The sequence below is a fragment of the Pinus tabuliformis genome, chromosome 8 (genome assembly GCF_031772625.1).
Source record: "Pinus tabuliformis cultivar Carrire ecotype Pingquan chromosome 8, CPIR1, whole genome shotgun sequence".
NCBI lineage: Eukaryota > Viridiplantae > Streptophyta > Pinopsida > Pinales > Pinaceae > Pinus > Pinus tabuliformis.
The window spans coordinates 206,340,299-206,412,387 of NC_142294.1; the positions used below are offsets into that span (position 1 = coordinate 206,340,299).

The 72,089-nt window shown below is 38.5% G+C and overlaps 1 long non-coding RNA gene across 1 annotated transcript; it reads right to left on the reverse strand.

Moving 5' to 3' along the window:
- Positions 1–808: 808 nt before the first annotated feature.
- LOC149234849 (uncharacterized) lies at positions 809–58,142 on the reverse strand. The gene is made up of 4 exons (XR_016245860.1): positions 58,115–58,142; positions 1,449–1,509; positions 1,259–1,323; positions 809–1,145 (listed from the first exon to the last, which is right to left on the reverse strand). It is a non-coding gene; the product is annotated as an uncharacterized LOC149234849 (long non-coding RNA).
- Between the last annotated feature and the right edge of the window lie 13,947 nt (positions 58,143–72,089).

Here is a 72,089-nt window from a genome sequence, read left to right on the forward strand (position 1 = left end):
AGAAGGGTCGAGGCCCTCGGATATAACAATAACTCAGAGAAATACGAAAACAATAACTCAGAGAAGTAAGAGTAACAGGAACGGCCGTAAGGGTTATGCACATAGCTCAACCCACGGAACGTTTCACCATAGCAGGTATTATATACTGTGTAATAAAACAATAACCATAGCCGGTAACATATATAGCTGTGTGAGATGAATGAAAATATAGCGAATAATGTAAAGCTGTGTAAGGGGAGCAATAGCTACAGCAAAGTATTAAATAGCTATGCAAAGAAAGTGCGTTAACATTACATGCAGGCTAACATTACAAATGTGAGAGCATTAAGGTATTTACAGAATTAATGACATGATTCTAATATGCTACGGAAACTGGAAATTAATATTATGCCTCTACCGGCTTAAACATCATGGTCACGGGTATAACACCCTGTGTGTGTGGCAAAGGGGGTTGCCTTGCATTCATCGACCCAAATGCAAGCCTTAATCCCTACAGCTGCATTAAGAAAATATGAAATATGGTAAAGAAATGAATACCAAATCTGATGGATGAACCTAACTACTCATAATAGACCTGAGTTCTTGCCATATGATTAAACTTCAAACCAAAGAGTCGACGGTCATACCAGTTCGAAACAGTACAAACCCTCACTGTGGCAAGTCCATCGATATTAAACTTCATATGCATGATTATAATAAACTGAAGTAATAGACAGTGGGTAAACCCCGAGAATCAATACAGGTTGTACATGAGAACCTTTAAATTTAACATCTAATGAACAGAGTAGCTTCGATATAGTCGACAGCATAAAAGAAATCACACGATTAATTCATTAAGAGGCCGTAGCCATGCATATGATGATCAATATACAGGTAAACCATTTATAACAATAGCTTCAGGAACCGAAAGGGACTAAAGTCCAGAACATAAGGGTTCTATTAAAACTTATAAACCCTAAATGAAATTGTATCAACTCAAAATAGAGATTTAGTCTCAGATTCAAGTACCCATATACATAAATTTACAAATGGCTTGCAGCCGTAAGCAAATAAGTTGAACCCTCAGGGTTTCGCGAGATACAGGTCTGGCATGGGAAGAGCCGCCTGTAAATCGCAGCAAGGGCTTGAACAAATAACAATAAGACCTGAGAAAAGCAGGAATAGCAGGACATAAGCCTCGTCCGAACTGTGGAGACCTTCAATCCACCTAATCTTCGATATCCTTTATATAATTACGTCTGCAAGAATAAGGACTCACCTGGGGTAACAGTAGGCCAGCACCCTCTTTCTGCAGGCAGTAGAGGCTGGAAGATCCAAACCCTCCTGCACAGGAGATAAGCTATTCATTAACTGTAATAGATAAACGCAGGTGCAATGGAATACACAGTGAACCGTAGGAGTATAAGACTATAACCTGTGTGTTAATGTTTAAACAGTGAGATTCATACCTGAGCGAGAGAGGTGTAACTGGAACGATGCGGAGGAGGCTCTGCTGAGCGGAGGCACATTCTGGACGCAAATGAACTGAGGCCGATTAACTCGGTGGATTATATGCTGAAGGTCAAACCCTCGATTAACCTGAGCCCTTCGATTACACGGATCGATCACCATCGTTCGTATGGGCGGGAAGGTTGGCGCGGAAACCACAGCTGTACAACCCTGAGCGTTCACATGGCAGTCACATGGCCTCCTTCCACCTGGCCACAGGATGGATGAGCTGGATTAACATCCGCCTTCCACCTGGTGCCGTGTTAAATAATTAAGGTTGCAATACATTAAGGCTATGGCAAGGGTTATGGCATAGTGCTGGAGTGGGTAGGTGTAACGTGAGCAAACCCGCATGGAAACCAACCTTATGCCAAGTCATAACTTATGCAGGTGAATCAAATAAAGTGCATTAAATTATAATGTTTTATAATGTTTGACAATGAACCGAATACCTTGTGATCACGGTGGCAAGTGATTTGTAAGGGTAGGTAATAATTTTTTTTTATTTTGGTATAAGATAGATTGTGGTCATGACATCAGGCTTCTCTAATGCATAATATTTTGACAAAAAATCTTTTGGTAAAAATCACAAGATGAGGAACTCGATCTAGACATGGAAATAAATTGATGTAAAGAAAAGCTAGCTAGCCATTAGATTATAATGGCTTCTTTAACTCAAGAACCGTTATTAATATTAATAGAATAAAAATTATTCTATATTAAGAAATAATTTATTACTATAAATTATTCAAAAATAAATTTATTATAAATAATATTATTAATAAAATTAATTATAATAATAATATTACCAAACAAGACATATAGTAGATTATAATGGCTAGTTTAACTCAAGAACCGTGATTATTATTAATAAAATAAAAAATATTTTATAGTAAGAAATAATTTATTATTATAAATTATTCGAAATAAATTTATTATAAATAATATTATTAAAAATAATTAGTAAAAAAAATTATTATTATGAATAATATTATTAATAAAATAAATTATAATAATAATATTATCAAATGTATGTTTGTTTGGGTAGCTTAAATGGCAACACTGTGAAAATTTTCACCGAACAAAGTCTTGGTGTTCAAATATTGTGCTATCCCTGGATTGAAATAATATTATTTATAATAATAAAAATATTTATTACTAATTATTTTTAATAAATTTATTTTGAATGATTTCTTATTATAAATATTATAAATAGATATTATTTATAATAAATTTATTTTAAATAATTTATAATTATAAATTATTTCTTGTTATAGAATAATTTTTATTTTATTAATATTTATAATTATTCTTGAGTCAAACTAGCCGTTATAATCTTACTATATGTCTTGTTTGATAATATTATTATTATAATCAATTTTATTAATAATATTATTTATAATAATAAAATTTTTATTACTAATTATTTTTAATAATATTATTCATAATAAATTTATTAATAATATTAATTTAATTTTAAGAGATATAAATATGATATTATATGTGAGGCTATTTTAAATTGGGTTTTATGATTATTATGTAGCATACTTTATATATACATGATTTTGGAGGTTTTTAATTCTATAAACATTTAAACTAGCAATTGCACCAGATGTTGCAAATGAAACGCCGTAAGGCATACATTCTAGAAGAAAGGTGCCATATAAAAAATGATTGAAGATAAAAATTAGTAAACAAAATGACATTCAAAGCTAGAAGATAAAGAGAAACCATGTACATTATGCCAAATTGACAGATTCTATAACATTTCCAACATAGATTGCCTCTTAATCTTCAAAGATGGTCTTTCAAGTTCTAATGGCAAATATTTGATATATTTTGAAAAAATACAGGTAGTAAATAAAATAATATTAATTCATGAACAATATGATGGCTAACTTTCCAAATCTAAAATTTCATCGCTACCTCACAAATTTCACACATCACCATGTATTAGATGAAAATGAGCCAGACATCATCTCTCAATTATTCATAACTTTTGGTGTAAAATCTGCAACTTTCATGGGGAACTCTAGTGCAGTGCAATTGATGATGTTCAATATCTCTAATGTTTCATCTAAAAACATCATTTCTAAAATTGTAAAGAAACATTCATTTATAAAATTATAAAGAAACATTTTGAATTGAACTGAAACTAACAACAAACTATTTTAGCATTGCCCTCTCAACAGTACAAGGTTTACATCTCCTAGTGGCCAAAATTCTAATATATGTTTTATAACTTCTTGTATATATCATCGATTTATATTGACAATTGCAACAAACCATTGCAATAGTTTACATGGTGAAGAACCCTCTACATGGTTGAAGACATTAATTATTCACAAAATCCAATCAACCACCAACCACCTATAACTTGGCCAACTCAAAACTACCCAACAAAAATTAATTAAAAAAAAACAATAACATAAAATTATTATTTTAATATAAGATTTTTATTTTTCTTTCAAAATTACCTTAACTAATGAACAAAAATTGATTAAAAAAGAAACATGAAATTTTTATTTTAAAATAGGGTTAGTACTATTTATTTCATTTTATGATCAGCTCTCCTTGGTTTGAATTTATGACAACTTTTACGACAATTTTGTTTCTTTCTGACAGATAGTTCTCCTTTTTCCCACAATTTTGTAAATTATTTTATGCTACTGGTCCTTTTTCCTACAATTTTGTAAATTATTTTATGCTAGTGGGGAGTATTATCATCTCTGTAACATTCACAACCCTTCAATTTTAAACTACCTTTTTGTCATATTTTTTTCATAAAGAATACCTTCTTCTATGCAATAGAAAAGCTTAGTATTTTTTTCACCCTCACTAATCGACACATATCTACTTTTAAGGTGACATTCATTATCTTCTTTGTTAGGAAGACCATATCTCTCTTGTTCCTGTTTTCTAAGAGTGGTTAGTACATCCTTCAAGAAGACCCCATTGGAATTAATATATAATGATTTTATGTAATGTTCCACTTCATTTAAATAAACTAATTAATTGTCTTTATGATGTTGAAACCATCCTTTCACGACCTGTTTTAGTCTGGAAATGGTTTTTGCAAATTGAGCCATATCCGAGTTCAAGCATGAGGGATGTAAGTGTGACCATGTTTCCTTGACCATCTTGTTTATAAAACCAAGAGTGGTTGAAACAAAGTGGGTGGTGAATGTTTATTTGAATCGACAGATGATATAAGAAAAATGGGGAGATGATTAGACAATCTGTTGTGAGATAGTATGAGGGTTGAGAAAATCATTTGAAATGAGGATCCTATTGAAGAATTTGTATTGGATCTTGTTGATGTCCAAAGTGGTTTGTGGAAAGTCAGGAAACCTATGCTTCAAGGCTAGTAGAAGACTTTGTGCTCAATCAACAAGAAGTTCTCTCCTTTCCGCGTCTCCTACAAAGTCTTTCATCTTGCCCCAAGAAGACTTTTAGGTTTGCTATATTTTCCATGTGTGTTTTGAAGGAAGTTCTTGATTCCACACAAGCATTCTAGTTTCAATGCGATTTACAATATCTAAGGTGTGATGTTCAGATGACAAGTCTAGGTAGTCTAAAAGACAATCTAGGGAAAAATGTTTTGTTGTAATGTAGCATCCCTATATTTTGTATTTAACTTCTATAACAAGTGACACATTTGACTCCAATACTAGTGAAGTAACACATTATGTTAATGTAGTATAGTCTATATTGACTCTTATGCCAGTGAAATAAAATATAATGACAAATTGTTACCAAATCCACTTACAAGAATTTCCTTGCAAATGTGTTATGTTAATGTGTTATAGTCTATATTCATTCCTTTGCGAGTCAAATTAATATAATGAGAGATTGTGCCAAATCCACTTTAGAAGAATTTCCTTGCAATTACCTCAAGTCTTATATGTTCATTATTTTAATTTCAATTTTCCATATATTTATGATGTTATTGATTTGTTCAATATTTCAGACCTTCATGTGATGCTTTACATATCCAATTCCATAGTTTGAATGTATAGTTTGGATATGCCATTAAACTGTGAGAAGGGGGGCATGTTGACTTTTATAAAACTGAAGAATGATTCGAGACATGAGCTAAATTAAGTTATTGATACAAGTAAGTAGATTATACACTAGGATCCCAAGAAACACATTGAAGCACAAATATTGGAAATCAAATAATGCCAATGAAGATATCTCTCTGATCAAAACATTTATGCCCACTAATTTCCTTGGTATATAAAAGGAAAGGGAACATAAGTTCTCAATGAATAAATTCGGTTAAAAAACCATGGGTCCAATGCATCATCTAGGACTCTTTGTATACAAAACCATTTTATGCAAATGATTGGTTAACAGATATTGATATCTCAATGTAAAGTCCTTCACACATACTAGTTCAGGTAAGCTTCCAAGCGATTGCCAACATGGAGGAAAAACCTTAACGATAAGTGAGCTTTATTTTCTGGTTCAGTTATTTGTTGTGTCCCATTGTCTTCATCTTGTGGAAATCATGAGTTATATTCATATGTTTGTGTTTCATTGTCTTCTTCCTCTAGTAATACATGCATAGTGCATGAATGAAAGCTTCTAAGTAATGACATTTTCAAAGTTTCAATTCATTATGTGACAATTTCTCATATGATCATATTATCTATGATGATACTATGCTTATTGTAGTTATGATATAATTTTAAATGTGCAAACTGACAATTTATAACTCAATTTTTCTTTTTGAATGTTGAGATGTTTTAATTTGAATTTTGTAAATTTATTAGTGTAAAATGAAAACATATTACTGAATGGTCTTAGGATGGTGAGTTGATTAATGCAGGCTAATAAATGGAAGCTACATACGTAAAAGCAAACAAGATGTTACATGGCACCCTGTTTTTCATTACATGCACATTAAATGCCTATTTCTAAAAAAAAACATTATTAAAAGAGTTTCTAGACCTAGTTTTTTGGCATCTATAGTTGGGTTGTAGAATGAGCCCTCGCTCAATAAACCATTTTATTTATGTGCTTCCTTAACTCCTATTTTTACTTTTAAGTATTTCTTAGATTTTCTTAAAGTTTCTTGTTTTTGTGTTACATGTATAAGTTAATTACTATATCTCATTAGGTGTATATTGTTATTTTCATTCCACAACTGCTATTTTATTTCACAATTGAAATTGAGTTAAGATTCACATTCTTAATTTTTCTCCATGATTTATGGATATTAAACTTGATAATATCTCATTTCTCTATAATACTTAATTAACTTAACTTTCAACAATATTAATCAAAATTCATTTGTCATTATGACATCCATGTAGCATTAGGATGTATAAATTTGTATTTTTATTTTTTTTAATCCCAAGCCCTCTTTTTATAGCCTTTGTGGCTTATGCCATTCATCTCACCCATTCAAAATTATAATTTACTTTTATCTAAAATATTCATGCTAGCATGTATCATTCACATGTACATATACATATGTAGTTACCCATTTTAAATTTTAAAATAAAACATTTTATTCATCAGTTTCCTTAACTCCTATTTTTACTCTTAGTTATTTCTTTGATTTTTTTCAAGTTTCTAATTTTTGTATTACATGTATAAGTTAATTACTATATCATATTACTTAAGTGTAGGATGTAAGTGTGACCATGTGTCTTCGACCATATTTTTAAAATCCTCTTTAGAAAACCAATATTGGTTGAAACAAAGTGGGTGTGAATGTTTATTTGAATCGACAGAAGATTTAAGAAAATAGTTTGAGGGTTGAGAAAATAATTTGAAATGAGGAACCTATCGAGAAATTTGTATTAGACCTTGTTGATTTCCAAAATAGTTTGTAGCAAGCCAGGAATCAATAAGAAGTTCTCCTTTCCACATCTCCTACAAAGTCTTTCATCTTGCGCTAAGAAGAATAGGAGTTAGGTTTGCTAGCTTTCCCATGTGTATTTGAATATACATCACAGTTCTCATTAATAGAACTTAAACCCGAAAAGGAAAATTTTAAGTCATAGAAACCTTAAGAGATGTTTTCACCTCCAAATCATCACACCTAGGCACCAAGCTCTCGGCTAGCAGACCAGAGGTCGAATCCCCGCTCCTCCATCGTTGCGTCCCCTATATGCCTCCTTTCTAGTGGCAACATACAACCTCGCCACCAAGGCCACCAAATTCTTGATCGATTGGAGGGCCAAGAGCAACAAGAGAAAGTAGAGCTCACCTATGGGTTGCAACGGTGGGCAGCTGACTTCATACAGATCATGCAAGTTATAGATAAAATGGCAAGGGTGGTTTTGCAGCACTCGCTTGGCAATAAATGGCGTTGAAAATTCGTCCACCTGGTCGCTAAGGTGGATGACCCTAATGACGTCCAGACTCACTGCCTTCGTCCATTGGGCGCATGAGACCATCAATCCCATAATTCTTCTTCTTTGGCGAGAAAGGAAATCACAAAGGTGAATGTAGGGTTACAAGAATTGAACACGAAACAAACAATGGGAGGCCAACTAACTGCAAATACACAAAGTTCATAGGACTTGCCCAGAAGTTCGAAATTATAAAGCCGTCAAATATAGAGAATGAAGGGTGTCAGAACATTGAGCGATCACAAAATTTGGGGTTCAAGGTTTCATCCTGCGCACACGGGTTTTCACCAATGATCTCTGGATTAAAAAAGATAGGAAAATTATGAGGAAGACGTGATGGCTTTTCATCCAATAGCATACAACACCCTACTACTGCGGAAAACACAACATTGCAAGGAGCTTCGAGGGCCCATTGTTTGACATAAATTTTCCCCTAATTGTTCCATTATTTGGCTTTACAAATCAAGATTTGGTTGACAGTTAAAAAAGTGAGATCTAAGGGTGAGAGAACTCTCAATCGTCTAACAATGAATCTGATACCGCAAAAGAGTGCAAAGTGGCAACTGGGGAGTTCTTCTCAAATGGAAACGCCTTACGATGTAATTAATCTAAAGTAACTATCAATTACATGCTTTTGAAGGTTTTTAACTCTAAACGTTTAAATTAATCTAAAGTAGTTATCAATTACTTTTTACATAAGAAGCAGGTACTAAGCAACAATGTTGCATATTACACTATATATATATATATATATATATATATATATATATATATATATATATATATATATATATATATATATATGATTACATTTCACTAGGCATAGCGTAACTTGGGACAAAATCGTGAATCATACAACTTGAGCTAAGTTCCTTTGACTGTAATATTAAATATTTTATGATTTAAGATTTTAGTAATCATAATAATTAAAATTGTAATTTTTTTTTACTATAGAGTTTAATTAATAAATAAAATGTTTTTTTTGGTATTTTTTGTAGTTAATTTATGTTGGTTTGTGTTATATTCTTTCCACGACTAGCCCACGTAATTAACTGGGGGGTTAGAAGGGGGGCAGAGCCCCCCCTTTGTTGCATCGATTGCGTAGGGGGGGAGTCACAGGAGGTTTGAGGGGTGCAGGTAACCCCACTCTATGGGGTCCGAGGTAGCGCCTCAGAAAATTTTGGTTTTGGACCCTATGTTAGGTTGGGTGGACCTACCTATGGTTGTGTACATGATTTTCGCACATGGTTTTGGACGCGATGGTTTTCAGTCCATGGTATTCAATGCTTTAGCATGTATAAATATGTATTGTAACATTGAAAGGAATATAATGAAAAATCAAGCTAGTAGTCCCAGTTTTGGGATCCAGGAGAAAAACTCAGTGTATATTTTTTTTATGTGTTATGCTCTCGCATTATTTATTTTCTATGTTTTAGAATGCATATGCAGGTAATTTCTGTACGGGGTTAAAACCTACATTTGGTATCAGAGTTGTTTTGGCTTTAAGGGGACGCCTTTGTTGCTGAGGGGTTTCGCTTGAGCCTGTGGTAGACCCTGTTCAGTGGGAGATCTGCGGGATCGATTCTAGTGGTTAAAGAAGATGGCGAGCAGTGGAAAGATAGAGATCGAGAAATTTAATAGTTAGAGTTTTGAGTTGTGGAAACTCAAGATGGAAGATCTGTTGGTGGATAAAGATCAGTGGATCACAATAGATCCGGGTACTAAACCAACGGGAGTGTTTGATGAAGAATGGAAGAAGTTGGATCGGAAGGCAAAGAGCACAATACGATTGTGTGTCTCAGATTCAGTATTGCTGAATGTATCAAGGGAAGCTACGGCGAAGGCTTTGTGGGACAAGTTAGGGACTTTGTACCAATCTATGTCTCTGGTGAATAAATTGTTGCTACGGAAAAAGCTGTATAACCTGAGGATGAAAGATGGAGACTCAGTGACAGAGCATCTGAACGCATTTAATACTGTGGTGAGTCAGTTAGCATCTGTTGATATTAAAATTTTAGATGAAGATAAGTGCATCAGTTTGTTGTGTTCTCTACTAGATTTGTGGGATAGTCTGGTTATTGCAATAGGTAGCAATGCAACTGCCTTGTAGTTTGATGAAATAGTCTCATCCTTGCTGACAGAGGAGACGAGATGGAAAAATATGGAGAGCCAGAATGGTGATGCCTTGTCTGTACGAGGATGATCCCATAACATAAACAAAAATAAGTCATCGACTGGGAGATATAAATCTAGAGGGAAATCTAAATCTCCAGGAAAATCTGTAAAGGTGGTGTGCTGGAAATGCGGAAAGGAAGGGCACTACAAAAGGGATTGTAAATCTAAAGCTCCTGATAAAGGAAAGGTATTTGATGATGCTCCTTCTGCAGAGGCAAAAACCACCTCAGATGAAGGTGGGGATGTGTACTTGGCTTCTTCGAGTACACATGTAGATCATGAGGCATGGTTGATTGACTCAGGTGCATCCTTTCACTTCACTCCTCATAGAGAGTGCTTCTGCGAGTATGAGAAATACGATGGTGGTGATGTCTTATTAGGGGATGATAGGAAGGCTAGAATCATTGGTCGCAGAAAAGTAAAGTTGAAGTTGCAAGGTGGAAGGGTTAGAACACTTCCGGGTGTTCTACATTTTCCTGCATTAGCCAGAAATCTGATTTCTGTAAGCAAGTTGGATGATGCAGGTGTAAAAACAGTGTTCAAGAAGGATACCTGCAAGATGGTTTGGGGAGCACTAGTATTGATGAGGTGAGTTCGGATTGGAACTCTATATGAGCTTCAAGGTAGCATGGTTGTTTATGGGTTCAACAGTTATGTGGTTGCTGAAACTGGAGCAGAAAATCTAGTGGTCTCTGGAGAGAAGACCATGTTGTGGCATTAAAGGCTTGGACATACTGGAGAGAATGGACTTTGAATACTTCATGGTAAAGGTATGGTAGAAGATAGAAGCAGAATCAGGTGAGTTTCCCCTCTGGTGGTAAGAGGATGAAACATATATTAAAGCTTGTGCATAGTGATGTGTTTGGACCTGTGAAGGTTCCATCACTGGGTAAGTCTATGTACTATCTATCATTTATAGATGACTTCTCAAGGAATACATGGATATATTTCCTTAAGAAGAAATCTGAAGTCTTTGACAAGTTTAAAGAATTTAAGGCTCTGGTGGAAAACCAGACAGAGAAGAAGATAAAGCTGCTAAGGACAGATAACGATGGAGAGTTTTGCAGTAAGGAATTTTAATAATTCTGTAAGAAGTGTGGTATAGCACGGCAAAAGACTACTCCATATACACCTCAGAAAAATGGAGTTGTAGAAAGAATGAACAAGATGTTGATGGAAAGGGCAAGAAGCATGCTCAGTGGTGTCGGGTTAGGACAGGAATTCTGGGCAGAGGCGGGGGAGATAACATGTTACCTGGTCAACAGAACACCTTCATCAGCGTTGGAGGATAAGACTCCATAAGAGGTATGGACTGGTAAGAAACCCTCTCTTTCACATCTGAGGGTATTTGGATGTGATGCATATGTACATGTTCCAAAGGAGAAATGAACCAAGTTGGATAATAAATCTAAAAAGTGCCTCTTTATTAGGTATAAGGATGGTTTAAATGGTTATAAGCTTTGGAACCTAGTAACGAGGAAGGTTCTGTACAGCCGAGATGTGGTGTTCAGAGAGGTGAAATATGTTATTAAAAATGAAGTCCAACCAAAGGAACTTGAGAAGATAGAGTTTGAGCTAAAGGAGGAAGAATCAGACTCTACAGCAGAGGAGGAATTAGAAGATGAAGAACCACAAACTCTGGGGGCGAGAAGATCAATTCGAGAAAGAAGGCAGCTAGAAAGTTATAGTCCATATGCTTTCTGTTCAAATTTTGCTTTATTTATTATTGATGATGATCCCAGAACTGTGAAGGAAGCAGTAGATTCAGAGGATGGAAAACTCTGGAAAGAGACCATGGTTGATGAAATGGCATCTTTGCACAAAAATGAGGATTGGGATCTGGTGGAGTTGCCGGCTAGAAGGAAACCCATTGGCAGCAAATGGGTGTTCAAGAAGAAGACAAATGCAGAAGGAAAGGTGGAGAAATACAAAGCTCAGTTCGTAGCAAAAGGTTATTCCCAGGTGTCGGGAATTGATTTTGGTGATATCTTTTCTCCTGTTTCCAAGGTAACTTCTATTAGATTACTTTTATCTGTTGTTGTTGCTTTTGATTTTGAGGTAGAACATATGGATGTGAAGATAACATTTCTTCACGGGGATCTGGAAGAGGAGTTCTACATGAAGCAACCTGAAGGCTTTGCGGTTAAGGGTAAGAAAGAACTGGTATGCAAGTTAAAGAAGTCTATGTATGGGTTAAAACAGTCACCAAGGATGTGGTATTAGAAATTTGATACATTTATACGAGGATTTGGCTTCACCAGAAGCAAAGCAGATCACTGTGTGTATTTTAAATTAATTGGTGACCGTGTTATTTATCTGGTCTTGTATGTGGATGATATGTTGTTGGATGGAAATGACAAAGAAATTATCTAGGATTTGAAGACCCATTTGTCCTCCAAATTCGACATGAAAGATCTTGGTGCTGCAAACTATATTTTGGGCATGGAAATTAAAAGAGATCGGACAAAGAGGAAGCTATAATTAAACCAGAGGAAGTATGTTGAGACAATATTGCAGAGGTTTAATATGAAGTATAGTGAACCGGTGAAAGGTTCCTATTCCTGTAGGTGTAAAGTTATCTGCTGAACAGTGTCCCAAGACACAAGAAGAGGAAGAGGACATGTCTCGTGTTCCATATGCAAGTGCAGTCGGTAGCTTGATGTATATGATGGTCTGTACTAGACCAGACATTTCACATGCAGTGAGATTATTGAGCAAGTTTATGTCAAAACCAAGGAAGGAGCACTGGAAAGCAGTGAAGTGGGTTTTCAGGTATTTGCGTGGCACTAGTGATTATGGTTTGTGCTACCAAGAAAGACCAGGATTGGACAGAGTTTTGGATATTCGTGGCTTTGTTGATGCAGACTGGGCTGGAAATCTAGATCAGAGAATATCTACAAGTGGGTATGTGTTTAACCTATTTGGAGGTACAGTCAGTTGGATGAGTAAGAAACAATCTGTAGTGGCACTATCAACTACAGAGACAGAATACATGGTAGCCACTCATGCAAGCAAGGAAGCAGTTTGGTTGTAGATATTGTGTTCAAATATGGAGTTAGTACACGGAGCTATAAGGATAGACTGTGACAGCCAAAGTGCAATTTTCTTAGCAGAGAACCCTGCATATCATTCAAAGACAAAGCACATTGATGTTCAGTATCACTTTGTGAGGGATATGATAGAAGACAAAAAGGTGTTGCTGGTAAAGTTGGACACTTTGAAGAATACTGCAGATGCATTGACAAAATTTGTGAGCTCTGAGAAGTTCTCTTGGTGTATAGAAACAATGGGCATTGTAGGGATGGATAAATGACTAAGCTCTCTTGTGGCCCCCCTGTGGAAAGAAAACAACAAGTGGGAGAATGTTGGGTTGTGTTATATTATTTCCACAACTAGCCCACGTAGTTAACCGGGGGTTTAGAAGGGGAGCGGAGCCCCCCCTTCGTTGCGCCGATTGCGTAGTGGGGGGAGTCACAAGGGGTTTGAGGGGTTTAGGTAACCCCACTCTATGGGGTCCGGGGCACCGCCCCGGAAAATTTTGGTTTTGGACCCTATGTTAGGTTGGGTGGACCTACCTATGGTTGTGTGCATGATTTTTGCACATGGTTTTGGACGCGATGGTTTTCGGTCCATGGTTTTGGACGCAATGGTTTTCGGTCCATGGTATTGGATGCTTTGGCATGTATAAATATGTATTGTAACATTGAAAAGAATATAATGAAAAATCAAGCTGGTAGTCCCGGTTTTGGGATCCAAGGGAAAATCTCTGTGTATATGTGTTTTATGTGTTATTATCTCGCATTGTTTATTTTCTGTGTTTTAGAATTCGTATGCAGGTAATTTCTGTACGGGGTTAAAACCTACAATTTATTCCAAAATCTGACAGAGATTTTTAAGAATTAAAATTTTAAGTTGTTTAATCTGGAAAGTTTTAGGAGTGTTTTAGGGAATTGAACCTATTTATGCATTCAAAAGTTCATTTTAAAAAAGAAAATACAATTTTATTCAAAACCAGCCTAGATCCATCTTAACCTAGGATCTATCAAGCACCGAGAGGCATAAAATCTCTCGAGGAGAAAACCTCTTTTTTGAGTGCAAAACTTGAGGAAAGGTTTGCACCTTGAGAGATTTGATCACTCTCGTCGCTTAATAGATCCGGGGTTAATATGGATCTAGGTTGCTTTCAATCATGTGCAATCATACAAAATTTGTTGAACATCTAATTATTTTGATCATTTTAAATATGCTAAATATGTCTAACATTAATTTGATCAATTTAATTTTAAATTTCTTAGTTACCTCAGTTTGTTGAGTTGAGAGATATTGTTAGTAACTTGAATGATGAAATAAAAATGTTGAGTGCAAAGTGATAATGTAACAACAGATAGATAGATATATAGATATGGAGAGAGAATATGTATGTTTGGGAGGTGAGATAGAGAGATAAAGAAGGAGAGATAATGGGAGATAGAGATATAGATGGAAGGGGGAGAGATGTGCTTACATTGAAATCAATGCACCATATTAATCTAGTTACATTGAAATTAATGTACATCATACATCTAGTTGCATCAAATTAGAAATCAACATCTACACTGAAATCAATGCATCTAGTGCAAACAATCAAATGGGATTAGAAATCAACATCTACACTAAAATCAATGTATCTACTGCAAGCAATTAAATAGGATTAAAAATCAATATCTACACTGAAACCAATGCATTCAGTGCAAGCTATTAAATAGGACTAGAAATCAATATCTACACTAAAATCAATGCATCTATAAGGCATTAAAGAGGATTAGAAATTAAAATCTACATTGAAATAAATGCATCTAGTGGAATTGATCAAATAGGATTAGAAAATAATATCTACACTAAAACCAATGCATACAGTGCAAGCAATCAAATAGGAGTAGAAATCAACATCTACACTGAAATCAATGCATCTAGTGTAAGGTATTAAATAGGATTAGAATTCGAAATCTACATTGAAATCAATGCATCTAGTGCAAGCGGTCAAATAGAATTAGAAACCAACAACTACACTAAAATCTCTTATTCCCTCTCTCTCCCTACCATCTATATCTATACTTCCCTCCATCTCTCCTTATTTGTCTCTCTATCTCAGCCCCCTAAACACATCTCTCTCTCTCTCTCTCTCTCTCTCTCTCTCTTTGTGTGTGTGTTCTTTCCTCTCACCCCCTCCATCTATATCTCTATCTCCCTCTATATCTCCTTCTTTATCTCTCTATGTCAACCCGAAAACATACACTCTCTATATCCATATCTATCTATCTATGTATCTCTCCCTCTCCCTCTCCCTCTCCCTCTCTATCTCTTCCCCTTCTCTCTCTCTCTCTCTCTCTACCCCATCCATCAATATCTCTATCGCCCTTTGTCTCTATTTCCATTGTCTCTCTATCTCAGCCCCCAAACAAACACACTCTCTTTCCATATTTATATATATATCTATCTATCTATCTCCCCCTCCCTCCCTCTCTCTCTCTTCTCTCTCTCTCTCTCTCTCTCTCTCTCTCTCTCCGTATCAATATCTCTTCCTCCCCCCTCTCTTTGTCTCTCTCTTATGCCCTCTCTCCCCCTCCATCTATATATTTATCTCCCCTTGTCTCTCCTTCTCACCCACAAAACATACACACTCTCTCTCTCCCTCCCTCTTCCACTCCCTCTCTCTCTTCCTCTTCTCTCTCTCTCTTTCCCTTGTCTCCCTCTCTCTCCCTCCCTCTTCCACTCCCTCTCTCTCTTCCTCTTCTCTCTCTCTCTCCTCCCCTTGTCTCCCTCTCTCTCTCTCCTTCTCCTTCTCTCTCTCTTCTCCTTGTCTCCCTCTCTTTCTCCTTCTCCTTCTCTCTCTCTTCCCCTTGTCTCCCTCTCTCTCTCCTTCTCCTTCTCTCTCTCTTCCCTCTTGCTCTCCTCTATCCCTCACCATCTCTCCATCTCTCCCTTGTCACTCTGTCTCCCTCTCCACCTTTCTCTCTCTATCTCTTTCTTCCCCTTCCAACTCCATCTCTCTCTCCCCCGCTCTCTCTCCTCTCTCTCAAATCCTCTCTCTCCCCCCTCTCTCTCAAATCCTCTCTCTCTACCTTCTTCTCTCTCCCTTTCTCTCCCACCTCCCTATGTCTCTCCACCCTCCAACTCTGTCACTATCTCCTTCCCTCTCTCCTTCTCATTGTCGCCCTCTACCCCCCTTCCATATTTATGTCTCCCTATCTCTCTCTTCCCCTCCTTTCCCTATCTATATCCTCTCCTTTTCTCTCTCTTCGCCCATCTTCTCTCTCCCTCACTCCATCTTCATCTCTTCCTTGTCACTCCTTGTCTCTCTCCGCACCTCTGTATCTCAATGTCTTTGTTCTTCCCTCGCTCCCTCCAAATCCATCTCTCTCCCTCCCTCTCCCTCCTCACTCCCCCTTCCTCTCTCTCATTGTCTCTCCCACCTCTATGTCTCTCTCCCCCACTCTATTCCCACTCCAACTCACTCTCTCTCTTAAATATGATCCTAGTGTATTGTATTTAAGAAAGTATCTAAATTAAAATAATAATAATAATAATTGGTTGTAAAATAATAAATCTATATTTTGGATCAATCATGTCAAATAAAGTACAATAATAAAAAACTTAAAAGAATCATGCATTATCTTTCCTCTATCATTGTTAGTCACTTCGCTTTCTCTCTTGGCTTAAAATCATTCTCATTTTTAATTTATTAAAACCTCTATTTAATCTCTATGGGAATTCTCTCTTGGCTTAAAATCATTCTCGTTTTTAATTTATTAAAACCTCTATTTAATCTCTAGGGGAATATTTTTAGTAGTCGTGAGGATGGAGGGTTTAGATATAGCTCAGTAATTATAACCCTTTTGCTTTTAGATTTAATTAAAAAATGTTATAAAATTAAATTAAAATTAAGTACTTGTAAAATATTTTGATTTTGAAATAAGTTATGGTTTTTGGGCATGTGATATTGATAAGCCATGGTATTGGTCAATGTTATTGTAACAAAATAATTAAAATCCTAGATCCGTGACATAATAATCAAAAGCCTAGATCGCCTATGGTATTGATAAACCATGGTATTAGCCCATGGTATTTTGATTTTCTTCCCTCCTCTCCCTCCCTCTTTGTATTGGCTCATGGTATTGTAAAAAATGCTATTTAGAAGTTAATAATATTCATGGTAATATTCATGATTAAAAATCTTGTCATATTGTATATATTAAGTTTTTATCTACTTATTAATTAAATTTGTAGATGGTTATGGAATCATTATTTTAATTTATATGGTAAAATGGATGTTAATTTATAAGTATTGTTTATATGCTATATATTTTAACGTGATATGTATATTATATTTTCTTTTATCTAAAAAATTGTTTGTAATTTTATTAATAAAAAACAAAATTACAATAAATAAATAAAAATTACAAAATATCTAACACGTCTAACATATAACATCTCACATCTAACGCTCACACATATACCCTATTAACATCTCACATCTAACACTCACACATATACCCTATACGGGCCGCCTCTCTACACAATTATGTTTCCTGAATTTTAACAAAAAAAAACTATTCCATCTAATTTGCATATATTTAAATTTTATAGTTTTAGCCACTAAAATTTATCATTCTAATAATTTATAACTAAGATTTAAATAAAATGATAACAATAAATACCTTTAAAAAATTAAATCTTAAAAAAAACCCTATTTAGGTTAAGCAAAAATAATATCAAACATGACACTTTAAGTGCTTGTTACTAGTTTTAGTTTTAGCAATCATTATGAGGGTGTAACTCTCTTGATTATTATTATCCCTCATAACACATTCAGTAATGTGTTGACCTCGAATTAATTCAATATTGACTAAAAATTAAATAAACAATATATAAATTCCACATTACAATATATATATATATATATATATATATATATATATATATATATATATATATATATATATATATATATATATATATATATATATATATATTTGTCTTCAAATTGGTGCAAAGGAATTGCCTCTTATTTCGCAATGATTCTTTTTGTAGTTGGATTATACATTTTCGGGGGTGTTTTCAACATGTGTGAGGATTTTTCATCGCTTGTCCTCCTATGCAATTAGCACAGTGGTGCTTTTATAGCATACCTCGTAAATTGAAATAGAGATGGGACAGAGAAACAAAGAAGGCCAGTACTGAAGAGACGAGTGCGAAGCAAAAGATTGAAAAAGGGTGGGTTGGCTAAATATCGCATGATTTTCCTTGAACCGAACATTGTTTGGGTAATCAACACATTTGGTTGATAGAAATTATGTAAATTCCTCCATCGTTGATCCTAAAAACCATTTCAAACCTTGTTTATCACTTGCATTTTCGTGATTAGAGTTTATACAAGCTTGAAGAGGTATATATAACACATGAGCTTTGCTTTTGTTATGAAGTGGTCGATCCACAAAGGTGATTGCAGCACAACAATGCCAAGCACCAAGCACAAAAGCGTCAATTTTTTAGACTATGATGAGGGTCCCACTGTTCAATGACGTGTGCAATACTTTCATAGCATATTTGTTGGGTTTTTTTTTAGTAGTCTACCCAGGCGGATTTTTCACCCAAGAATTGTAGCCGGTCAACACCTCGATGTTTGTGTTCGGTTTTTTAGTGACATCTACCATCTCCCTTTTCCGACCAGTCAAACATATCCCATCTCCTCTTGTGAGCTTCGTCGGCCATCCTCGTCTCCCACAGTTTTCCAACCTATGTTATCCACCGTTTTCCAATGTCGTTATCTAATTTGAAAGTTGAAAGGGTGGTGAAATCGAAAGTTGACTTGAAATTCAAATTTATTTAGACTATGTCCAGATTCTCTTCAAATTATGCAGAAAACCAATGCTTATTTTGTGGATGCTCCACGCCTGCAAAATTAATTCCCATCATTGCATCAAGGGCTTTATTTTTCAGGAAGCCTCATAATCAAATGTAGTCACCCTCAGTCCTAGATGAGAGCATCCTAGATACTTTTAATTCCTCCCAAGCACTGGTGCTCCTGTTGCCACTGCTTGTGCAACAAGATTTGAATTTTGATCGTGCCATCGCTTGTGGCGTTCTATACTTGGTATTCTGGCTAAAGATCCCCAATAATATAGACTTATGCAATAACACAACAAAATATGGAAATAAACATATACACAAAGATGCAGCGGAAATAAAATTCCATTTCATTAATATCAAAGAACTCAAATATGCTTACATACAGAAATGGAAATAAACTAGCTCGGGCGATGGTAGCTTATCTCTGAGAAGAGATGTGGAGGCTACATGCCTCTGAACTTTGTTACAATGAGGCTCAGGGGAATTTTTATTATTTAACAACAAGGGAAAACCCTAAACAACCAAAACCCTAACCCCAAGAGATGGAACTCCATGAGATTGTGGGGCCCGTTGGGGTTAGCTGGGAAACCAACTTCTCAGGGTCGTAACTTGGTCATATTATCTATGTTTGGCATGTACAATACCTCATGGAAAGATTATTTGAGTACTACATGATTTTTAATAGTTTTGTGAGTATGTGCCTATGGAGGACCTGAAAAAAAATGTCATTTAAGGGGTCAAAACTGCTCCGGAAGTTCAGGACCTGAAAAACTACTAAAAATAGTAAATGTTTCTATAAACAAGGAAATTGATGAAACCAACTGGAGGTCTAGGTTGAATAGGTGGGTGGCCACCAATATCCACCTGAATCAGTCCTCTTTTATTATGAAGCAATGGTCCCCATTGTGTCGAGAACCTCCATGAGGTGAGGAAATTTCTATTGAACCTAGTCCCTGGTGAAGGAGTCATACCAAAAGTGCATTTCTCCAAATTGGCACAACTTGTGTTGTCACTGGGTTTGGAGGACCTATCGAATATGGTGGAGGTTCTCTTCCTATCTCTGGATGAATATTAGAATCTCATCCAAATACACAACCATAAATTATTTAATGAAGGGTCGCAAGATGTTGTCCATCAACCTTATGAAGGTAGCGAGGGGATTCATCAACATGAAAGGCATGACTAGCCATTCGAAAAGGCCCTCCTTGGATTTGAAGGTAGTCTTCCACACATTGGAGGGTTTGATCTGTGACTCGTGATAACCAAACTTCAAGTCAATCTTGTTGAAATATTTTGGCTCCCTTAAGCTGGTCCAGAATATCATCAATTAGTGGGATTGGATACCTGTTCCGGACAGTGATCTTGTTCAACACCCGATAGTTAATATAGAGTCTCTAGGTCTTGTCCTTCTTATATACCAACATGATTGAGCTCCGACAAGGTGATGGACTTTTCCCGATGTGCCCTTTTTGTCGCAGCTCTTGAATCTGCCTCTTGATTTCATTGTTCTTCAGAACAGAGCATCGATAGATCAATCCATTGGGTAGCGGCATGCTCGAGGTCAGATCGATGGAGTTCTTGACCTGACAGTGTATAGGTACCCATGTGGGTGAGGTGAAGATGTCCCTGTACTCCTCCACAACCTTTTCCATCTGTTGTTGTCGTGCAGAGGAACCCTGTTTAGAGGTCGTGGCCACAATCTTCTTCTTGCACTGAGGGAAAATCACAAGGAAAACAAATTTCCCAGTCCAGGAAATGATCTTACTACATTGTTTCGCAATGATCAAAGAAATTCCAGTAGGCAGTGTTACCTATGGTATCTTGTACAACTTATTTCTCAAAGTAATAATAACAGTGTGAGGCCTAGACTCATGCACAACATGTTTCTTCGACAAGTATGGTTGGCCTAATAATACATCAAAAACTTCAAGAGGAGCAACATCACACAATACCTCACCTATGAAGGGCTTGATGCTATGTTGGCTTGTTGGGGCGTGACCTAGGTTCAAGGTTAGTTAGCCAAACAAATCCCTACACTACTGTCCCTTTTGGAATCAGCCCATGGAGCATGGACTGAAGTCTCCCCCGAAGCAATATGGGAGGATGCTGGAACCAAGTTTCTGCACCCTTGATATGGATGTGATGTCGTTTTATTCCAGCTATACCTGCCTTCATGCAGTTTTCTTAGCCCTATATTCCACCCTTCAGTACCTTCATGAAAGGGTACAATTGGCTTCCGCGCATCCCTAATCTGGGGCTGATATAATTTCATGCCATTAGGGAAGCGAGCTGTGATATTTCCCAAACTACGCTAAGTATCTTACTTGTCTTATTAACAAATCTTCATTAGCTTTGCGTAAACAGATGTTCTTACTTGAGTTCACTTAACCAACACAATTACATATATTCGCGCATCATATAAGCATTATAAGTGAAATTCATACCCAATATAACCAGATGCATAAACAGGAAATAAAGACGCAGAAATTGTTGAATACTTTATTGATAATTCCCAACTATTACAGACTTGATCCACCCTGTGCACTCAATTACAAGGGTCTATGCACTCAGCTGAGGACTTCTAGGCCTTTGCGCACTCAGCTGCAGAGCCTCTACCTATGCTACGACCCAAGACTTAGACTTCTACTTCAGAGCTATCTCTCATACATGTTCGATCTTTCTTGATTGATTCATTTATTGATTTCACTAACTACTTAGAGCTTAACTCTATTTTAAATCTTTTACAACCGACATTACATTTCCAAAATAAGGGTAGACAACCTTATGACTCTTTAACATCTACACACTCCGCGACCACAAAATGTGGAGTCTTTACACTTGGATTACAAAATTATGACCAAAATATGGGCTTTTAGCCCCAAAGGTGCCCTTGGGGGATCTCGCGCCCAACAGGCCCCCAACACAAACATCGTGACTCACCCTTGAGTCACTCTGTAGGTGCATAGAGCTTAGCGTGAAGACATCCCAGCTCCCTTTGGATCACTGCAAATTCGATGGCGACTGAGTTGCCGCCTGCTGGACTTCTTCCACGCGCTGCTCGATGACTGTTGTTGAACTGTTGCCCTGAATCTTCTATTGATCTGCCTGCAGTTACGTAAGCTTTCCTTCAATGGAGGCTGTGATCGCATAAGCCTCGCCTATCCATGGCTTTAGGCACGCTTTTAAGACAGTCTCTTTATGACAAGCGGCATCCACCTGTTCCTTGAGTTCCTTTGCCTTCTACATCCATGAGAGCCTCTGTGTAAGGGTAATCGTCTGCGCAGTCCCTTTGAAGTCGTCATATTTTTGTTGTATCTCACGCGCCTCTATCTCTAGGCACTCTACATTCGGGTCCTCCTGCAGGGTGGTGAGGACCTCAAATGACTGTTCAAAAAGCTGCATGTAGTCTGCTACTGCACTTTTGACTACCGTTATTGCTGTTGTAACAGTGGTGGTACGTTGTTCCCTGATTTCCAGTGGAGTTGAGGGCTAAGCCCGCAACTGCAATTCTGCGATCTGGAGGAACATATTCGAGTAATCGAGTAATAGGGTCTGCACCCTAGGTTTCAACTTCCATTTCCATGTCCTCCTCATCCATAAGGATTTCTTCAGATTCCTCCTCGTTAGCGTCCAGATTAATGGCCTTCCCCTTTTCCTACAAGGTGAGCTTGGTCCTCTATGGCTTTCGTGGTGAGATGCGCACCAGGATCATAGCCTGCTTATCCTTCTCAGGTCTCGGTGTTCTGGGTGATTTAGGGACCTCAACTATTGCTCCAGCGCTCTCTCGGGCTTCTACTACCTTAATTTCCTACACGGCTTCCTCGGGTGTCAACATCATTCTAGTCAGGAGGTCCTGTGTCTCTGTCGGAAATGTCGCAAACACTGAACTTGCTCTCAAAGCCTCAAAATTCGTAAGGTCCATACACACTTGATAGTGCAACAACTGGATTTTCAAAATGCCAAGTGTTTTTCGCTGGACAACCACTTGTAATTTATAGGGCCTTTTGAATTCAAATTCGACCGTTCCCCCCACATTTGGCCCATTAATGCTAGATTGGCGGTAGATTTTCAAGAATCTAAGCCATAAAGTTCGCCTTAAATTCCTGTCACTCGCTCCATTTGGCCTCAAACTGACCATCAAATCGTGAATAGTGACTTTAACGATCACTTTCTGGCAGAACTACGCACTAGTGTAGCTGTCTTTGCGTTGTCGCAGACCCTGTGACACTTCGTTGCTTCACGCAGTTCTGAAATCGTGCAGCTCCCCAACCCAGGAAATGTAGTTTATAGTCTCATGCCTCCTTTCAGCTTCCTGGAGTGCTAAGACTGTGCTTCTGTTGCCTAGTTAGATGGTTGGGCCACCTGTGTATGGCTTTAATCGACTGCCATTCACCTTTCCGAGGAAGGGATCGCCATTCAACTTATCCAACTGGACCGCGCCACCGTCGGTAATCTTCTTAATAACATAAGGCCCCAGCCAATGCATTCTGAATTTCCCTGGAAGTTTATCAAACTTACTGTTATACAACAGCACCAAGTCATTCACCTTAAAAGTGCACAGCTTAATATGTCGATCATGCCACACATTTTCGCGCTGCTTTTGGACCTGCTGGTGAACTCCAGCCAGAAATCTCTCTTCTTCAAGCTCATCCAACTACACGAGCCTCTCTTCTAGGGCTCTGCGATCTGTCATACCTGTGAGCGCTGTTATCCACAGACTAGGCACGATGTATTCCATAGGCATTACTGCTTCAACCCCGTATACTTGCCTAAAGGGTGTCTGTCCTGTTAGATTTTTGCACGTTGTCTGATAAGCCCATAATACTACAGGTATGCATAGGTCCCAATCACTTCAAGCACTTTGTTGAATGCCTCCACTATCTCGTTAACCTGTGGGTGATAAGGTGTGCTCTTTTGGTGATACACCTGAAATTCTTCCGTCAGCGCGCTAATCATTTCGTTCAGAAAGTGCGTACCCCGATCACTCATCAAAATATTTGGACATCCAAATCGCATCATTACACACTCAAATAGGAACTTTGCGGCAGTCACGCCCATGCAATTCTTCATTGGCTACGCTTCTGCCCAATGAGTCAAGTATTTTGTCGCAGTGATAATGTACCTTGCGCCTGTCTTCCCTTAGGGCTGAATAGGTCCTACAAAATCTATTTCCCACTTTTCGAAGGGTTGTAACATTATTTGTGGATTCAAAGTCATTTCATCCCTCTACGATGGCCTACCTGTTCACTGACATACATCACACACCTTGCAATATGCTTTTGAATCCCGATGAAGGGTTGGCCACCACAACGTTGCACATAGAATCTTCTGGGTGGTTTCTCTCCCTGCATAATGTCCTCTCGCAGCACCCCCATGAGTGTCTGCGAGGATGCTGCTTCGTTCAAACTCAGGTACATACCTTCGCAATATCTCATCAGTCCCCATCTTGTATAGATGCCCAGCAATGACAGAGAAATCTACCGCGTGCACCACTAATTCCTTCTTTTGTTGGATAGAGTATCCTTCCGGCGCAATTCCTGTTGTTAGGAAGTGTATTATATCCTCAAAATTTCCATCCATGACACGCACAACAAAGAACTACTAATCAGGTAATCCTTCCTCCAAATTAGTGTGTTCCTCCCTTATCTCGATGCGCGATAGGTGATCTAGTCCCATGTTCAATCGTTCAGGCTTCACAACAACTTCAAAATTGTATTCTTGGAACATCAAGAGCCATCTGCAAATTTCCCCCCCAAACACAGGCTTATTGACCAGGTACTTTAGTGTGGAGTGATCTGTATACATCTTAAAGTGACCTCCTAGCAAGCAGTGTCGATACTTCTGGAGTGCATACACCATAGCTAGCCCCTCACGCTCAGTGATGGAATAGTTCTTCTCTAATTTGGATAATCTGCGACTTGCGAACATGATAGGGTGGTCCAATCCTTCTCCACCATCCTGTTTTAGTACTGCCCCCAACACTATACATGACGCGTCAACATGTACATGAAAATATTTCTTCCAGTTCGGAAAGAATAGAATCGACGCGGTAACCATCTTTTCTTTCAATATATCCAAGTTTTTCTTACAGTCATTGTTCTAGCATAACGAGACATCCTTCTTCAACAATTTTTCCATCGGTGCAGTGATCTGGGCATAGCCTTTGATAAAATTCCTGTAATATCCCATATGTCCCAGAGTAGCGTGCAGTTGTTTCACACTCCTCGCACTTCCAAGTTCAGAATCACCACGATCTTTGTGGGGTCTACCATCAACCCTTGTCTGCAAACCACATGCCCCAATAGGTTCCCAAAAGGAATGCAAAATAGACACTTCTTGAGGTTGAGCGCAATCTGGTATCTTCAACAAGTATCCGGCATCAAACTCAAGCTCGCTACATGGCGCTTAACCAACCAAAATATAGTCTAGTCATCAAAATATACATCCAGGAACTTATGAATAAATTCCTTGAATGCCGCAACAACCACGCACAAAAAGATAGCAGGCGCATTCTTCAATCCAAACGACCTTACAGTGTATTGAAAACAACCCCACTTAGTCGTGAAGGTTGTCTTGCTCCTATCCTCTAGCGTGATTTTGATTTGGTGGTACCCAGAGAACCCATCAATGAAGGAGTATGCTTCCTGGCCACCTACATTGTCTAACACTTCATCCATGAACAGAGTTGGGAAAGGATCATGCACACAAGCGTTATTCAGTTTTCTGAGATCCACGCATATCTCATCCTTCTACTTCTTCTCTTGCACCACCATTGGGCTTACCCAATCAGATTCCTCCACAGGCTCAATGATGCCTACTTCTAACATTTTGTCTAGCTCTAATAGAACCTTTTTCTTGTATTTCGGATTCAGAAGGTAAGGCCTCTGCTTAACTGCCTTTGCGTCGGGTTTTAATGTGATCTTCATCACTCCTAGATCTTTGATTATTCCTTTCAAATCTGTAAACTTGGTAGGGAATAAGTCCTGATATTCGCGGAGAAATTTAGTGACCTTATCTACTGTCACATCATCCCAGTAGTCTCCAATCTTTGCGAATTTGGGTCCTGCCTCCGTACCAATGTTCACTTGTTTAGTTCTCACTGGCACAGTTATATTAGGGTTCTCAATCTGCGGTCCTTGGACCTCATGGTGGCTCTCTGTTTTTGGAATGTTAATCTTCTACGGATCCTCGTCCTCCTCTTTAGTATTTACATTATAACATTCCAGTGCATGACTCAGCTAAGTAGCCCATTCAGGTTGCGTCGGGTATAAAGGATCCTGCGGTATCCTAAATATGGCTACATTCAGGTTGTGGCTTTTCTCCATAGGCCTACGTCCATTTGGCCAGATGCGCGCACGGATTAATATTCCCATCGTACTTGTCTGTTAGTCGCATCATAGGCTTCCCATATCGCGCTCGCATCACCATCCTACATTCGCACCAATCATCATAACTTCCCTTGTGCATACCCCACCATCTTGCGGTCATAGTGAGAAATGCTCAGTCCAAGGCCTGGAAGCATTGCTTTTCTGGAACCTCCCTTTCAAATCCATCCAAGAAGGTATCTACCTCATTTGGACCATCATAAATAGACAAAGTTCTTACCTCTGATGACACATAGCGCAGCGATCGGATCATCATGCTGCAATTCAGTGTAGTTACTTTATGTAACCTATTTTGCCAGCGTTCTATTTCTTTGTCGAAGTCTGAAGTGCAAGAACTCTCATGATCCCATGTAATTTTTCCATGCGTGGTGGGATTCACCCAGTCTTGGTCTCGCGTTGTTATCTTATAGATCTAGTCCATATCATCATCACTCTCATAATCACAGACTGGTTTCGTATAGTGCGATCCTTCAGCAGGATCCAGGGGTATTATTATGCGTAATGATTTCTTCTCAAAGATCATCTTTCGCTTCTTCAGATTGATTGCCCCGTTCATATCAGTAGCCCAGTCAATTCCCTGGTGTTCAAGATAGGGATTGTTGTCATCCACAATCTCTATTACTTCAAAGTCTGCCAACGTGCTCACTCCCTCAATATCCACTGTCACTCCCTGTAGCTGCCCCATGGGTATGATTTTCTGCTGATTCGTCATCCTTAGCTGAATTAGGGACCATTGCAGCGCGGATCTCCCCAATCGCTCCCATGTTTGTTTCGGTAGAACATTCGCATTTGATCCCAAATCCATAATGACTTGATCCACTTCGTATTCTTCAATCTGCGCGATGAGTTTCATTTCACGCCCTGTCCTTATCTTATTCTTACCAATCTTTCAGACTATGCACCATTCACCTGGCATGGTCCCAGCACATTTATTGATGAGTTCTTGTAACCCTTTCACAGCCTTACTGTTGCGTAGTAACTTCATACAGGTTTCCAGGAAAGTTGTGAGCATAGAGGGGTCCATCTCCGGCTCTAGTTTATCCTTGCTTCCTGAAGTGGAGGCCTCAATGAACCTCTTCTTAGCTTCCATGAATTCTTCACGAGCGTGCTCCAAATCGAACTTAGCCTCTTTCGTCGGTTCTTCGAGAACCCATGTATTGTCTTCTGGTTGTTTCCCCTTGTCATCTCCTGTCGTGATTCCACTACGAAGCACTATATTTACATGCAGATCTTCCTCGCATAGCTCATACCTCATCATCTGCAGGTTTTGAGTCAGGGGAGGCGGTAGCGCCCCTTTGTCACGTATCCTAGCTATCAGCGTAGGACAATATTTTGTTTCATGATCAAACATCGATCAATACTTGCACGACGAGCGCGTTGGATTAGTGCAATTGTTGGCATAATGTCCTGGTCCTCCGCAATTGTAACAAATCAACTATCTACGACCTCTACCATGTCCTCCTCTATCTCGACCTCGTCCGCGCCCCTGAAATCCTATCCGCGCCATCCCTGCATTCTGGTCAAGGGGCCGTGTTTCAACCTGAACCCTGTAGGCGGGAGTTCTATCCATCATCAATTCATAGCTCCTGCAAGTATGCTCATCATGTCCTATCGATCTGCAAAAGTTGCAGAACAACTATTGCAGTGTTTGCACATACTTCTGTAACAAGTGGCGGTTATTCGTGACATGTTTTCCGACTACTTGGCAGATAGCACACCATAAAGTAGGCGTCGTGTTAGGTCTTACTTGAGCTTCCGGCCTTAAAGGCATTGGTCTTCCTCCTGCAAGGTAATTTGTAAAGATCGAGAAGTGGTGTTTGTCATGACCCTGACTCTTGCATTTCAAGCACCATGCCTCCTCGCGTACCTCTGGTCGAACCGTCCTATCCTGCTTCAGACTTTACATCTCAAGGCACAGATTCTGTAGCTGCACGTGGATCTTATAAACTCCTAGATTAGGATCTTGCATAAGAGTCTCATGTAGTCTCATGGCGATTTCCAAGGCCTTTGCCTGAGTTGTTATCTTCTAATGTGACAACGCGCTCCTTAAGTGGGGTAGTAGTGAAGCCACAAACCACTCGCGATGTTGTCCATCTGTCAAATTCATATTGGCTTCGCGGATTTGACACTTCAATCTTTGATCCAATTCCCAAGGCATATTGCCTGATCGCATCGCAATTTCTTTGAATCCCACACTCGACTGTGACTCGGACTTAGGCCTACTAAATTCCCTATTTAGTGCTGCTTGGATGTCCGCTACTCTAGCATTCAGGTTATCATTGGAGTACTTAATGTACCAGGTTAGTGCGCGATCTTGTAGAGAACTAACCAGTGTCACCTTCTTTATATGATCATCTATAACACCTTGAGCTTCCCACACAAACCTCAACTCGAACCAGAATTGGTCCGGGTCCTCATTTCCCAAGCCTTTAAACAAAGGCAACTTCACTGTATTCGTCATACTGAATCACGGTGGAGGTGGAGGTGGTACGGGTGAAGTTGGAGGCGATGGCAGTGAAGATGGAGGTGGTGTGGGCGGAGGTGGTATTCACGGGAATCCTTGTCTTATCAACTAAATATCACTTCGCGGCAAGATCTTTGTCCCCTCATGGAGGTGAAATCAAGGGACCCTTATTTCCTTCATTTCTGTAACTTTTTCTGCTTCGCGTAGTCCCAAACATCAAGGTAGTTGCATAACCCATTTTTCGCACAACAACATTTTAATCCAAGTATTCAGATATTTAATGTACTTACCTCATGGTCCTTTGAAAAAGCATCGCTCTGCCTCACTATAGTTGACTGAGGTGTCGACTGAGAATTCAGTAACAAGCCCTCCTATGATGCGATCAAGCCAACGGTCGACAGTGCATGCAATCTTATCCTCCGATGCTTCCAACCTTCGCACTAGCTTCGGGGTCCACACAATAGGACCGTCAAGTTTCCACCTTCCTTGGCTATCTTCTAGCTTCGTGACCCACTCGTATAGCTTAGTAGGAAAGGAGGCGAAAAATATTTCGTGGATCTCTATATATAGGTATCGGTCCAAGCACTATTCCTTTGACAATCGTAGGTTTTTGTTTTCTTGTGCTGCAAACTCGTGAATCCTTCTGTCCAACCAGCCTTCGATTTCTTTCTTAGTTGGATTCCAGTGATACAACATCACACATCTCTTATGCAGATTCCGGTCCCAGCAACAGAACCATTTGTTGGCTTATGGGGGCCTGACCCAGGTTCAACATTAGTTAGCCAAACAAATCCCTACACTATTGGCCCTTTCGGCATCAGCCCGCGAAGCGCGGACTGAAGTCTCACCCGAAGCAATATGGGGGGATGCTGGAACCAAGTTTCCGCACCCTTGAGATGGATGTGATGTCAGTTTATTCCAGCTATACCTACCTTCACACAATTTGCTTAACCCTCTGTTCCACCCTTAAGTACCTTTGTGAAAGGGTACAATTGGCCTCTGCGCAACCCTAACCTGGGCTGATATACTTTCGCGCCGTTAGGGTAGCGAGTTGCAATATTTCCCAAACTACGCTAAGTATCTTACTTGTCTTATTAAAAGATCTTAGTTAGCTTCGCGTAAACATATTTTCTTACTTGTGTTCACTTAACCAACACAATTACATATATTCGCGCATCATATAAGAATTATAAGTGAAATTCATACCCAATATAACCAAATGCATAAAAAGGAAATAAAGACGCAGAAATTGTAGAATACTTCTCTTTATTGATAATTCCCAACTATTACAGACTCGACCCGCCCTGCGCACTTAGCTGTGTACTTCTAGGCCTCTGCGCACTCAGCTGCAGAGCCTCTACCTACGCTATGACCCAAGACTTAGACTTCTACTTCAGAGCTATCTCTCATACATGTTCGATCTTTCTTGATTGATTCATTTGTTGATTTCACTAACTACTTAGATCTTAGCTCTATTTATATAATCCCATGGTTCGCGGACCATGGGTAGATCTTTTACAATTGACATTACATTTCCAAAATAAGGGGGGACAACCCTATGACTCTTTAACATCTACGTGCTCCACGATCACAAAATGCAAAGTCTTTACACTTGGATTGCAAAATTATGACCAAAATATGGGCTTTTAGCCCCAAAACTTCCCTTGGGGGATCCCGTGCCCAACATACTATAAGGAAGGCGACATTGTTCGCTGATGTGGAGATCTCATCCTTGGTGAAGCCACCTGATGGTGTACGATTGCAGGTGTGGTGTGGTCGGTAGGCCCAACTGCTTCACGACCTCTGTTGAAATGAGGTTATTTTGGCCCCCACTATCGACAATGAACTACAGCGGAGAACCCTTCACCCACATCTGTGAGTGAAAGATTCACTCCCTCTCCTTTGGCTCTTCGAGATTATCCTTCTAGATCTTGGTGGTGGCAATGGTGGCACTAAGCTCTGCGTCAATAATCTGCTTCCCTTTTCATTCCCCTTGTCAGTTTCTGACTCAGAGTCAGAACATGATTCATAAGCCTTTAGCTTGACCACCAATGAATTCTTGGCTTGACACTCACTTGTGTTGTGAGTGGGACTCTTATAGAACTCACACCATTTCCCTATGACCTTCTTTGTCTTCGTGGTGTTTTTCTTTGCTTGAGGCTTCTGCAAATTGTCCTGGGTCGCCCTACCTTGGCTTTTTCCTTTGTTCTGTGGTTTGGGGACACCTTTCCCTTGCTTTGGATTCACAGATCCAAAGTCTCGCTTCTTCTGTTTAAATTTTTGCTCAATCTTGGCAGCATATCGATAGTCAGTGCCAAGCAAGGAAATGTCCAGGAACTCTATTTCATCCTAGATGTACTTGTGTAGACAATCATGGTACTTGAGTACCAAATGCTGCACAGAATCCTTGATACACATCTTCGTGCGAAGGGTATGGAAAACATTTGTGAACTCTGGCACATCTACGTCCCTTCCTTGTTGTAGCATGGTCCACTTTATGTATTTATCTTCATATCTCCCGAAAGGGTAATATTGTTCCTTGATGACGTCTAGGAAAGAATATCAAGTGGGTGTGTTGAAAATAGTGAGGATACCCTCTCATCCTTTTGTTCAGAGTAGGTTTCCCACCAATCCTTGACACATGGGGTGGCTTTAAGAAGTGAAAAAGTAATATTTTCCTGATTGGAAAAATCATGAATTGAAAAATATCCTTCCAACATATTTAACTATCAATATACGCTGTCTGCATCTATCTGGCCTTTAAATATGGGAATATCAAAGTTAACTTGTACCTTAAAAGGAGTGGCACCTCCAAAGTGGATGTTGGATGAATATGTGTCACCTGTGGGTAGTCGTTGAAGGATCTGGGAAAAGTTATCCATCATCGCGTTCCTCTATCACTCGAGGGCTTCCTGAAGCAATATTTTGAAAGGATCTCATGCCCCATCGTATTTATTTTCTTCCACCATGGGAGGTCATCGGGGTTTGTAAGGCTAGTCTTGCAAAGGTTCAACTAGTTCGAGCCCTAACTCCTTATACCCCGACCTCATTGGGGACATGCAAAGAAAAATAGATAAATAGCATATCACTCTGATACCACTAATCTGGACTAATGCAAGAACGCAAAAAATACAGAAATACACATATACACAGAGATGCAGTAGAAATATAACTTCATTTCATTCATATCAAAGAACTAAAAGATGCTTACAAACAAAAATGGAAATAAACTAGCTTAGGCAATGGTAGCTTATCTCTTATAAGGGAAAGCCCTAAACAGCTACAACCCTAACCCACGGAGATGGAACACCGAGAGTTTGTGGGCCTCGTTGGGGTTAGTTGGGTAGCCAACTTTCTCGGGTCGTAACTTGGTCATATTATCTCTGTTTGGTGTGTATGATATCTCGTTGGAAATATATCTCCGATTACTATAGGATTTACCACAAGTCCCTACCCACGGTGATGAGCCTATTCCGAACCTCAAAAAAATGTCATTTAGGGGTTCATAACTACTCCGGATGTTCAGGACCTGAGAAAACTACTAAAAATAGTAAATGCTGCTATAAACAAGGAAACTGATGAAACCAACTAGAGGTCTAGGTGTTATAGGTGGGTGGCCACCAATATCCACCTGGATCACCCAAATCCTCTATCAAGAGCATCCAGACTACTAATTTCACCATTAGTGGTGACCTCATACAAATTAATAATTCGTTGTGGCCTAGAATCCCAGTAAGAAGACCACAACATTAATCTCATCATTTTGTGCTCAGGGGTCGAGCTCTACATGGGCTCTTTTTTGATGTTCTACCAGGGTAAGAACACCACTTTCTTGGACATGGAACTCACTGGGACTAGTGCTTAGCTCACCAGTGATATGGTCTCTACACTCAACATGCAGAAAAATCAGGTCAACATTCCCCTGAATTTGAAGGCAGATGTTCAGTCAAAATAAAGTTGAATAAATTTAAATTTGATGAAGATAATAGTTCGCATGCAATGGGACCTTATGGTTGATAAACGCCATGCCAATGCCAAAGTTATTGTTAAGAAGGCAAAGGTGTGAGTGAAGTTGTGAGGATTGCGGGGTACATTTTGTTGCGCGACTTCAGATGTATTGAATTCAAGGTTAAATGTTTTTATGCTACAGCTACTTCTGAAAGAAGACGTTCTCCAGCCAGCCAAACAATGAAGCACCCACCAAACTGTGCTTAATGCAGTTATAAGCTATGATGACCAAACTACACATAAACCGAAATTGTGAAAAGAACACATAAATCAAAACACACAACTTTTAGGAAGGAAGAACGTTTAATATCATAAATTCGAAAAGAAAAATCCACCCATAGGAAAAGAAATACCCTAAATTAGAAATAAAAAAACAAACAAGAAGATTATTTTCTCCTTTATCAAGCCATCAATTCAAAAGAAATACCATAAATTTGAAAGAAAAAAACAAGTAGCCAACTTATTCGTTTAATAATTTACATATCCCAATGTCAATCTCTAAAGGGCGTAATTTGGTTATAATTCAAGCTTCATAATTTTCTCATTAAAATATAAGCTCACCGCATAGAAATGTATTTGAAGTACTCGCTGGTTCCTTTATTAATTTACATAGCCCGATGTGAATCTCTAAAGGGCAGAATTTGGTTAGAATTCAATCTTCATAATGTTCTCATTAAAAGATAAGCTCACCTATAGCATATAAATGTATTTTAGGTGCTCAAACCTAGGGCCAAATCCTTTTTCTAATTCTTTATGTTATATTAAAGTCATAGGTTGCATACTTGAAGAAAGGAGGGTGCCATCAAACGCATAGCCTATGCACATACCGTAGAAGAGGAACAATATTTATAACACATGGCCAAATCTATATTGACAAGCACATTTTAACATCGTAAATATTGAAGGAAATGATTGCACTAGGAGGGATTGAAGTGAATGGTTTTCAATTTTTGGTTTATAGGTTAAAATTTTTATTTATTAGTGAATCATTAATGGGATAATAGGTTTAAATGTTTAATAGGAAAGTTTTTATTTATTAGTGATTGGTTCAAAACTTTGAATAAAAAAGTTTTTATTATTTAGAAGGAAAAAAAAACAATTAGATTTGGAAAATAATTTCTATTTAAGGTAGGTTGAATTTTTTCAAAGGTTAACTTACTTCTTGGACTAAGTTAATAAGTGAATGAATTCAACGTTTTAGGTAGGTCTCTTTGTAATGGAGGCAATGTTCTCCCTTGATGTATTCAATTTTTCAAAACTATGAATAAGAATTTGAATTATCTTAAAATGGACCAAAACTCTTTGGAGGAAAGTTCTAAAACTAACATTTCATCAATCTTATATATATATATATATATATATATATATAACTTTTTAATTTATCAATGGAGAAGAAGAAATATTTTTATTTTTATCTTCTTGTGTCATTGAACATTACATAGGAAATAGATGTTACAAACTCTTCTTCGTACATTTATATTGTAACTTTTTAATGTTTCAATAACAAGTAGAGATATTTTTATTTTTATTGATGCAAATGAAAATTAAATAAGAGATAGACATTACAATTTCTTCTATAAGGGTTGTAAAATGAAATGTTTTTCCCCTTGGAGATTTTTTGTGACCCCTTTGGGGTCTAAACAAAATGGATTACCTAGGAGTTGATGCTCCTGCATCTACCTTGTTGAAAAAGAAACAATGTTGTTGTGTCATCCTTCATGTTCACAAAGAGTTGGTCCTTTTGATCTTGTGTCATAGCCTCATAGGCTACCTAAGTTGAGGGTTCTTCAAACCCATTCAAAACAATGTTCCATAAATCATCTATTTGTAATATGGTTCTCAATTTAATGGCACAAAATTCATAATTCTTACCAACAAAATTAGGTAATAGCAAATAAGAACCACTAAGAAAATCCATACTAAATAAGTGTGGAAGATAGGAACCACTAAAGAAATCCATTCTGATATTTCTCAGGGAACTCAACTACCTTCCAAAATCAACTTTAAAAAAGAAAAACATTTTCTTTATAAACCCCTCTTTTTTTTAAACTTTCCTTAAAAAAAAAAACCCTTTTACCAATAAATATAATTTTTGTTTTGTTAGGATCATGAAACATCGAAATAAGTGTTGGTGTTTAAAGACACCGTTTTTGGGATTCCACTCCTCACCAAAACAAATTTACTTGGATTCTTTCCGCCTATAAATAGGTTATATTCCACATGAATACCATGGGAAAAACCATGGGTTCTCATAAACATGGAACTCAAAAAACATCGGTAACTTGACTGAGTCAAGTTTACTTGAACCACCCTAATAATACTCCTCGTAAACATGACTCAGGGAGATTAACTTGGTCTCAATCATTCAACAACCATCTCACCTGAGATCTCACATTCACCCCTCAAGCCAAGATACTAGTCCTACACATATATGCTTGAACAATAGGTGTTATAGGGAAAAGTGTCTATGCAGAACTGCTAATCCCACTAAGGCTGGTAGCTACCTTAGAAACAAACAAAGTAAAACTAATTTCATTTTCCTTTATGAAAGATAGGTGAGAGAAGAATAAAGGAGACCAACCTCTGTCTTGCGCTTGGTTCCTAGCCCGATTCCTCTCTCTTCTGATAGTCCTTTGCTACTTGCTTTCTTGTATACTCAGCTTCACAGAGTACCTGCAGAATCAAAGCAGCATAACACTATACGAGAACATGGATCTATTATCATAAACAATCTAGGATCAGATATAAATTGACCATACAAATGCATAAAACATAAATCACACAAGAGTATGGAGGAAAACTTGAATAGCTTTATTGATAATCAAGAAAGAGCCAAGAGAGTTACAACCAGTTGTTCTGACCCAGTATCATCCTCTCAGCAAGTAAGCCCTTCTTCACCTCATGAAAATCTTAGATCACCCAACACTATGATGTTGCCTCAAGAAACTAACAGCAATTCCTTACAAGATGCAAAATTCCAGCCTCCAGATCTTTGGGATGAGGGATCCATATATAGATGTTTGTAAGGGAGATGAGTCAGCTTGTGATTTGATTAGTGTCTTCCCTCTTGATAGTTCTTGCTTCCACTTGGAGATTGATGATCTCTTACTCATCCCTGGTCGAATTCAGAGAGGCAAGTGTCACAGGAGAAGTTTCTGGAAGATTCCATGCTTCTCCACCTCGCGAATTAACACTGCCATTTGTCCCTTCTCGCCCATCGCACCCCATAGAAGGGTTTTTTGAAATGCAACGCACCCACTGTGTGTATTTAGGTGAGAGGCAATGCACTTTGCCTATGGAGCAGGTGAAATGGTCCAATTTTGACCAGTTCTGAGTAGTTTTTCATGGAGAACTTCTGGGAGGAGCTGTAATCAGTTGACCTTGTTCTTTTAGGGGTTGGAACAACAATTTTAGGGACTTAGGAGCCCTTGGTTTATGGAAATTTTATGCTTGGGGTTGCAGTGCCCAAAAATGTCTATAACAGTTTCCCCCTAAAGCATGAGGTCGTTAATCTTTTTTGATGTCAGATGAAATGATTTATCATGAGGATCCGAAGTTCTTTCAAGTTGGAAGGAGACCTGTAATAAGATACAATACAATACATTATCTTCATAATATTTTCATGATCTAGCTGAGTCGGGCATTCCCATGCTCAGCTTTATAAATTCACTTTCATGTACATGAGACAAACAATCGTCTGAGTGTAGACTGATGATTCTAGTAGAGCCATCATCCCTTAGATTGGATGATTATCTGTGCAACAATGATGTACATTTGATGTCATTATTTCCTGAATATATATTGCAGCCCGGATGGATGAAACTAGATCCGAGGTCTTCAATCTCGTTCGATCTTCACTCAAAGTACAAGTCGATCCATGTGAGAGATGTTCTGGAGTCGAACATGGAAAGACATCGCCTGATTACCAGCCAATGATGTAAGCTGTTAACAGGCGCGAGAGGAATCACCGATAATGATAATGATCCTCAAGGTACTGCAGTAAAATTCACGTGGTGTGAATAAAGTACTTGGTGTCTAACACCACGCAAAATCTTTCGGTCGAAGGTCATTGATATAAACCTGTCGCCGGAAGTGAGAAACTTTCCATTGAGGCATGAAAGCTTCAAAGTACTGAAAGGGGTGTTCCTAGATCAACTTCTTGGATAATAAGCTGATGTCGACAAGAAGTGATCTGTCATAGGAGGGCCTTAATGAATCCCACATCAATGACACGGAACGGATCAAATGATTTTAATGGAGGTGAAAACGGTCTGGCGATATAAGGTTCAGGGTGGCGGTCATGAAAGAATGGAGCGTAAATGTATTGCAGCGGGTGAGACACAGGTGAATTCTCTGAGTGACTTCTCTTGAACATATCGGCGACACTGACATGATAGATTGGTAGCATTAACCCCAAATGTGGATGGTGTGATGTGACCATGGTGATGTGACTGGTGAATGAAACAACCTAACCCGATTTGGATGGTGATGTGTCATGTTCAAGAGCGACTTGCTACCAACAAAGTTTATTCAAGTTTTCTTCCCAATTTTTCCCCAATCATTGATGACCAGTACCTCTTTATTTTTGTCAAGCTTGAGGAGGATAACATATGCTTGTTCTATAATTTTCCCTTCGGGCAAACCCATCGCTATGTTTTAACGAGCCTAGCGATAGTGAAACTCGTTCTTGTCTGTTATGGACAAGTTTGTCGCTATTAGGTTTTAACGAGTTTAACGACAAAGATAACTCGGTCCTTTTCAATTTTAGAGAGTCTGAAAACGGACGTAAAGGAAACTCCAAAAATCCTTTTTCGTCATCTAATCCCTTAGGTCCGAAAAAGTATAAAACAATACAGAAGGGATGAATTTTCGGTACTTTTAACGAGCCAAACAAAACAAGCGCTTGATCTTTTTGTGTAATAATCCCTCAGGTCCAAAAAGATTAAAATCTGAAGGAGGGATAGCACTTCCGGTCCCTTTAACGAGCTGGAGAGGCCAATGGCTCGACAATCTTTTCATGTTTTACGAGTCAGTTAAAAAGAGATTAAAGGAGACTCGTTTTTGAGGAACGAGTGATAAATTCGGGTAGCAGCTGATTCTAGGTAAGGTTTGGAATTTTCCAATCACGGCAGTGTCACAAGGATGGCTAACAGGATCACTCTTCGCAGTTGTTCCTCAAAAGGGGTAAACAATCAAGTGGAGGTGAATGATCGGCCAATACAGAGTGGAGGTGATGATGAGAACATGACCAAGGCTTCAAAGGCTGGAGTACTACATTCACGATGGTTATTTACCGGAAATTGGTTCATTTTTAATGAGCTTAAACGCTGGGGGGAAACATTTGCTCATTGCTTATGTTTATTTTTTAACAAGCATGAAGTCCGCGTTAAAACTGCTCGAGGCAGGTTTATTTTTTAATGAGCTTGAACCTTGCAGTAACACTGCTCGTGATAAGTTTGCATGCCCCCAGCATAATAACGCAAATCGAGGTGCATGCCCCCAAGCTTCATTGCATTCAACTCGGTGGTTGGAATGAAGGTTTACCTTTGAGATTTGGAAAGGGATTTGTTTCATTTTTTAATGAGGTTGACACGAGATAAGAACCGTCCTCGGAATCCACCGTATTTACAGTATTTGATAGAAAATCAAAAACTGAAGGATGATTAAGGTCATTGGAATAATCTTCATTGTAATCCGGGAGATGGGAGTGACTGTGGTAATCTTCCCATGGTGCCTCTCCTAATATCATTGACTGAATGATTCCTTTGTCTGTAGAATGTACATGCGACCAAGGATCTGAAGAGGTACCATATTCCTTAGACCTATCTATCCAAACACTCGATGAGCATTCATTTGGGTTTGCCCCCCAGGCCAAGAAAATTGATTGCTACAATATTTCTAAAATGGCGATGATCCATGCTGACAAAATGTTTAGGAATCTTCCAAATCCATTAGATATAGAAGATTTCATATTGCAGGTTTCCACTGTGGCCACTTCCGCCAGATTACTCAGAGGCGGTAGGGCAAAAGTACCCATTAAGGTAGGGTCTTTTAGGAGACCTACTCCGATATTTTGAAGCGAATGATTGCTTCCATGGATCATTGGAATGCTTCCCGTAACTTGTGAACTATTGGGGAGAAATGTTTGTTGGTCAACGATTGTAATTCCTCCTTGAAAGGGAAATGGAATCTTCCTGAAGTAGGTCGACACAACTACGGCCATGGCATATATCCAGGGCCTTCCCAGTAGGATGGTGTAATCGAGGTTTCCGTCAATTACTTCAACATCAATTTCTACTGTTTTGCCCCCTAGTTCAACTTGAAAGTTACTCAAAATCCCGTATGGAGTGTATGATCGTCCATCAAATGCTTTTAACATTTTTGACGATCGCGACAAGGGTGGTGAGCCTAAATTTTTCCAGCAACTCATCGACATAATACATGTAGATGCACCCTCATCAATAATTGTTCGATGAACAGTTTTGTTGAGGGATTTCACTTGAATAAGGAAAGCTAGTTGAGCTGGTAACTGAGGGTCATATCCTTTGTGATTAAAGGATACAAGATTGGAATCCGCTGGGTCAATCCCACCTATTACTGATAATAGATCCTGCTTTTGGGAGAGGCAATTTTGCGGTACCTCAAGTGTCAACATAGCGGACGGCGATTGGACCAGGTCCTCTACTATATTATAATTCTGTGCTACTTTAGCACGAGGATTAAATGTCAATTTGTGTACTACTCCCTTTGGTGGCTTTATCATCGGTTCAGGAATGATGGGTGGCACAATTTCGGTCAAAGTTGTTGTCGAACTACTAGGTTGTTCATTAGCCTTGTTATTCGAAAACTGTGGATTCCCGTAATCTTTATTCCTTGTCAAAGCATCATTTTTCCGCTTTGAGATAGACAACATAAGCACTTGGGATCGAGAAGCATTTTGATTAGCAACCAGTTTGGTTCTCGGGTTTGGAAACGGATCAGTCAATATTGCTGAGGTTTTTGAACTCTTAAAGAGTTTCTTAACTTTAGCTTTATGTGGACAATCTCTCGTCCGATGATCCTCATCACATATCTGACACCTCGCAGGGGGTTTCCTTTGCCCAGAAGGGTTTGCAGAAGGTTTTTCAGGAGATGACTCATCCAGCTTCTTTTTTCTCCCTTTCTTTTTCTTCTTGCCCCCTGGTTGCTTCAGTTGTTTGCCCTTGTCAGTCGACACGACATTTACCTCCGAGGCGAGAAGTTCTTCTTTTGCATTTTGACTGGAAATCTTACGGGCCTTTTTAGATGTAGCCTTTGTCGATTTTGTGTCTGTCGCGCCAATCACGCCATCGCTGGCATGAGAGTCTTTGTTTGATTTAGGAGGAGGAGGGACCGAGAATTCCGGTCTGGGAGCATCAGGTATTTTATCGTAGAGCGTGCCAGACTGAGTGTAAATCAAGTCTAAATAATTCACACGAGCAATAACTTACTCTTCGGTGACGACTCCCCCTTTTGCCACATCTTCTGTAATGGAAGGTAACAAAGACTTAATAAACCATTCAGCTAAAAGCTGATCAGGAACATATGTTTTTACCATTCTACGACGACGTCACCACTCATGAATATGATCAGATATGTGAGTGGTCGTTGTTTGTTTGAAATTGGTAAGAAGTTTTGTTCCCGTTTCGTACCTTATCGGTAACTGAAAATGGGTTAAAAAGGTTGTGGCTAGGGTACTGAAGTTGTCAAATGAAGCTCTGGGCAATTCGATATACCATTTTGCTGCCGAACCAGTTAACGTCCTCTGAAAAAGGCAAAGCCTAATCGAATCATCATTTAGGGTGTTTGATGAACACCACAGATGAAAGGTCATCACATGATTCGATGGGTCTTCACCCGGATTTCCATTAAATTTAGGAATATCTGACGGAATTTTATGCGGAATCGCTGGCCACCAAGGGGCGTAAGCGATTGGATCGTTTGTTAACCGATTTAAATCCAGTAACTATAAAGTCACCACGAAGGGTAACTGTTGATTCAGGTTACGCGAAGCATACCCAGGATAAGATGGAATCGCCTGAGCAATGGGTCTTTGCATACCAGCATAATGCATTTGATGTTGGTAACTTTGGTAAGGTTGGTGGGCATAACCATTGTAGAATGGTTGATTTTGACCGTTTTGAATATACGGTTGCCCACTATTTGCAAAGATTTGTTGCTCAGATCCTTGGTATACTTGTTGGAATTGTGGTTGTTGGTATTGCACTAGCCAGGGTTGTGAAGCCATGTACTGTTGCCCGATACTAACTGTTTGACCAAGATGAGGGGTAATTGTACCCATTTGGGCTTGTGTCATTCCACCAGTCGTTGATTGTGGTTGAGTCGCAGGGTCAAGAGGCTGTTGCATTACAACCTGAGAAACCTGAGGTTGGCATACAACAGGCAGCGCTTGTACTTGTGACACCGTCACAATAGCTAGCGTAGTTGGTATATTTGATATAGGTAAAGATTGTTGCATTGAATATACAACTCTTGGTTTTTGAGGTAGTATTGGTACCCAACCGCTAGATGTAATTCCAGCATAACCTGAATTTTGTTGTGAACTCCCGTATGGCTGTCCTCCCAGAGGAGACAATGAAAGGGTATACTGCCCCCCATACGGCAGTAATCCGGTACTTAAAGGAATGGTTTGCCCTTGAGGACCGGACTGCCCAAATTGACATCCTGAAGGATCAATTTGTTGAGACTCAACATAAGAGTTTCCGGATACTATTCCGAATGAACAAACAGGAATGGACCATACTGTTGAAATAGCCCCTGAGTGGGCCCCTTCTAGCGATTGAGAGCTAGTTGGGACAGATGGTATATCGGCGAACATTGTTGGAGTGATAGCAGGAAGTTCTGTTGTCGCTGTGTCGGACGACACAATCCTAGATGTCGACGGTTTTTCAGACATTTCTAGTCTATCCAAAAGATTACCTAGCAATTCTACAGGAGCTTCTGCTGGCAGTAGACAAATTTCTAATGAAGAAGGATACAGAGTGATCCCGACTCCAAATTGCGATGGAGTACTAGATGGAGGATCCTCCACAATCTCTTCTATAGCAATCAGACAAGGTGGAAGAGGCAGACCTTCAGGTCCGTAAAATATTTCTGGTGCCGAAGAAGGTACGGAATCCGCAGCGATAGATGTTTTGGGAATAACACTCTCTGAACCGGTTGTAGATGAAACTGGTTCAGTAACACAAGTGTTTACCTTCAAACTAGGATCAAAGCTACTGTCCCTCGGTGGCTGCTGAACTTCTTCTGTAAAGGCAGGGATACCAGAAATGTTTGGAGTAACCAGAGTCTCTGATGTTGTTGGAACACTTGTTCTAACTTTACCAGGAGATTTGGAACCGGTTAAACGAATTCGCTTTTTCTGTAATAGTTTCGATTCCAGAGACAAAGACGGTTGACTCGTAAGCCTCCGCGAACGACGGGGTTTCAATTGACTTTCTTCCACGATTGCGGATTACTCGATCAACCAAAAATAAAGGGGAAGTATGTTTCCGAATTAGATGAATTTTAGACGCTTTGACACAACTTATTTTTTCAATTTTTAAGAGTCGAGAAAAAACAAAAGATGACTCTAGTCGCCTTCGATTTTTAATGAGCCTGAAGTGACAAGTGCTTAGATGGACCTTTTCCGTTAAGGAGTCTGAAAAGGAACGAAAGGGACTGCTCTGGAAATCTAAACAGAGGGATTACCAAACCAATCACAAAACTGCAGAATACTTTTTACGGTACGGCAGTCAATCTTCCCGAATGCTGTGTTCAGTGCATTGCGATCGATAGGGCGGCAGACACGGCTTCCTATGGATAAAGGATTAAGCCTATTGTGGTCTCCCAAAATATACTTGACGGTATGTGGGAGCACAAGTCTGTACTGGCACTTATCATCTCAAAGTGGAGGAATCACCCAACCAACAGTGAGAACAAAAGTTACCAGGCTTTACGACGCCGAAATACGTCTCTAGCCTAGACTTCTAGATGTTGTGCGTTAGGTTCCAAAGCGTTATTAGATTCATTAAATTTATTTTATAGTTGATCTTGCTTAAGAAATTTGCCTTTCAGGTTCACCGCGTGATGTAGATGTACAATTCCTAAAATGTAATCTAAGATGATAAACAGTCGTTTTATCTTCTTTGTGCAATGAAAATCCTAGCTACTAAGGAAAGAGAGACAATATTCTTTCAACAAAGAGCAAAGAGCACACACTATATGCACCGTCCTAAATCAAACTTCAAACAGTCTAAATGCAAATGCACATGCATGTTTTTGTTTTTAGCCTTCTTAATATGTGAATGATAAAAGAAAGCTAATGCGCAAATCTGAATTATTTTTCAAAGCGACAATTACTAACAAGTTTCTTTTCAAAATCAAAATGAAGACAATGACAACACTTTGCGATTTGGAAATGAAAACTTTCTTTCGACACTGGAAAAAATACTAATTTAAATCAAATACAATAGTAACAGGGTAATCGACTATCAAGAACAATCAGGTTCTCTTCTATGACTGAAAATGACACTTGCGACACTTTCAAATCAAGAAACGACAGTACAATTACGTTACTTCTTTGTAAAGAAGAACTGAAAATGACTCAACAAATACATAAAAACATTTACAGTTCTTTGCACAATGGAGGTGGAATAATAGAAAGGAAAGGGGTTTCAAACAGAGGTATACTGACTACAGGCAGCAAAACTCTTGAATAGATCTGAAAAGAGTGAACACATAAACCAAAATTTAGGAACAATGCCTAGTTTGATCAGCGCACCTGTAACACAGTGAATTTGAAATGCAGCGCACCTACTACACTCGGGAAGTGCGCTGAATTTGAGATTCACATAACAGACAGTGCGCTGGACCAGGGATGAGACTTTGATTGGGTTCCGGGTCACAGTTTGCAATTCAGTTCAGGGATTTTGGCCGAGAAAGTGGTAATCAGTAAATCAATCACAGGGGTAGATCTAAGGAGGTTACTAGAGCCACCACGAGTGCAATTAGAAAGTTTGTAAATCAGTTGTTTTATTCATAAACAAAACCCGGAGATTGACTGAAGCAGCGTTAATCTACTTTGCATTTGCATAGAAAATGCAGTTCGAAGGCTAGCTGGCTTGACTTTAGGCTCCGTTTGTAAGTTTATAAAGTAAACAAATGTAGATAGACAATCAATCTATTCGTTCCCCAGCGGAGTCGCCATTTTGTTACAGGGAAAAGTGTCTATGTAGAACTGCTAATCCCACTAAGGCTGGTAGCTACCTTAGAAACAAACAAAGTAAAACTACTTTTGTTTTCCTTTATGAAAGATAGATGAGAGAAGAATAAAGGATACCAACCTCTATCTTGCGCTTGGTTCCTAGCCCGATTCCTCTCTCTTCTAATAGTCCTTTGCTACTTGCTTTCTTGTATACTCAGCTTCACAGAGTACATGCAGAATCAAAGCAGCGTAACACTATACGAGAACATGGATCTATTATCATAAACAATCTAGGATCAGATATAAATTGACCATACAAATGCATAAAACATAAATCACACAAGAGTATGGAGGAAAACTTGAATAGCTTTATTGATAATCAAGAAAGAGCCAAGAGAGTTACAACCAGTTTTTCTGGCCCAGCATCATCCTCTCAGCAAGTAAGCCCTTCTTCACCTCATGAAAAGCTTAGATCACCCAACACTATGATGTTGCCTCAAGAAACTAACAGCAATTCCTTACAAGATGCAAAATTCCAGCCTCCGGATCTTTGGGATGAGGGATCCATATATAGATGTCTGTAAGGGAGATGAGTCAGCTTGTGATTTGATTAGTGTCTTTCCTTTGATAGTTCTTGCTTCCACTTGGAGATTGATGATCTCTTACTCATCCCTGGTCGAATTCAGAGAGGCAAGTGTCACAGGAGAAGTTTTTGGAAGATTCCATGCTTCTCAACCTCGCGAATTGACACTGCCATTTGTCCCTTCTCGCCCATCGCACCCCATAGAAGGGCTTTTTGAAATGCAACACACCCACTGTGTGTATTTAGGTGAGATGCAACACACTTTGCCTATGGAGCAAGTAAAATGGTCCAGTTTTGACCAGTTCTGAGTAGTTTTTCATGGAGAACTTCTGGGAGGAGCTGTAATCAGTTGACCTTGTTCTTTTAGGGGTTGGAACAACAATTTTAGGGACTTAGGAGCCCTTGGTTTATGGACATTTTATGCTTGGGGTTGCAGTGCCCAAAAATGTCTATAACAATAGGTCTTACAACTTCATTGGGAAATACATTTTCCTTGGACCAAAACCCTTAGGGTGTTTACACACCATAGTTGTTATCACACCACCATGGCTCTCATCACTCGTTGGCTCCTTCATTATCCTCAAACCATTGACTCCATCTCCATTTTCTCATCCATACAACCACTCTCGCTACATTTCTAACTTTATTGATACATACCTTGACTTGACCTTCCAACAATATTTTCACTCAGTAGATCCACACATTCTCTAATTAGCACAACTTGCACTCTTTTAACACCATAACACATATTTCATTAAATTTGGAATTAAATGGTGGATCTAGAATTTCAAAGTAGCCAAAAGCTTAATTCAAGTCATTGTCCTTGTAATAAAATATTTCCAAATTTAATGAAATATGTGCTCCATGCTCTGATACCAACTATTATAATTTCGAAACACTAAGAGAAGTGGTGGTGTATAAAGAGATTGCTACTAGGATCCCACTGGTCACCTTGATAAATTTACCTAAGTCTTTTGCCTTTAAATAAGCTATATTCCACATGAATACCATGGGTTCGTATAAACCTAAAGCTTTTTCCTTTAAATAAGCCATATTCCACATGAATACCATGGGTTATTATAAAACCTAGAGCTATAAAATTATTAATAACTTAACCGAGTCAAATTTCCCGAAACCACTCTAACATTTTTTCATTAATACGAATCACCATATACTCAAAACCATAAATAAATTCTCGCGAGGTAGAAATAAAGTCAATTACTATAACAACAATTAAAATATGGGATATGTTTGGTTTGGTATGTGGGCAATGGGGTTATATAGATGAAAAATGATTAACAATATGTTAGTTTATATGTGAACCTTTTTCTATTAATAAAAAATAATTGGTTTTGTCTCCTAAAAAAATAAAATCTGTTTTTAAAATCTATATCTCTTTATACCACACCTAATAAAAATATCATGCAAAATATCAAAACACTTCATAAAATCAAACTTTGAGTAGGCACCACATTAATCCAAGTTTATAAGGAGATTTTGAATATTCCATAACAAGACCCAGGTGGTGGCAATGTCACTGCTTTTTCTTTTTTTGTATACATGTATTTTTTGCATGTAAGCTACATGCATAGAATAAAAACGAAGTGGCAATGCATCCATTTGACTTTGCTATTATATTCGTTCTCTGATTCCATAATCAAATTCCGATGTTTAACAATGGATAATATGATTCTCTAAAAATGAAGTTAAAACAAAATCTCAGCTTTAACAATCAATATTATTATTTTCTAAAAATAAAGTTAACACAAAACTATATAAGTATATGTTTTTATTTGTTATGAATGTTTTTTATCTATTTTTTTAATTAATTAATTGATTTAAAATATAATTTTATAAATGTAAGTCCCACTAGCACAACTGGTTGAGGATGGGCCTCCTTAGCAAGGCAATCTAGGATCAAACCTCACAGAGGTTGTTGCACTCATGCTAGGGGGAGGAAACATGATAAAAAATCCATTTAACTTAGGGCTGGTGTGGCCTAGGCCGAGTGCGATCCTTGGGTGACTTTGACAGATTAGATTCATGTGGGTCGTAGTTTCTTAAGCCACGGGTCAAGCCTAGAAGCACTCATGCTAGGAGAAGGAAACATGCTAAAAATTCATTTAGCTTAGGGCTGGTGTCGCCCAAGCCGAGTGCAATCCCTTGGTGACTTTGACAAATTAGTTGCCCCTGGGTCACAGTTTCTCAAGCCACGGATCAAGCCTGAAAGATCACTGACAACTTGACAATATATATATATATATATATATATATATATATATATATATATATATAATTTTATAAAAATAAAATAAAATAAAATATTTATTCTTCTCAATGTTTTTTATCTATTTATTTTGAATTTATTTATTGATTTAATATATTATAAATAATATATAAGTATATATGTTTTTATTTGTTCTCAACATTATTTATTTATTTATTTAAAATATAATTTAATAAAAAAAATGAAAAAGATGTATTCTTATATTTTAAATATAAATATATTGGAAATAAATTTTAAAATAATTTATTTTTCACATAAGTAACTTTTATCTTCAATTAAAAGTAACTTAAACAATAGAGGTAACTACGATTACAGACACATATAAAGGAGAAAAAGAAGCCATCTAATCACAATAGATGATCATATGATAGTTGAAATTGTAACTTTACTTTGCCTGGACAAGCACAAGTATAACTTCAAAAACAAAACAAAACAAAAAAAAACAAAAAATTATTAGTTATACAGATAAGCACTCTCTTTAAAACATTATTCATATCTTAAAATTATTTTATTTGCAAGTATTTAACTATATTTTATATTACCATTGATGTTATTTTATTATTGGTATTGAGGCATTGGACACCTTGGTTTGACTAATATTTACACTCAAGGCATAGTGTTAGCAGTTAAATGGGTTGTCTGGGTCGTGGGCAAGAACACACCTTGGCAAATCCTAGCCCACCATCTTCTGCAAAGTGCTACGCATGTTAATGTAAATCACATAGCAAACCATTACATCATATGTGGCATAGTTGGTGCAACCAACACTTCCAAAATCACCGACTCGGGTGTTCTTAAGAGAATTTGGCAAATATGGTAGTTAATTTTCAAACAATTATTGGATTGGAATTTTCTAGTAGATTACTAAAGTTTGACAACTCTTGCAAGAAAAAGGATGAAGAATAAAGGCTTTTACACAAGAGAAGATATGTGTTACAAAGCATTGGGTACATGGTTGTCTTGGAAAACTCTCAATCGTATCAAAAGCTTTGGGCTCTACACAATCCTATACACTTTCCATTATAATTACGACTGACAATTTGTTTATGTTAAATTTGGATGATCGCAACCTCATTTGGAAGCAATGGAAATGGCCCTATGGAAAGTCCTTCATGAGTTAACAAATAAGGATTGATCCAAAATGGATCTTGAATAAAACCTCTAAGTCTAAGTCTTCAAATATGTTAACAAAGAAAAGACCTGACGGAGTTATAAAACAGAGTATGGTGGAGAAACAGTGAAAGAATGGCGGAAAACCCAAGTTAAAGTGAAAGCGGAGAAGCGCAGCCTTAATGCCCCAAAGTCGTTGGATCTACAGGATCAACGGACAAGATTGATATCGCATCAGGAGAAAGCAAGCAGTGTTAGCGGGCCTTAGCCTTAAGATAAATGTGATAGCGATACAAGCGAAACAACGTGAACAGTTGATCGAGCGCACAGATCAATGGTCCAAATTAACTACAATATCGCATCACATGGAAACTAAGGGAGAGGACTTAAAGTAGGCACAAAGGCTTTCAGCAGACTCGAAGGATTTATGAATAAAACAACAGAATATTTGAGTTCCGCGATAAAAGGTATTTTGAGCATGCTTCATGCGGTAAGTGGTATTGGAAGGGCTTCACCCGATCCCATACACTGGCCGACACGTGGCATGGCACAGGAGAGAGAAAACCACCTTTTCGGGTGGGTAATATTCGTGCAAATGGGCCACCCGAAATAACCATCCGTCGTCGGTTTAACGATCATATAATAACGGTCCAGATTAACTGCGATATCGCATCGCAACTTGGCCAAAGGAAGGACTTACCAGGGGCTTGAGACATTGCGATATGCGATCGTCGATCGCGATATAACATTACAATATCGCATCATAGCAATACAAAGGAGCGGGGCCTATGCAACATGCGACGTGCGATATCGATAAGCCCGGACCCAAAAGGATTATAAACATCATTTCATAGGATATTTGAGTTCTGATAAAATGTTTTTGTCAGGTTTTTCAATGGATTCTATGTATTTCTTTGTATTTCCGATAAAATGAAATAAGGCCCAAATATGTATTATATCGGGGGATTTGTGCAGAGGAAGACCGAACGGTCGGTTTCACTATGCCCGCTGATTCTTCCATCTCTAAAAGAAATTGTTCTTGTGCCTTGAGCATTTTTAACAAAACGTGTCCACACCGAAAAGGGAGGTGAACAGACAACATTGTTAGGCTTAAAAGCCATTCAATGGGAGGACAGAGAAGAGAGCAAGAGAAAGTAGAAGACAGAGAGCAAGAGGGAGAGTTTGTGCACTCTTTTAGACTCGAGGATTTCAAGTAAATCCCTGTTGTTTTGTCATTGTTGTGTTGAGAGTCTATTCGAGCTCACACTTGTAATATTCTGCTCTTAAAGACATAATATAGAGGTCGACATTGAAAGCTGGACCAGGAGACGTAGCCAAGAAGTCTGGTGAACTCCTTGATTATTTTGTTGTGTTGATGTGTGTGTTTATTATGTTTTATAATTGTTCATTATCTATATTATTCACAATCTTTTCGATCCATTGCACTAAATAATATAGGCATTCCTGCACATGAGTCTGTAATACCTTAATATTGATTTAAGATCTTATTTTCAGATCAAGGATATATATTGAAAACTATGACCAAGTTATTCCCTCGGCCATTGTCTTAACAGGAAGCAGACCATTCAAGAAAAGGAATCAAGATGGCTACAAAGGTGATAGTATTAAGGTATCTAAAAGTCCCACTCCACTTTTAAGACCAACAAAACAACAAATGTATTTGATAATTCGATATATAATTTTTTGCTAATAAAAGTGCAATAAGAGCTTCCCCAGTCAGAGAGGCTTATAGAGAATGTATGTGCTCAAATCCTTAAAGAATTCCAATCTAATCTCTGGAAGATGAAACATAAAGGAAGATTTCCCCATAAATCAAAGAGAAAACAGCTAGGAAGATTTCTCAAGAAATTGAGGAGAACATGTTGGGCTAAAAAATTAACATGTAGAAAATCACTTATACCATTGACATGTAATCAATGGTGTAAAATCATAATTGTCAATTTCTTAAGCAAACTAAGAGAAACAACTTATATACAAACATTTCATCGCTTTGGAAAACAATTGAAGCAAGTAGATCTAGTGGTGTATGATATTTCATTAAACATGTGATTATTCCATGCCAAGCCGTAGAGAAAAATATGCCTATCGGTACAACTAGAGTGCTTGTGGGTTTAGTCCTCCATGGGAATTTGGTAGTTAATGGTCGACTACATTGCTTTAGTCTTTTAGATAGTTTCTAGTTGGTTTGTCACAAATATGAAATGTTAAACATGTAAATGTGGACTTGCAAAGTTGCTAAAGCCTTTGGGCATGGGTTGTTTCATCCCTTATCCTTTTTTGAGACAAATGGATTGTTAGACAAGTGAGCATAAGAATTTGCATTGTTTTTTGTTTTCATAGAACAACGGTGTTCTGCAACCTTTCATTCACTAGCTACCTTGTTTCATTTGGGTGAACTTAGAATGTTTAATTATAGTTGGCTGCATAGATTTCTACTTGGATCAACACCTCTACATGAGATGTTGATTCTATTAAGATTGGAACCAAAGTGAAGATGCTAGCTTTCCTTGCATATAGAAAGAAAACTTATAAGAGATTGTACTTTGAATCCATGATCTACTAAATTACTTGACTTAATTATATCCAACTGATTGAAATGGAAAGATCTAAAAGGCCATATCAGACTATGCATTTCTAGATACATGCATGTTGTGAAACAATGACAAAACCAATGCGGCTAAGTAAACAAGAATAAAGGAAAATCACAAACCTCAGTACCACAACCATAAAAATCTAGATGACTCTTCAATTGGAAGACAAGGTAAGATGCATATGCTACAAGCATGCAATAGCTTGTAAACCTTGAAAGAGCTAACTTTGATTTTCCATTATGGAGTTTCATATGAGTAAAGTGCAACATGGCTAGGAAAAGAAGGCCCATAACAAGCATCAGTAATAATCCCAAATTAGCAACAACAATTTCCTGTAGAAAACATATCAAACATTCTAGTGTTATTTAAGTGCATGTCATATGGATTGCAAAATATTTAGAAAACCAACATTCATGTAAGTCTAGCAATGATGAACACCCAAGACTTTAGATATGGATGACTCTTTAATTGTAAGAAAAAGTAAGATGCATATTCTACAAGCATGACATATCTTGTAAACCTTGAAAGAGCTTACTCTAATTGACTAGTATGGAGTTCTGTATGAGTAAAATGAAACACAGTTGGGAAAAGCAGGCCCATAAAAACTATAAGTAATAATCCCAAATTAACAAAAATAATTACCTGTAGAAAACATATCAACCATTCTAGTGTTATTTAAGTGCATGTCATATGGATTGCAAAATATTTAGAAAGCCAACATTCATGTAAGTCTAGCAATGATGAACACCCAATACTTTGGTGTACCTTGTTAAAAGTTTGATCTTTCTTATTGTGTATGATACCACCAGTTAAAAAGGTTTTTACGAGCACAAGCAACATATTTGATAGTATGGAACCCAGTAATGATTGTTGCACAACACGAATCATCCCATTCCTTAGGGCATAAATTGAAATGATAATATCAGTGGCATTACCAAAAGTAGCATTTAAAATACCTCCAACTGCAAAGATTAAAATTATAAAATATCTTTAGCAAACATGATGGAAAAAAGCCCATCAAAATAGAGTTATCGAAGAACAATGTGGATCAAATGAGGGTGAATAACAATATTTAAAGAAGATATGGAGAATCATGATACATGGTAATGTGCTAGACATTCTGCAAGGAAATAGGTACTACATTTACACAAAGGCCTATACACAAAATTGTTGAAGGATTTGAAACATATGTTGTGTCAGTGTGTTAGGTCAGTTACAGTGGATGTGAAATAGGAACTAATATTAATTTCAATCAATTCATCCATCTATAACATCAAACATAAACTTCAAACCACACATACTTTCTTTTCCATATATCAAACAACAACAAAAAGAAACCCAAAGAGGAACACACCTATAGGACCAATGTAAAATGCTAGCTGCGTATATGACACAAACATTAGAAAGCATATAAGGTGGTGCCATCATCAATCTTGGTATGTTGTAAAAATCATAGAGAATTCAAAACCTTAGTTAACATATTCTAATGCTTATACTATAAGGATATAGTCACCAACTCTTACTCTGTCAAAAAACCAAGTCGTTCGGCCAAAGGAGTTGTGCTTAACAGACTATTCATAAACACCCAACCCTACTGTAAATAGTAGGAACATGCATTAACCATAGTCACAAGATATAAATGAGAAGAGAAGCATCCCATCATTGATTTCTGGTTTTTACTGCATATAACATATTAAAGCCTTTTGACACTTGAATGAAATAAGGTTGAAAACTTTTTGCATAGTAAAAACCATAGAAATTCAATGACAATATAAGCATGATTCTAGGTGTTATGGGATTTTTCTTCTCATATGATCAATCGACCTCCTAATGGGATCAATCAACATCCTATTCCCCCTTTGCATCATCATTGCACAAAGTGTTATGCATGACTCTCTCATTCCCCGGAGTTTCTGCCCTGAAATGCATCATCTGAGCCATTTTTAGGACCAACTCACCCTGGCCTCTTGTTGGACAACGTTCACCTACATGTTGCTCCACTGTGGCATGCGTTGATCACCTACAGGTTTCTCTCCTTGCACCTGTGTTGGTTTTAGAAATTCGGGAAAAAGTGAGAGAATCCTGAAGCCTCCATTTCCATAAGCTTCCAGGATCTGTTGTAACCATTTACCTCAGATAAAACTTTTGAATCCTATCTTATCCTACCTTGGAGTTTCCATCCCTTATCCTTAGATCTCATCCTCCCATCAAGAGTGGATCTCAATCCCAATATTGGTAAAAGGATAATAACTCCCAACACACCTCACTCCTTTGTATATTTACATCCTTCCATATGTAAGGGATTGGCTTTTGGAGTGTCATTCTACCCTTATGCTATTGTGAGAGTTATGCTTTCATGCAGTTTGGATGATTGGAGGTATACTTTGTGACAAAGGAAGGAAAACTCAACAACTTGGAGGAGCCCTTCTACAAGATCAACATCTATTTAAGGTTGTAACTCACTCCATTTATATCAATACAAAGATTTCTTTTGTTTTCCTATATGTGATGTCGTTATTTCATATATTTCAATACCATGTTGATATGTTTAATGAAGTAGATAGATGATGTTACATAGATCTTGTAGTTTCTTGGCTTATGTTGTTTTTTTGTGCAGGTTCTAATTTTGGCAGATGGAGCTAGGATTGAAGCATTCAATCCAAAGAAGGAGCAAAACATATGACAGATTCCAAGTAGGTTTCTTCCCCCCCATCTACTTACTTTAAGGAAAACCATGGGTCCTTTATCATTATGTTGTTCTAGGTTAGCCACCAAACCTAGGGGAGATATTTCTTTCCGCAGCCATAAATCTCACATAACAAATTGGCGACCATATTGAGGAACAATGTATTCCCTTAGTGGTTTCTTTTTCCATTGTGTTTGATTTACCTCTATCATAGACCTTTGCTTTAACTAGCCATGAACGGACCTAGGAAGTGATTGCATTGATTCTTGTTTGCAATTTTTGTGTCGGAATCCCTTTCCCAAGACCAACACACCCTCTGGTCTACTCACAGAGCATTGCACCCCACCTAGGCCCTCTTTGTGCCTGTGTTGCACCTTGTTAGAGTCAATATTTTCATACTGCCATTAGTGATCAAAACTCCTCTTTTATATCATATTAGTGTCCCATGTTGAAATTTTTATCATTCCACCTAGGTCCTCATGCAAAAATTTACTCACTGATGGTAGCCCAAGTTAAAACCCTGTTCCCTCTCAATATTTGTTGGCCCACCTTCATGTGTCTGTTTGAGCATGCATTTGACTATAAAGGCTCATTTCATCATGTTTTGTGTCAGTCAAGTCCACCTGGAGTCTGGTCATTCAAGGTCCCATTAGGTCACTAGGTTTCATTTTCCAAGGTCCAATAAAACACCATTTCACTGCATAAGGCCAGCAAGGTATGAGAGTGAACAAAATAGTATCCCTTTTTCAGTTAAATAAGGATTTACAAGCATGTAACCATGGTTGCTAAAGTTCTAATTTTGATTTTAAGTAAGAATTTCATTCTAGTTTGTAATTTTATTCCAAAAACAGAGATGTAATCCTATTTTTTTATATATATTTATGTAATTTTATGTCATTATATGTAGTAAGTGACTTTTCTCAAGGTGCCAACTTAGTTCCAAAATGCCCAAGGACCAAAATTCAAAGGTCAAAGTATGCCAATGTATATCAAGTGATCAATTTGTACAAGAAAAGGTCAAATGTAAAGATATAGTTTCCAAGAGTAAATTGAATGACAAAAGGAAGAAAGTGGGTCCCAAGGCCCAAAACATCAATTTCATGAAGTATAAAAGACACCAAGACATCAAAAGAAAATCCATTTGCATTCTCAAAGGTTGAGCTCACACTCCCTTGGCTCAAAAATTTGGTTTTGCAAGTTCAAAGGAGAAAAATTTCTTGGCACTGCACTTAGGAAGAAGGCGTTGCACTTAGAAGCCAGACGCTGCGCTTAGAGATTTGGGCATTGCATTTTTTAACACTGGTGCTGTGCTTTTGGGTTAGGCGCTGCACTTTTGCCCAGTAAGCCTCCAAAGCACCAAAAACACCTCCAAATCCTCTCAAAGCTCAACAAGACTGGATTTTCCTCCTCTACCAAGTAAGTAACCCTATTTTCCACTCATTTTCTCTTCCAAACAACACTTCTTATTAGTGTTTGATTCCTAAGAAAAATTAGTCCCTAGGCAAGGGATAAAACCCTAAATTCATTCCTATCTTAAAAAATTCTTCCCATGAACCCTACAACACCTTCCTACATCAATGTTGAAACCATCCCTTCCATTACACTATCTTTCCATAGTCCCTAAACTCTTTTCCTACAAAACCCTAAGACCTAGGTTTCTAAAAATCCCTAGGCAGCCTCTACCATAAACCTGTAAATTAATTTTCATTTCTAACTCCCTTCACATTTTTTCCCCCCACCACCTACCACAGTTCCATAGCCCTCCACCTCACCTCCCCAAATTTTTGTAGTCCTATCCCCATTCCCTAGACCTATTCCCAGTTACCATTCTCACCTACCTTATCACTAGGGTCTCTTGAACAAACACTATGGAGGAAGACAAATATTATACGGAAGAAGAGGACACACAATAAGAAGAAGACAAAGAATAGAGGAGGCCACATAAAGGAGGCAGAATCCTAAAGCTGGAGTCCACTAGCATAAATGAACTTATGGCTTCACCAATGGCAGCCTCATGTTTCCAGTATGTGGGTTGCCTTGACTTTTACAAATGATTGAAAGAGTTCAACATCACCCAGTTTTGACCAGACTCTTTGGATCACACCTTAAAGACAATCAAGTAACCCTATCAGGAGTGACCTTCACTTTGTCTACTTCTATCAGTGTTGTTGCCACGGGGATTCCAAACATGGGTGAGAGGTGGTTTAAATCAGAGGATTTGAAGGATCAGTATTATGAACCATTTATCAAACCACTATACATGAATGAAAGGAGGAGGGTGTTCACTTTCACCTACATTCTTAATAGGTATGCCCCCATGATTCCACAGGGATTCCAAACATGGGTGAGAGGTGGTTTAAATCAGAGGATTTGAAGGATCAGTATTATGAACCATTTATCAAACCACTATACATGAATGAAAGGAGGAGGGTGGTCCCTTTCACCTACATTCTTAATAGGTAATTCTCCTGTGAAGGTAGGTTCTCTAGGCTCTATACCTACCATATCAGATTGCTTATGCACTTCACAAGGGTCAAATTCCTCAATATCCCATACTATATGTTCCGAAGCATAGATAAAATGGCCTCCATTGTGCAAAAAAGAGATTATGACCAGCAGAAAATTGAAACCCTAACCAAGAAAAGGGAGGAAGATAAACTTGAAATCCCTGTTGAGGCATCACTCATGACTTGACACACATCATCAACATTCCTCAGGCCATATTTTGGAAAATTTTGAGCAATCTTGGGAAATTTTGAAGTTTTGTGTATTTTTGGCAATTTGTGCACCAGTCACACTGCCAAAAGGGCGGTGCGCTTTTCCTATGGACCTCCAAATGGAAAATGGCCACCACAATTTGATTCAGAAGGCCAAATGCAGTCAGGAAAACCACTTTGCTAAGTTTTTATGGGTCAACTGTGTAGTCAAAAGGTCAAAAAACACCAAAACAATCATGTTTCTACCCTGTTTTGGAGGTTGGCACTGCACTTTAGACCATTCTTGGGAGAATCAACTTTTGGAGGGTCAAAACTTGACCATTTTTGAAACTAAGGGTAGATCTGGAAACTATATAGGGAAGGTTTTCCAATGAGCTATCATGCACTCAATTTTGACACCGGGAACCCCATCAAAAGTGGAGTTGTAGTTAGCACTATGCTTAGGACAGTGGCGTTGCGCTTTTGACACAAATTTTCTGAGTTTCTCAGTTTTGTAAATTTTCTCAATTTTGACAATTTCACCTTGAAAAATCATGTTTTACCAATGTAATTGATGGATGTAAATGTAATAATGATGGTTTTATTGTAACCTAGGGTAAATACATTAGGTGAAAACTCCTTTTATGATGTAATGAATCAGTTTCCTAAAGTGAGGGATGAGTCACTTTGACCAACCTACACTCTAGCTATCAGTTTAGTTTTTGGTGGAACAACTCCTCCTCTCATGGATTCGACCCCTGAGGTTCGGAGGAGTTTATTTTGAAGTCTATATCTTCCCTTTCTTCACTCTTTTCAGGGGTTGGACTCCATTGGATGTTGTATTAGTGTTTCAGACTTTAGCATGGAATATATTGGATGAGTTGCAGCTATTTTGGTGGGATTCATGTGGCATGGTATTTTGATATTGTTTCTTCTTCAGTTACATGTGTATGAATGTTTTGTATCTTCCATGATACATTTCACTTCTAAATATGTTTGATTTTCAAGGTGTGATAAGCAGAATACATCTCCTATGCTCTGTTTTGGGAAAATCATCATAATTTGTTTAATTTCTTCAGTTTAAAAAGAATTCATGATCTTCATGCTCTTTTTAGCACCTCACTAGTATAAACCATCTCATCACTATACTACCAAGTGTTAAAGTAACTTGCCTACCTTGCCCCATGAGATATCTGCAATTCTAATTCTCTTTTGGCCTGACCTAGTTCATTCTCTACCCTAATTCACTCATCGAGTGACTACACCAATCAAAATCAAATCAAAACCCCAAGCCACTATATATAGCCTAAAACCCTAATCCATCTAGCCCTCTTGGTTGTGATCCTTTGGAGAGAGCTCTCTCCGGCTTGGTAGGGCTAGCTACCAAGTCAAAAGGTTGGTTTTTGGTTGCCTCAGCTGGACTCCTTCTCAACCTTGGAGATCCGGAGGAGTGATAACACACTGGCACCGTTGCCGGGGAACGAAAGGTTTATCTTCCCTAGGAGTACGACTAGTTCTAATTGTAGTTTGGTCCTTTGGATGATGGGACTAAGCTTCATAAAGGTTGATTTCGTAACTGCAGTGTCGAGATTGTAGAGCTGGCCTCGAGGAGACAAACAAGACAAAATTCTGCATCCTGATCCAGCCGATTCAGTCAAAGACAATCAGAGCTTGTTCAAAAAGCAAAGTAGGTTACAAATCACAATTTCGATCAGACTTCGTTCCATTGGTAAGCTCTCAATCATTGCCAATTTAAAGTATCCTGAAATATTGTTAAGAAAATCTAAAGTCCCTTTCCCCGAGGCTAAAAGAAAAAAATTGGAAAGGACCACTTCCTTGCCAGATCAAATACTTATTATTGAGGATATTCCTTTTGACATTAAATTTGAGCTATCCCTATTTCGTTCAAAATCAGAGTCTTGTCTTATAGAATAATTTTTTGATCCCATAAAGTTCGATTCATACCTTTCCTCCTCAAAGTCTTTATTTAACCAACCTTCTGCTACTTCTCAGTCTTTAAAACTTGAACACGAGGTTGGTCTAATTTTGAGAAACTTCAAAGCCTAGTTGATCAATTACAAATCATTGCTGAAAAGGCCTATATCCAGTATCAACTTGAAAGATTATCTTTTTCCATACCCTCTACAACACCTTTTAAAACATCCATATCGCCTCCTCCATATTCATCTCAACCAACACAGCCCATTGCAGTTCCCATTCACCATTCCCCAGGAGTTATGGCGAGGTTTGCACCCTTAGTGTTACCTGGTCAATTGGAAACTTTACCTTAGACCTATGGCTAGAGACTTTCTCTTTTTGATGGCAGCGCGGGAGTCACTGCACAACAACATATTGATAAGATGGCTAATTTCATTGACCTAGAGGAGGTTGATGAAGATGATGCTAAAATGAGACTAATGGCTCAAAGTTTTTCTGGAGATGTGAAAATATGGTTTCGTGGTTTAGCAGCACACTTTATTGATACTCCTCAAAGGTTAAATGAGTTGTTCTTAGCTAGGTGGCAGGAAAAGAAGAATCCATTGCAGATCTTGGCGGAATACAATACATTGAAAAGGAATCTTAACGAGACAATTCAAGAGTTCACTATAAGGTTTAATCAAATCTACAATTCTATTCTGGATGACATGAAACCTCCCCCTGATTTTGCACTTCAACATTACCCAGATGATTTTGATCTGGAGATGGCTTATCAACTAAGGGAAAGAGATCCACCAACTCCAGAATAAATGCAGAATAATGCAGTAAGTGTGGAAGCAAACTTGATGATTAAAAAGTCTTAGTTAAAACATGAGAAACCGGAAAAAAGAGTAACCATCAAAGAAGAACCTTCTTCTTCCACCAATCTTAAACTAGATGCACTGATACGAACCATGGAGAGAATAGCTAACCGGGTGATAAATTTAGATAGACCTCAGGAGCCACAAGTTAGAAATCCTAACTTCAAAACCAACAACAACCTTAGTACAGGACAAAACAAAGAGAGCAGAAAGCTTCTGAAGCTTCGACATCTCAGCAGCCAATTCGAACACCCTTATAGCATAATTATGCTCAAGGATAATTTGATGATGGAACAAACCCAATTTTCGAGGAAAATCACTTCTTTAGGGAATATTACCATCCCATTTTCTTGACTGAAAATGAGAATTATGTCGAGGAGATGGAGGATCCTAAGGTTGAAGACTACATACTGGCAAATGATAATGCATTGGAAACTCAATCTGATGATTATCAAAGAGAATACTTGAATGCACTCAGCTCTTAGTAGAAGCAATATTCCTTGAGAAATAGAGATGTCCCAATCACTCCCATTCAGAAAAGAACATCACAGCAGAAGGATACTTAACCAGAAATAAATTCTCAAGGAAATCAAAGCAAAGGTAAAGAGTTGGGAGCAACAAACCAAAACAAAGTAAACAAAGCATCTACAAGCAATCCAAGCGAAGACCATGACACTCAGAAAAAGGATCAGACACCAAGAGATCTGCTTGAGAAAAGAGATACCATCCAAAAACAGGTAGACAAATCTAGCTCATTCAATTTAGAAAATGAAATTTCAAAGTTGAAAGTGTCAATCCCTCTTATTAAACTTGTCAATAATGGCCATTACAAGTCTGATATAGTTAAAATGCTAAAAGTTGATCCTATGTCTGATATGGTTAATATTAAGATGACCAACCTGAATTAATTTTTGGTCCAAGCATAGATGGTCAGTCAGGAGATAGTGATGTTCCTCCATTTTACCTGAGTTTAAGAATCCATCAGTTTACTCTTCATAACTCCATGCTTGACTTTGGAGCCTCCCATAATCTAATGCCCAAGGCCATCATGGAAAGGCTGGGTCTAGATATAACTCAAGAATACCATGACTTGTACTCTTTTGATTCTGGTAAGGTCCATTGTCTTGGTCTAATCAAATATTTGGTAGTATCCCTAGACCAAATCCCAGTAAAGAATGTTTTAATGGATGTGGTGGTAGCTAATATACCACCACAGTTTGGTATGTTATTGTCAAGATCCTGTGGAGTGAAAATAAGAGGCACATTTCAATTAGACTTCTCTTATGCCACCATCCTAGTTTTCGGGAAATTGAGGAAGTTGTACCGAAAAACCAAAATGAAATTCATGATAACTAGCAAGGAGAAGCCCAATAATCATCCTATAAATGTTGTACATACAGATTTAGAGTCATTTATTTTATATAATGATAGTGGACTGAACGATGTAGATATTCAGCGTGTGGAAATTAAAGATGTACCAGAGGTTTTCAATTGTATAAGGACAGTTTCAGATCATGAGAAAGAAAGGCTGACAATTTCATCAGAACAACCATCGGACAAGGTAGAAAAAGGCTCAGATCAACCATTAGAGAAGGTAATAGAAAATTCAAAACATTCTGAAGAGAAAGTTTAGAAAATTGACCAAAAACAGAAACAAGATGTACAACCCTTAAAAGAGGAACATGGCCTTTGGACCATGGACTTGGTTGGTGCTCTTGGGAAAGATGGAGCAGGTATTGGCATTTGGATTCGAATTCCACATCATTAGCAAGATGAGCTCCCTTAGAATATTAGATATGCTCATACAAGGTAGCTTTTGATTGCACTAACAATGAGGTAGAGTATGAAGTGTTGATCACAGGTTTAAAGATCTTGAAAAGGTTAGGTGCACGAAAAATTTCGGTGTATGGTGATTCAGAACTTGTGATCAAGCAAGTTAAAAGTGAATATCAAGCTCACCATCTGCAAATGAAACAATATAGAAACACGGTTTTAGATATTCTTAGGATGTTTCCTAAATATACAGTTTTAGTTGTACCAAGGAGTCAAAATCTTATGGCAGATTCATTAGCTACAACTGCAAGCAATTTCAAAATCCCCATTTATTCAAACAAGAAGTTTGAGATTCATGTGAAGCATCGGCCCTCTGTTCCTGACAACTTGCGATATTGGCAAGTATTCTGGGATGACAAACAGGTGAATAACTTTCTTCAAAGTGAAGGAGAGTTTGAAAATTGTTCCATGGATGAAGTTTACGACAAGGATGATCAAGTCATTGAGGCAACCCAAGTTGATATATTATAGTTGAAGGACAACAATATTCCGAAAGGTCTTGTACCTTTGGAAGACTTTTTTGATTAGGATGATGTAGCAAGGAAGCCTACATTGATTCCTACATAGAAAGGTGTTGAAGACGTGAACATCGAAACAACAGACAAACCAAAAATGATCAAGTTGTCCAAAACATTGTCGCTCGAGGTAAAAGAGAAATACATTCATTTATTGTCTGAATTTTCTGATGTTTTCGCTTGGGATTATGCAAACTTAAATGAGTACGACAAGAAAATAATTCATCACACCATCCCAATCAAGCCTGATCAAAAGCTAAGAAGGATCAACCCAAGGCTGCTGCGATCCATAGAGAAAGAAGTTAATAGACTTTACAAGGCATGCATCATTGTTCCTATCATATTTTCCAATTGGATATCAAATCTAGTCCCTACAAGAAAGAAGACCGGAGAGATTAGGCTCTACGTAGACTTCATAAATTTAAACCAAGTATCTCTGAAAGATAATTATCCGCTTCCAAAAATGGACCATATCCTTCAGAGAGTTGTTGGCGCTTCTCGGTTGTCACTCTTGGATGGCTACTCCAGTTACAATCAAGTTTTAGTGCCTGAAGATGATCAGGACAAGACAACATTCACCACACCTTAGGGCGCATTCAAATATGAAAAAATTCCATTTGGTCTCAAAAATGCAGGGGCCACTTTTCAGCTTTCCATGGACATAGCCTTTTCAGATGAAAAATGTGTTTTCTTGGTTGTATACCTAGATGTAACCATTTCTTCACATTCAGATGATGAACATTTGCATCATTTAAGAGTCAATTTTCAAAAAGTGTAGAAAGTTCGGGATCTCTCTCAATCCGAAGAAAATTTTGTTTGCTATGGAGGAAGGAAAACTTCTCAGCCACATCATTTCGAAGGACGGCATCTGGATTGACCCTTCACAAGTAGAAGCCATTTAGCAAGTTGACTTCCCTCGTAGCAAGAAATAAATCCAAGCATTCAATGGTAAGATGAATTTCTTACGCAGATTTATTCCTAATTTGGCTTAACATCTTAGAGAAATGACCAATATGTTGAAAAAGGATAATGAGGTGAAGTGGTCCGAAGAAGCTCGCAAGTCCTTTCATGTAGTAAAGCTTGCCTTAACCACTACCCCTGTTTTAATCAGTCTTGATTACAACGATGATTTTATTATATTTTCATTTGCTTCTAAGCATTCCATGGCAACAATACTAATGCAAAAAAGTGATAAAACCGAGCTACCAATACCATTTTTCAATCACAACATTAGGGATGCAGCCCTTAAGTACAACATCATTGAGAAACATGCCTTAGCTTTGGTAAAGGCGATCAAAGATTTCAGAGTTTACATTTTACATTCACATACTCTTGCTTATGTGCCTAATGCAGTGGTAAAAGAAGTTCTTGTACAGAATGACCCGGAAGGTAGAAGAGGTAGATGGATAGCAACATTATTAGAATATAATCTTGAGATCAATCCTACCAAGCAGATCAAGGGTCAAGGCTTAGCCAAACTCATGGCTGAATCAAACCTTCGCACTCTAGATATCAATCTTGTAGCAGCATTGTTCGACAATCAAGAAGAAGTGGATCTCATTTAGGTATATGAAATCTTTCTATCACCCCCTATATATTCTGATATTATTTATGTGCTTCAACATCTAAATCCCCCTCCAGGCATGTCTAAGGCTAAGAGCAGGTCATTGAAGTTGAAGGCTTCCAAATATTGTATCATGGACAACGCACTTTATTGGAAAGATCCTGGAGGTGTGTTGCTGAACTGTTTGACTGAAGATGAGTCTAAAGAGGTAATAAATGAATTCCACAAAGGAGATTGTGGGGGCCACTTATACCGGAAAACCACTGCCAATAAAGTACTGAGAGCGGGTTACTATTGGCCTACACTTTTTGCAGATATCTATAAGGTAGTGATGAGTTGTCATGAGTGTCAAGTTTTCCAAGGTAAAAGAAAGATTCTTCCTTTGACTCTACAACCTATATCAGTTAATGCACCCTTTCAGCAGTGGGGACTAGATTTCATAGGTGAGATCAATCCATCATCCTTCACAAAACACAAGTGGATATTGACAGCTACAGACTACTTTACTAAGTGGATCGAAGCAATCCCAACCATGCAAGCAACAAATTCAGTAATCATTCAGTTTTTAGATAAGATTATCATAGACAATGCGGCATCATTCAAGTCCAAAAAGATAATTGCGTTTTGTGACAAATACAACATTAATTTGGGATATTATACAACATACTATCCGCAAGGAAATGATCTGGCGGAGTCCTCTAATAAATCCTTAATCAACATCCTCAAGAAACTGTTGGGGGCCAACAAAAAGAATTGGCACAAAAATCTTATCAATGCATTGTGGGCAGATCGGTGAGTAGTAAGAAATCTCTTGGGCTTTCTCCTTTTCAGATTGTTTATGGAGTAGATATTATTTTTCCTTCATCTTTAGAAGTACCAGTCATGAAATTGTTACAAGAAGCAGGAAGTGAAGAGAAAGATATTCAGTGTTGGATCAATCAAATGATTCACTTAGAGAAGACACGGGATGAGGTATTTCAGAACACCTCTAAGCTTCATGAGAGGATAAAGAGAATCTATGATCGGAAAACAAAGGAATATGACTTCAAAATTGGAGATGTGGTGCTTCGTTGGGATAACAGAAATGAAGACAAGGGTAAGCATGGTAAATTTGAAAACCTATGGAAAGGCCCTTATCAGATTTCAGCTTTCCGAGGACAAAATGCTTTCTTGTTGGATGAGATGAATGGAGAACCATGCTTAGGAGTACCAATCAATGGTAGGCTCCTTAAGCACCATCTTTTCTGAATAGTACTGGTTTCATTGTACATACAGTTTAATTTTTTGCAAGTGTGAAGTAGAGAATCACTGGAGTTCGAAGCCCAAAGTGAATGCCATGGAGTTTCACTGATTTTCTGCCATTTTCAGTATTCAGTCGTCAATTAAAAAAGTCAGTTTTGAGTAAGTTTGAGTTTTTTGAGTTGTCAGCATTTACTCATGCATTTCAGTTCAAGTTTTTGACCATATTGGCCCATATGATTAGGCACTTGGTCTACGGTGTTCTTGACACCTCCAAGGAGTTGCCATCCCCATGTAGATTTTACCCTGTACAGAAATTACCTACATAGAAAATAAACAATGCGAGAGCATAACACATAAAACACATATACACAGATATTTTCCCCTGGATCCCAAAACCGGGACTACCAACTTGATTTTTCATTATGTTCCTTTCAATGTTATAATACATATTTATACACGCCGAAGCATTCAATACCATGGACCGAAAACCATCGCAACCAAAACCATGGACCCAAAACCATCGCGTCCAAAACCATGTGTGAAAATCATGCACAAAACCATAGGTAGGTCCGCCCAACCTAACATAGGGTCCAGAAAACAAAAATTTCTAGGGCGTTTCCCCGGACCCCATAGAGGGGGGTTACTTGCACCCCTCAAAACCCCTGTGACCCCCTCGTTATGAAATCAACGCAACAAAGGGGGGGCTCCGCCCCTCCTCTAATCCCCATTTAACTACGTGGGCTAGTCATGGAAAGAATATAACACAACCCAACATTCTCCCACTTGTTGTTTTCTTTCCACTAGGGGCCACAGGAGAGCTTAGTCATTTATCCAACCCTGCAATTCCCATTGTTTCTCTACACCAAGATAACTTCTCAGAGCTCACATATTTTGTCAATGCATCTGCAGTATTCTTCAAAGTGTCCACCTTTACCAACTACACCATTTTGTCTTCTATCATATCCCTCATAAAGTGATACTGAACATCAATGTGCTTTGTCTTTGAATGATATGCAGGGTTCTTTGCCAAGAAAATTTCACTTTGGTTGTCACAGTCTATCCTTATAACTCCCTGTACTAACCCCATACTTGAACACAATCTCTGCAACCAAACTGCTTCTTTGCTTGCATGAGTGGCTACCATGCATTTTTCCTTTGTAGTTGATAGTGCCACTATAGATTGTTTCTTACTCATCCAACTGAATGCACCTCCAAATAGGTTAAACACATACCCACTTGTAGATCTTCTCTGATCCAGATCTCCATCCCAATTTGCATCAACAAAGCCACAAATATCCAACATTCTATCCAATCCTGGTCTTCCTTGGAAGCACAAACCATAATCACTAGTGCCAAAAAAAATACCTGAAAACCCTCTTCACTGTTGTCCAGTGCTCCTTCCCTGGTTTTGACATAAACCTGCTCAGTACTCCCACTGCATGTGCAATGTCTGGCCTAGTACAAACCATTGCATACATCAGGCTATCGACTGCACTTTCATATGGAACACGGGACATGTCCTCTTCCTCTTCTTGTGTCTTGGGACACTATTCAACAGATAATCTCACACCTACAGGAATAGGAACCTTCACCGGTTTACTATCCTACATATTAAACCTCTGCAGTATTGTTTCAACATACTTCCTTCGGTTTAACCAGATCTTCCTCTTTTCTCGATCTCTTTTAATTTCCATGCCCAGAATATAGTTTGTAGCACTAAAATCTTTCATGTTGAATTTGGAGGACAATTGGGTCTTCAAATCCTGGATAATTTCTTTGTCATTTCCAACCAGCAACATATCATCCACATACAAGACCAGATAAATAACACGGTCACCAATTAATTTAAAATACACACAGTGATCTGTGTTGCTTCTGGTGAAGCCAAGTCCCCGTATAAATGTATCAAATTTCTAATACCACATCCTTGGTGATTGTTTTAACCCATATAGAGACTTCTTTAACTTGCATACCAGTTCTTTCTTACCCTTCATCGCAAAGCCTTCAGGTTGCTTCATGTAGATTTCATCTCCCAGATCCTCGTGAAGAAACATTGTCTTCACATCCATCTATTCTACCTCAAAATCAAAAGCAAAAGTAATAGATAAAAGTAATCTAATAGAAGTTACCTTGGCAATAGGAGAAAAAATATCACCAAAATCAATTCCTGGCACCTGGGAGTAACCTTTTGCTACCAACCGAGCTTTGTATTTCTCCACCTTTCCTTCTACATTTGTCTTCTTCTTGAACACCCATTTGCTTCCAATGGGTTTCCTTCCATCCGACAACTCCACCAGATCCCAAACCCCAGTTTTGTGCAAAGATGCCATTTCATCAACCATGGCCTCTTTCCAGAGTTTACTATCCTCTGAAACTACTGCTTTCTTCACAGTTCTGGGATCATCATCAGTAACAGATAAAGCAAAATTTGAACAGAAATCAGATGGACTATACTTTTCCTGCTACCTTCTTTCTCGAACTGATCTTCTCACACCCGTAGTTTGTGGCTATTCATCTTTTGATTCCTCCTCTGCTATAGAGTCTAATTCTTCCTCCTTTAGCTTAAACTCTATCATCTCAAGTTCCTTTTGTTGGACTTCATGTTTAATAACATATTTCACCTCTCTGAACACCACATCTCAGTTGTACACAATCTTCCTTGTTACTGGGTTCCAAATCTTATAACTCTTTAAACCATCCCTATAGCCAATAAAGATGCACTTTTTAGATTTACTATCCAACTTGGTTCGTTTCTCCTTTGGAACATGTACATATGCATCACATCTAAATACCCTCAGATGTGAAAGAGAGGGTTTCTTACCAGTGCATACCTCTTGTGGAGACTTATCCTCCAACGCTGAGGAAGGTGATTTGTTGACCAGGTAACATGTTGTCTCCACTGCCTCTGCCCAGAATTCTTGTCCTAACTCGGCACCACTGAGCATGCTTCTTGCCCTTTCCATCAACGTCTTGTTCATTCTTTCTACAGCTCCATTTTGTTGAGGTGTATATGGAGTAGTCTTCTATCATGTTAGACCACACTTCTTACAGAATTCTTCAAATTCCTTACTGCAAAACTCTCCACCATTATCTATCCTCAGCACCTTTATCTTCTTCTCTATCTGGTTTTCCACCAGAGCCTTAAATTCTTTAAACCTATCAAAGACTTTTAGATTTTTTCTTAAGGAAATATATCCATGTATTCCTTGAGAAGTCATCTATAAATGATACATAGTACACAGACTTACCCAGTGATGGAACCTTCAAAGGTCCAAACACATCACTGTGCACAAGCTCTAATATCTGTTTCGCCCTCTTACCACCAGAGGGGAAACTCAACTGATTCTTCTTCCCATATACACAATTTTCACAGAAATCAAAATCCAGAGAGCTATTACTCATACCTTCTACCATACCTTTACCATGAAGTATTCAAAGGTCGTTCTCTCCAATATGTCCAAGCCTTTGATGCCACAACATGGTCTTCTCTCCAGAGACCACTAGATTTTCTGCTCCACTTTCAGGAACCACAGAGTTGTTGCACCCATCAACAACAATACTACCTTGCAGCTTGTACAAAGTTCCAATCTGAACTCCCCGCATCAACACCAATGCTCCCCGAACCATCTTGCAGGTATCCTTCTTGAACACTGTTTTTACACCTGCATCATCCAGCTTGCTTATAGAAATAAGATTTTTGGCTAATGCAGGAATATGCAGAACACTCAGAAGTGTTCTAACCCTTCCACCTTGCAACTTCAACTTTACTTTTCCGCAACCAACAATTATAGCCTTCCTATCATCCCCCAAGAAGACATCACCACCATCATATTTCACATACTCACAGAACCACTCTCTATGGGGAGTGATGTGAAAGGATGCACCTGAGTCAATCAACCATGCCTCATGATCTACATGTGTACTTGAAGAAGCCAAGTATACATCCCCACCTTCATCTGAGGTGGTTTTCGCCTCTGTAGAAGGAGCATCATCATATCCCTTTCCTTTATCAGGAGCTTTAGATTTACAGTCCCTTTTGTAGTGCCCTTCCTTTCCGCATTTTTAGCACACCACCTTTACAAGTTTTCCTAGATATTTAGATCTCCCTCTAGATTTATATCTCCCACTCGATGAATTTTTTTTCTTTTGTTCTGGGACCGTCCGCATACAGACAAGGCATCACCATTCTGGCTCTCCATATTTTTCCTTCTCATTTCCTCCGTCAGCAAGGATGAGACTATTTCATCAAACTGCAAGGCAGTTGCATTGCTACCTATTGCAATAACCAGACTATCCCACAAATCTGGTAGAGAACACAACAAATTGATGCACTTATCTTCATATGAAATTTTAATATCAACAGATAATAACTGACTTACCACAGTATTAAATGCGTTCAGATGCTTTGTAACTGAGTCTCTATCTTTCATCCTCAGGTTACACAACTTTTTCCGCAGGAACAGTTTATTCACCAGAGACTTAGATTGGTAGAAAGTCCCTAACTTGTCCCACAAAGACATCGTCGTAGCTTCCCTTGATACATTCAGCAATACTGAATCTAAGACACACAATCGTATTATGCTCTTTGCCTTTCGATCCAACTTCTTCCATTCTTCATCAGACACTCCCGTTGGTTTAGTACCTGATGAGCCCCAATTTTTGGTATAATTTGGGCTCATTTGGCCTACTTGCTCTACTCAAACCATTCATTTTTTATTTCTTATGCATTCATTTCTTGGTTTATTCATGTTGTTTGTAGGAAGAAGGGTAGACATTTTATCCACGTGACTAATGCATGATGCTTTCAAGTTTTTGGCATTAAAAGGGAGCAAGGACCACGAAAAAGGAGACAAGGAGACAATGAGGTGGCACTGTTGGTTTTTAGGAGAGGATGTCCACGGTCTTGGGGACCTTCCTCGTAATTCCCACCATAGCTCCGAGCTCCAATCCATCTCCCCACCGAGCTTAGAAGCAGCCAACTGTTCTACAGGAACAGCAGTTACAACTGTTCTACAAGAACAGCAGTTATAACTGCCCTACAGGATCAGCAGTTTAAACTTCAGATGGACAACCGAGCTCCACAAATCAAGGACACCTGTTGGATCATCGTTTTTGCATAAATATAGAGGTCGTAGCCTTTGATAGGTTGTTGAAACTTTCGTGTTACTATTGTAGTTTTTGAGCACAGCTCGGTGTTGGTTCTTTTTGTAAGCCAGTTTTGGCATGTCATCAGACTTCCGTTTATGAATAAAGAAGGCAGATTTTGATCTCATTCTGAGTTTCTAAGGGAGCTATAGCTCTCAGGTTAGGGCCCAACCTGAGAGAAATAGATCTCCTCTGTGTTGTAATGTTATTTGCCTTTTGTTCCAGCACTTCGTTCTTTAACTTTGACATGCAAATCGAATTTACAGGTTGTTGATTTAGTTTTATGAGATTGCATAGGATTAGTTTATGGTGAATTTGTTTTCAGTTGCTTAGATTAGAAAAGGATAGTTATAAGTCATTGGAGCTCCAGAAAAAAGTTGTTAAAGCTCACTGCCATCTCTGTTAGGGATTGGGGTGCAGTCCATAACCAACCACCAAAAAGAAACGCAGTTCTTCTCACTTCCATGCAAGCTGCAACATAGACATTTTCGTTGAAGATCCATCCATGCACTTTTGATATTGAACCATACTTCTACATTCCACTTTCATGCACGAGTTTCCTTTCTTGGTTTTCCATTGCTGTTCATAGGTTTCATGGTACAGTTATCATAGGTTAATGCATTCTCGTTTTTGGTGCCTAAGTCATTTGTTTCATTTACACTGCTCCATATCATTCCACTTCCTTTTTCTTCTTCTTAACCTCTCCTCAAGTCACCTACTCGGTCTCTGTCCAGCTCATTTACCCTCCAACTCATCCATTGCCACGTAGCTTCACTTACTTGACCTTTCGTTGATCCCATCCTTCCAGCCATCAAACCACTGCATGCACTCTTCCTCCATCTGATTTCTCTGCTCCTGAGCCATCACCAGCTCCATATCCATCTCACCTATCCTCCCACACCACTCCAACACTTCACCATCTCCCAAAATCTCCACGGCCAAACATCCTGTAGAATTGCACAGACTTCCTGTAGAAACCCCTGAGTTTCCTGTAGGATCCCCTGCAGACTTCCTGTAGAAGCCTGCACACTCGGTTGTTGAGCATCCGAACGTGGTAGACTTCTGGGGAATGATGCTAGAGACCCTCTGGGACCTCCCCTAGCCATCCTAACCTTGCCCATGCTTTCCTTCCATTCAAACCGCTCCTGCACAACCAAACCCTAATCAAAAGCACCATTACAACCAATCCAACCACTTAATGAAAAAATACAAAAACAAGTCTTTTTCAGATGCAAGTAGCTTAGATGCATGCATTTCAGTTCACTGCAAGTAATGGCATTAGTGGTAGTAGTTTCATTCACAGTTTAGCATTGTAAGGGTCTAGCTAGTCAAATTAGGGTTTACTAGGGTTCTCATGCTTTATTGGCTTTCAGTTTCTTTCTGCAATTAGACTAATCTCCTTTGAGTTAGCTTTCGTCCATCATTCATAAAGCTTCTTCTGTGAGCATATAGAAGTTGGCTTGAGCCCTAGCGGACTTGTGCCAGCTGACCAAGTGACAGCTGCGACAAGAGCTAGTACTTGTGCATACAACACCGTCGCTTCCAAGTTTGTACGAACTACCGGGTTGATAAAATTAGAGATAGGAAGCTCCAGGAGTTGTAGCATTATTGCTACAATACTGGAGCCCACCATCTTTTTGGCGCCGTTGCCGGGGAAGCATCAGAGTATTAGTAATTTTTGCTTTTCTTCTACTTTCTTACTCTTGCCTTCTGCTAAGTAGTTTACTTCATTTCCATTCTGCAAAAGTAGCATAGACATTTCCTGCTTTCATAGATTAGCATTTCCTGCTTTCCTAGATTAACATTTCCTGCTTTCATAGATTAGCATTTCCTTTCTGCAAGCGTAGACTAGCATTTCCATTCTTGCAATTTCCTTTGAGCAAAGTAGATTAGTTCTTTCCTGCTTTCAGTTTAATTTCGCATCTTTCATAGTTAGTTGTAGATCAATCTGTCTCAGTTTTGTAGGTACCAAAAGAAAAGCAAAGCAAAAGAAATCAAAAGAAAAAGAAAGTCTTTTCCATTTCATGCCTCGTAGGAACCGAGATAGATCAGGCAAATTCCTACCAAACACCCCCACCACATCACTGAGTCACCCTTCTCTCTTCTTTGGTGACAGTGACCCAGAAGAACCTATAGGTGAACATCCTGAGATATCCAAAGATCCTATAGTAGAAGAGGAGTTAGAGATCAATCCATCTGAAGCTATGGCTGACAATAGAGGAGAAGATGAGAGAATAGAAGGTGCCTTTCCCATCTGAGAGACCAATGGAGAGATGAAAATGAAGAACATTAACCCCTCCGCCTTACCTCACTTCCATGGGCTGACCACTGAAGATCCGGATACCTTCCTGTTTGAGTTTGTTGTCCTTTGTAGAACCTATGACTATACTGAAGATGAGCAAAAGTTGAAACTTTTCCCTTCCACTCTTAAGGATGCAGCACTACGCTGGTTCATGGGCTTACCTGGGAATAGTATCACCACTTGGGCTCAGATGCAGCAAGCTTTCAACACCAAGTACCGGGATTACTGTAGGTCCAAGGAAACAAAGGGGGAGATCTTTCGGATGACCATGGGAAATGATGAGTCCTTAGAGGATTATGAGGAGAGGTTCCAACTAAGCTATAAGCGGGCCAGGTGCACACTTGACCCTGAATCCCTCAAGTTGGTCCTACTCCGAGGAGTCCCTGAAGACCTCTTAGATACCCTTCACATGTTAGCTGGGGGGGACATTTACCAACTACCTTATGAGGACATCAAGACTGTGTTTAGAAACCACTCCAGGGCAGCTCGGAAACGAGGTAGAGGAAACCACCTCTCAACTAGTGTCCCTTTCTCCAAACATGAGCTTGCAAATCAATTAGAAGATCTTAAGAGTGAGGTGAGACAGACCATTGCCATGCAGCTTGACACATTCCGGATTCAGCAAAAGAAAGAAGAAGCTGAGAGAGCCTTGGCTGTCTTCTTCCCTAGGTGCACAAGGAGACACCCTAAGAATGAATGTCCATTGCATTCGGTT